The sequence below is a fragment of the Podarcis pityusensis genome (genome assembly GCF_964106645.2).
Source record: "Podarcis pityusensis genome assembly, chromosome: 4".
In the NCBI taxonomy this organism is placed as follows: Eukaryota; Metazoa; Chordata; class Lepidosauria; order Squamata; family Lacertidae; genus Podarcis; species Podarcis pityusensis.
This window is the reverse complement of record NC_138027.1, coordinates 102,118,188-102,190,276: the sequence shown is the minus strand read 5'-3', so window position 1 is coordinate 102,190,276 and position 72,089 is coordinate 102,118,188. Positions and strand designations below refer to the sequence as shown.

At 42.4% G+C, this 72,089-nt stretch overlaps 1 long non-coding RNA gene across 2 annotated transcripts; it reads left to right on the top strand.

Annotated features, from left to right (window-relative positions):
• Positions 1–37,652: 37,652 nt before the first annotated feature.
• LOC308475948 lies at positions 37,653–71,855 on the top strand. Of its 2 annotated transcripts, none has more exons than XR_013985571.1 (4): positions 37,653–37,758; positions 53,719–53,845; positions 67,364–67,500; positions 70,833–71,855. It is a non-coding gene; the product is annotated as an uncharacterized lncRNA (long non-coding RNA). The 2 variants fall into 2 exon arrangements; XR_013985572.1 differs by lacking the exon at positions 37,653–37,758 and adding an exon at positions 50,422–50,613.
• The last annotated feature ends 234 nt before the right edge of the window (positions 71,856–72,089 follow it).

The window sequence follows — 72,089 nt, the reverse complement described above, 5'->3', positions numbered from 1 at the left end:
CTATCTATCCAAACCCTTGTCTTCTCTGCTCCCATTTCTATTTATTTCCTCTTTAGGTCATTCATCTTGCTATGGTGTCTTCCCATTCTATGTAGCTATTAGTTATTTCTTCCAGCTTTACCCCTCATTAATTACTTGGGCATCTTAGATGTTCCTAAGATGCCTGTCAGCAAAGCATCCATCATCTTGTTCATTCATCTATCTTTTGCAAAGAGCTCACCCACATTCAATTTCTCTTGTTTTCCAGCTTTTCTTTCTAAGATTTATATTTACTTCCCTTCAAGCCTAATCATCCAGTTAGTAGTAAGCATTAGAAGAAGAGATAGATACCTCAATATTTCTACCTAAGCACTCACTAAAACATGGACAGTGTATATCTTGCAGCCTACTAAGTACAGGTTCCACTTCATGTGCCTTATTCAGGCATTCAGAAGACTTCATGAAAGCACAAATGGGGGGTGGTGCGGGGTGCCTCATGCTAGCCCGACTCCTAACATATGTGCATCAGCTCTGCCCTCCACTCCTGATTTTTCTGCACTGGGTGTGAAGATCAAATGGCTGAGTGTTCAGTTTGTTCCTATGCTCCAGAATGCTGCACAACCAGAGTTCCTGATTATAGGAATGAATCTAGGTGTGCTCAGCAGAACATGTTTAGATTCTCCCTTTCAGGTCTTCCTGCTCATTGCGGGAATGTTGTGGGTAGTGTAAGCATCAGCACAGCACATGGGATGCTGTGGACAGGGCCAGTAGAGTGCCTCCACACCCCCAGCACATTATTATTATTATTATTATTATTATTATTATTATTAACCTGCCCTTTACCCTAATGTCCCAGGGTGGGTTACAGCATTAAAATACAATATTAAAAAGTCACAAAAGTAAAGTGAGCCCTTAAAATTTAACAACAACAACAACAACAACAACAACAACAACAATTTATTATTTCTACTCCACCCATCTGGCTGGGTTTCACCAGCCACTCTGGGCAGCTTCCAACAAAAGATTAAAAATAGACACCTCAAGTGTTGAAAGCTAGGGTAAAGTGTAGGGATATCCTCATATGCTCTCTGAGTGCCTGAATGGAGTTATACAGTAAGTTCTATTGAAACTAAAAGAAACAAAAATTATGGGAGACAGGTTTGGATATATGTTTCACAGTTAGAAAGTTTGAATAGGTTTTCAGAGGATAAAGGGAATGTGAGTTGTGTAGAAGTCATCAAGCTTTCTGCTAAAGTTTCCAGTGAAAAATCCTAATTAACAAGATAAGGGTTTTATGTTGGTAATACCTACTTGGAAACATTAATGAGAATGCATGTTCACAGTTCTGATGAAATGTTCCTGCTGGTTTATCCCTCTTCTTTAAATATGAGTCACACAGATTGTCATCTTAACTGTTGGTTTAGATCACTCAGCAGGTGTGAAATAACACCTACATGGTTCATTCTGCAACTTTTGAAGATGGTGATGATAATAACAATGTTGTAGCAACCTGGTTGTGGAACTCCTCCAGATGTTGTTCGATTACAACTCTTGTCAGCCTTTCCAGGGTGGCCAAAGATGAGATGATGGCAGCTGCAGGCCAATAATATCTGGAGGGCCACAGCATTTCTACCCCTGACTTATACTTTAGAGCTATACAAGTTGAGTGGTGTGTGAGAAGAGTAGGGAAGGGGAGGGAGAATGCAAAGAGCCAACTACATAAAATAAGCCCTGGTCTTTAGCAGCAGTTTGCACACATCAACACCTCCACTACCAGGATCAGCTCCATGGTTAAGCACTGTGACATGCCCACTTCAAGCGGTACATTATGGGATATCATCAAAAGACAGCAAAAATAGTCAATTATCTAGTTGATTTTATTACTACACCCCTAACCTTCCCCCAAAAAAACATTTCCCAAGGTGGTTAACACAGCAATTCTAAACAATACACATGTGAATATATATGAAAAACCAAGCACATTCAGCAAACAGCCTATGTGTAAAATCAAATAAAATCAATTTTAAATTAACTTAAACCTGACCTAAAACTTACCGGCAGTTGAGAGTATCCTAAAAGCAATTATCCCCCTTTGCCTTCAAAAATATAACCAAATAAAATTGTGTTTACCTGTTGTTGTGGGTTGCCATTTAGATTTTCTGCCTCAGGCACCAAAATGTCTTGGGCTGTCTCTAAGTAGTACTGTGTGTATGTGGGGGAAGTGAATGTCTGTTCATGACAGAATGTAATAATGCATCATTCATAAGAGAATCAATAGCATCAAATCAAGATACTTCAGAGCTAGTCCAGAAGGCAGCCAGGGACATTCAGACATTAAGCGCTTCCATTTGCTGGCATTAAAATCAAAGAGGAGCTACAGTTGTTAGAGATATGAATGAGAAATCCAAGTCTGGCAGCAGGAGAAAGAGAAACAGGGAAAAGGAAATCATAGAATTCTATCCTATCAAAGCAGTCTGTTTTGACATTTTCTTTTAACATCTTTATTACTGTGTGTTGGTAAGGGGTCTCCCAAAGCTCTTATTTCCCATCCTGCCCATAGAAGCCGTGACTCTTCTCCACCTCTTTCTGCATCAATTAACATTTCAGTCAACAAAAGTAGACAACGTGATATTTGAAGAGCCAATATTTTGAGATGAAAGGGAAGTCAAAAGTGAAAATCAAGCCACAAAACGTTTATTTTGTATTGAAAGATGGGTAGATGTTAGAGGGAGGAGCAGAGAGCCATCCCAGTGTCTAGATATGATGTGCTTATTAAACAAAGGAATGGGTTGTTCCAGTTTTATAGGTGACAATTTTGAGCTTCAAAGACCTAAGACTTAATTTTGATCCATATCATACAAACATATGACGATCTCTTATACTGCTTTAGACCACTGGTTCACCAGACTGTTTTCCCACTCTGGCTGGTGATAACTTTCTGGCGTCTGACGTCTCTTTCCTGGCCCTGCTGCCAGTGATTCTGTTTGGATAAAGATACTGCTCAGTATGTAGAATCAGAAATATTGTTCTTCTTGAGAAATTAATTATATGTCTTCTGAAATATGGTATGTGGCAATTGTTCTGCCTGCTTTCTTTCTAATAAGGCATCTCATAGCAGGAAGTGGGGGGGGGGGATTTCTTCCACCTAACAATAAGTGGTAGCTTTTGTTAATTCAAGTATGAATTATTGTCCTTCTGTAACTCAAAAAATCACCTACCTTGAGGTTTTGGTAACACACCAATTTATTTAAGTTTATCACTTAATAAACTGATAACTTAAAATGCAGATGATTAATCACCTAGCAATTCTTTAATTGGGTGAGAGTTCTACCACATGCTGACAGGGTCCTACAATGCCAGAAGCATTTTGCATAATCCTTATGCAGTCCTAGACCTGCCAAAAGACCTCCTTTAAAGTAAATTGGACGTTGGTCAACTTCCTACTTGAAATGAAGGAGTAGACCTCAATGGTTTGGAACAAGTTATCTGAGTTTGTTGGCAAATGAAAGACACATATGAGTAACATTCTTGCAGCAGTGTGTGAGCTTCATTCCCAGAGTCACTGCTTTTCTCTAGGAACCATAACTCCATAACTCCATTTGGAAATTGGGAGCCCATTTGTTTGTAATGTGAACAAATGTGAATTGTAATGTGAACAAGCATGTGAACATTCAAGTATCATAGAACAAACACACGTTTCGGTGACAATTCTGTTTTTCAGATTTAAATGCCATTTCAATCACTACACCCATTTTCAAAAAGGGCAGGAAGAAAGGCTTATTTGATTGTTATTTTTAAGAGTTTTCTTTTACCTTTTGTACATCACATTGAAGTGGAACAGACTCCCTCAGAAGGTGGTGGACTCTCCTTCCTTGGAGGTTGTTAAGCAGAGGTTGGATAGCCATCTGTCTTGTATTATCTAGTCATGGACTTTGAAGATGCTCGAACTCAGGAAGAAAGGGAGAAATGTGCTAAGAGGAAGGCACATTTGGCAAACCCTCACTGTGATCAACTCCCACCTGGAAACCTATGTCCCCAATGTGGAAGGACGTGTGGATCCAGAATTGGCCTCCACAGTCACGGACTCACTTGTTAAGACCGTGTTCATGGAAGACAATCTTACTTGGTTATGAGTGATAGTCAAAAAAGAAGAATATCTTATCAGGTCTCTGAAGTCTAATTCTATACAATATATGTCACATTCTAATTCTATATAAAACATGTCTTAAAATTGGTTATATGGCAATCTACATGAATCAATTTATTTTCCCCTAGTTCTCTCTGTACCTTAGGGAAGAAATGTTTGAGGAGTTAATGTAGATCATTTGGGGTTTATCTGAGAAACAGGTACTTCCAAGGACTTCTAAGGAGCTGTTATTTTCCCCAAAGTCCTAATAAAGCAGTAGTAATTTTCAACAGAGCTTGATGTTTATTCTCTGTCCCAGCTTCTTACCAAAAACAAGCAAACATTAAAACTGGAGGAATATACTACATTGATTGTTTTTATGGATGTTGTAAGCAAACTTGTCTAAAAATTATAACTCCTAGTTTGACCACAGATTACTTTTTGTGCCATATGTTGAGCCTAAAATCACTACCTTTACAAATGAGCAAAATTATTCTGTTATTCCTGTTTAAGTTCAAAATACTTTACTGCCCTTTTAAGGACATTGTATTCAATGCAAAATATTATTCATTATCCCTACAAAACATCAACAGTATAAATGTTGGTATCTTTAGTTATGTGTGTGCTGAATGACTAAAAAGGAATCAAGATTTCTGTCAAGATAGAGCAGGCTTTGAACTGAATGTCACCACTGAATGTCTGTGAATGACAGAAGCACATATTTTTCAATGCAAGTAATTGATGCTTATTAACATTAAATCAGAAAGCTTTACTGTGCATCATTGCAGACTCATAGAATAGTGAGAGTGAAGGTATTGTGGCTTGATAATACAGGCAACTATAAAAAAGATTAGACACTCAAATTGAAATAGTTTCTCAGTGATCTGGATTCTTTTTATTCATAAAAAAACTTTTCATGACAAAGAACAAAGCCCAAATGGATTCCAATTGTGAACAAGCTTTGAAACTCTTTTACAGTGGTACCTCAGGTTAAGAACTTAATTCGTTCTGGAGGTCCGTTCTTAACCTGAAACTGTTCTTAACCTGAGGTACCACTTTAGCTAATGGGGTCTCCCGCTGCCACGGCGCCACGGCCGCACAATTTCTGTTCTCATCCTGAAGCAAAGTTCTTAACCCAAGGTACTATTTCTGGGTTAGCGGAGTCTGTAACCTGAAACGTCTGTAACCTAAAGTGTCTGTAACTCGAGGTACTACTGCACAATGTAATTACTTTACATGTGTCAAAATTACCTGTAAAGAAACCTGTATTGTGTTGTGTTAATGGAACCTGAACTCCAGCCCCAGTCATGATGATTTTAGAACTGGGGAGGCCAATAGCTCAGTTGTAGTGCTCATAGCCAGTTCCCCATATTTTGGGGCATGGTGAATCAGAGCTGCCTATGAGAACTCAGCAAGGACCTGTTATCCTAGCAAAGGCCAAGAGAAACTGGGAAGTTTATATTCTCTCCGTCAGCTCCTCTCCCTTCCTTGCCATCAGGGTTACAATGCACACTGGGCACTCTTCCTGACTAAGCCCCTAATAATGAAGCCTTCTGGCTGCCACTTGAGAACTCCTCTGTTGGCTTTGGGCTTCTTGCCCAGTGCCTGGAAGAATAAAGATGAAGTATGACAGTCTGTGATCAGGGTTGGGGATTGGGGAAGGTATCCTTGGGGCTGGGTTACCTACCTGTACAACAAGTGACAACAAGTTCTTCAGAGTCCTCAGTTGTCCTAGATGCCATATGGGAGCAAACTCCTATTTTGTGTGATTGAGTTCACATCAGGGTGGACTCATACTAGGCTGGACTCTAACATGGAGAGTGCAATTTCTTTCATGCAGAAGGTTTCAGGTACATATATTGCTGTCCCCAATTAAAAAAATACTGGGTGGCAGAATTGCACACTATTGTCTCCATGAAGCCCTTCTGCTACCAGAACAGTAGAACACTGGGCTAGACAGAACAGTGGTCTGAATTAAGATAAGTCAACTTTCTAGGTTCATATACAGAATAAAAGTGTGCTAACACATGGTGTTTTGAGATGAGGCAGTGAGAGGAAGAGTACATCCTCTCTTCTCCCATGGCTCAGCCAGATCCCTCTCTAAGCCACCTGTGCTTGCATTGCTAGCCCAGTTGGGCTGGATGGGTGAGCAATGGTGGGGTTGGAAACTTGCTTGGTTTAAGAGAGACTGGGCAGTCTGCAAATAAGTCCATTTCCCACAACCCAAGAACATCTTTGGTTTATGCATGGGTTGGGAGGGTCAGATGGCGGCTCATCTCTTCTGATGTTGCAATGCCAGCATTCAATGAACAAATTCTGTGGAATCCCTGACACTGGGGGCTGACACTGTGTCAGAACTAGATTGAAAAGGTAAAGGTAAAGGACCCCGACAGTTAAGTCACGAACGACTCTGGGGTTGCGGCGCTCATCTCACTTTACTGGATGAGGGAGCCAGCGTTTGTCCGCAGACAGTTTTTCTGGTCATGTGGCCAGCATGACTAAGCCGCTTCTGGCGAACCCAGAGCAGCGCACGGAAACGCCGTTTACCTTCCTGACAAAGCGGTACCTATTTATCTCCTTGCACTTTGACATGCTTTCGAACTGCCAGGTTGGCAGGAGCAGGGACCAAGCAACAGGAGCTCACCCCGTCACGGGGATCCGAACCGCTGACCTTCTGATCGGCAAGCCCTAGGCTCTGTGGTTTAGATCACAGCTCCACCCGCATCCCCAGAACTAGATTATAGGTTCACAAAAGAGACCTGATGGATTAAAACAAAGGCCCATCTTGTCCAGCATCCTGTTCTCACAATGGCTAACCATTGTGTAGTCTAGGCTGGGCTAGATGGACACATAGTCCAAGCTGGCATAAATCAGCCTCTGGTGTCCTTATGTGCAGCCTATAACACTTTGACCCATTGTCTTCAGTGGAATCCACAAACAGCTAAGCCAGTTTCTATTGACATAGTCCTACTTCCTCAGCTGAATACTTCCACCCTGCAAGCAGTTTCTTTGGTGCGAAGCATCCTTTGTTGGTGGCACTTCTACAGATAGATTTGTGTAGCTGCTGCTTTGAATGTCAACCTAACAGGCTAAATGGAGTGTTCCACATCCAAATCTGTCTCATTAAAGCACGTGCAACTCTTGCTAACCCCTGTAGATCAACCAGTTACTGAGTGTGCTATCCTGCTAGAAGTCCGAGAGCAGAAGAGGCAACCTGTCAGGCCCTGGTCCAAGGTGCCAGAGCACCCATGTTGCTTGTTACCTTCAAATGTTGTTTGAATATCTCCAAAGGGTTGAGGTTGATAGTCAGGTCAATCTAAAATTATTTTAATGGAAGACGCAAGCAGCCCTCAGAAACATTAGTTTGTTCTGTTTGCTGTAGTAAAAAGAGAAAGAGTCATTTCCTTGAATTCTGATGGCACAGTCCAAAAAACACACCAACCAACACAATTTAAGCTTTGATTTAATAATATAGAATTGCTCCCTTTTTCAGTGAAATGGCTTGGAGATATGAAGTATTACTTAGTCAATATTACTGTCTCATTTATAAATGAGTAAGTGGAGTTATGCTTAAAGGCATTTTTATGTGTTTCTAAAAACAAATACATGCAACATTGTGAAATGAAGACTGCAATCTTTTCACATGCTTACTTGGGATTAAGTCCTGTTGGACTCAGTAGAATTGGTTTCTAGATAGCATAGGCTTTAGTCTCTTTGAGGAGCATTGCTGACTTCGGAAAAATGGTTGAGAATTGGAAAAATTGCAACTATTGCCACTGGATACCAGTCCTAATTCAATCTTTGTAATAAAATAAAAAAATAAAAACATATGTGTTTAAGATTATGAATGATGTGGAGAAAGTGAGTAGAGAGGGTTGTTGTTATTTGTTTACTTCTCTCATAATTCTAAAACTTGATGTCCAATGAAGTGCGCGCTCGCTCTCTCTCTCTCTCTCTGATAAATTTCAAACTGATCCATTTTTATGTTTGCAGCTGATTGTTCCTTAATTATGACAATAGTCAGAAACAGAGTTGTTTTTATTGACTGAATAGGTCACCTGTAACCTTTAAAAGAGTTTAATTTGGTGTCCTGTCTGTGCGCATGACCTGGCCATGCTATGTGAATCGACATGATGTTTTTAAGGATAGGTAGCTAAAAGTTCAAATACTGAAGAGATACAAACAAGTTGCAACTCATTTTGTATCATGGTAGAAATAGGTTATTAAAAATATATACCTGCAAATTATTATATTTGACTGATTGGCTGCTGACAAAGGATCTTCTGGGTTCAAGGGTGGTCGAGAAATATAACAGTAAAAATAACAACCCAACAGTAATAATAATGCTCATTAGAACAGGAAAACTTAGATGACCTCAGCTTTATGTCGCCAAGTACACGCTTTAATTTTACCTGTTACTTAACCTCAGTCACACAGGAGCCTGGGCAGTATATGGATGGATGCTGGGAGCTTCCCCCAGGAATATGTGGTTAAATTCCTCTTCATTTATTTCATGACAGTTTAAAAGGACTCCCCAAAGTGCCTGGATTAACTGGATATCACAAGAGTGTTGGGCTGTTTCCCCCCCATATATTAAGTGCTCCATGGCAGTGAAGATTCCATTGATGATTTAACGACTACTTGTGGATCAGGGGCACAATGGCCTTGGCGCCTGGAAGCGATAGTGCCAGCAGCAGCCCTGCTGAGTGCCAGGGTGGTGGCAACTATCTGAGGATGATGAATGGTGATGCTAGGCCTGGTAGCCACCTAAATTTACCCCCTCAGTTGAATGTGTGAGTTGGTCTAATGCTTCAGAAGGCAAGGAACAACCTTTTCCTCCCCTTCAAGAAAGTAATGCAGCACTTCTTACTTCAATTCAAAAGACTCCTCTCATGGGGAAGCTAAACTGCTCATAACCACCTTTGGAAACAAATGCTTTCTGTGAGGGTAGAAAATAAAGTGTGAATTTTCAAATGAGCTTTGCCATTTATGTCATGCTTCACACACATTCTGCACAGAACCTTGATACAACATGATGTTTATGTCTCCTGAAAGTAAGTATACTTGCACTTAGGAGGTTTGTGGATCATTGGCATTTAGCGCTTAATGTCAGCTCTTGCTTGTAGAGTTAATAAATACAAACACATTCTCAACCGACATGAATATTCAAGCATTAAGTAGGTGAACTTTATCTGTTTCTGCCATTAGTGTATGTCTCTTGATAAATTAGGCAAAAGATATCATACTATTGGAGGGTAGAGGATATTTTTAACGGAGAGCAGCAGTGCAGACGTAATTTTCCTGAGGGCATATTTTCTGAGCCATCAAATTCAAAGCCAGAATTTGATGGCTCAGAAAAGAAATACAGACGTATACAGCTACAGAGAACATGTAAATATACATAGGTTAAAATTAAACTGTATAAGTTAGAGTATGGTAAATAATTCAGATATAAAACAATTAAAATATGTAGGTTAAGACCTTAACCGCTAATTTAAAATATGTATGTTAAGACATTGGGCATTAGATTCATTCAGAGCTTGTCTCCTTAGTTTTATAGCAACAGCATGGAACTTGGCCACTTTTAAGGTAATCTCTGGTTCCCTCTCCTCTATTAGATATTTTAAGTAGTGGTCATCAGATCTGCTTGGGGTTCGTTGCATGATTGGAGTGATAAATAACGAATGTACAGTATGTTCCTATAGTAATGAGAATATAATAGGACATGAGGAACAGTTTAAACTTCCTTCAAACTGCATGGGCGTATTCGCTCTGAATATACCGTATTTTTCGCTCTATAAGACGCACCAGACCACAAGACGCACCTAGTTTTTGGAGGAGGAAAACAAGAAAAAAAATATTCTGAATCTCAGAAGCCAGAACAGCAAGAGGGATCGCTGCGCAGTGAAAGCAGCAATCCCTCTTGCTGTTCTGGCTTCTGGGATAGCTGCGCAGCCTGCATTCGCTCCATAAGACACACATACACTTCCCCTTACTTTTTAGGAGGGAAAAAGTGAGTCTTATAGAGCAAAAAATACGGTAGTTTACCTTCAAATCTGCCCTGCAGTAATGCAGATGGTAGGACACTGAATCTGGCAAGGGTAAAAGATCTTCTAAATTTACCTTTACCTACCTTGGATAAATACCCACTGAAGTAAAGCCCCACCCATTCTCTTTGATTTCTGGGTACCTGGTCATTTCACACACATGGCATTGCAATTCAACACCCCAAATATGTTGCTTAATTGTGGATTTGACTTTCTCATATTCACAGGTTATCACAGCCTAAGGTGGGAACCCTTGGCTTCTCAGTTTCTCTTGCAGTGAGGACTTCTACTTTGTTTGATGTGTATCCATTAGAGTTAAGGGTGCCAGACCTACTGAGAAGAAAATCAATTTTAGTCAATTGTGGATCTTCAGAATCTGTATACGAGACATAACTGGGATTTGTCCAGCTTCCAGGTGAACTGCTACATTGGGCACACAGGATGGAATCCCCAGCAAAAAGCAATAAAATTTAATTTGTAAAATTTCAAAAGGAGCGGTGTTTTTATAATTGCATACCTGGGAGCCATATGTGAGTTGTGAAAAAACTTTTGCTACAAATACCTGGGCGGCTGCAGGATTTTTGAGCCATCATACTTGTGTTCATTGGAATGTGATTTTCACTTAATTCTGTCTCTCTCTCTCTCTATATATATATATGGGACGCGGGTGGTGCTGTGGGTTAAACCACAGAGCCTAGGACTTGCCGATCAGAAGGTCAGCGGTTCGAATCCCTGCGACGGGGTGAGCTTCCGTTGCTCGGTCCCTGCTCCTGCCAACCTAGCAGTTCAAAAGCACGTCAAAGTGCAAGTAGATAAATAGGTACTGCTCCGTCAGGAAGGTAAACGGCGTTTTCGTGCGCTGCTCTGGTTCGCCAGAAGCGGCTTAGTCCTGCTGGCCACATGACCCAGAAGCTGTACGCCGGCTCCCTCGGCCAATAAAGCGAGATGAGCGCCGCAACCCCAGAGTCGTCCGTGACTGGACCTAATGGTCAGGGGTCCCTTTACACACACACACACACACACACACACACACACACACACACATTTAAACCAGCAAAAATATTTGAGCCAGCAATGGTTTAAAGACAGAGTGGGGAGAGGCTCACTATTTGCAAACCAGCAAATAGTGAGCCTCTCCCAACTCTGTCTTTAAACCATTGAAAGATGTTTAACAAACAGTAGATTAAATGAATAAACCTGACCGGGGGGGGGGGGTTCAGAAAGGCTGTAGGGACAACAGAGTGCTGGCTGCATGAGGCTTTGGCTTATTTCTCTGTTTGGTGTTGTTGCTGCTCCCTCAAGGGTAGACCCCACACTATTCTCTGCAGTGTAGAAAGCAGATGGGAGGTATCTTTGTCACATGCTAGTGTCTGAAACCAGATTGGAAGGAGAGAGACGAGTGTGGCTCATCCTCCAAGAACGTCAGAAATCCTTTCGTGCGGATAAAACAGAAACATTCCAAAAAGCATGCCGTAAGGATAGATGGAGTTATAGACTGGCCTGAGATCACCCCATAGGCTTCGTGGCTGACTAATGATTTGGTTCTGTGGGCAACGTCCAATATTATGTCCACTAGTATTCTAGTGGTTCTTTCTAAGACACCCAGACTTGTTCAGAGTCAGCTCCTTGCTTTGCTTGCATTGCTTTCAGCGGGATGGCATGTTGTGGGGAACTCTGTTTGAATGACTCTTTAACTGCAAACCACACCATGAGTGTTTGTCTCTTGCAGCAGAACCCCTTTCCTGCTACAGTACTTTGAAAAACTGCATTCATGGTATTATATGGTGTAGGTGCAGAGTAAGTCTCAAGAAGAGATAATACTGGGCTAAATTGGATCAGTAATCTAACTCAGTATACGGAACTCCTTATGTAAGAGAAAGCAACAGTTTTAAAATGTAGTCTTGCTGTTCATAGAGCTAATAATCTGAGCTAGTAGGAAAAGAGAGAAGGTGAACTCAGGCCCTACGCCACCCTGACCCCCACATGCAACTCCTAGCAGCCTTGTTCCTATGCTGTGGAGACCAGGTTAAGACAGTCCATTAAGGCAGGCTTCCTCAACCTTGGGCCTCCAGATGTTTTTGGCCTACAACTCCCATGATCCCTAGCTAGCAGGACCAGTGGTCAGGGATGATGGGAATTGTAGTCTCAAAACATCTGGAGGCCCAAGGTTGAGGAAGCCTGCGTTGAGGCATCTCTTTATCTAAACCCTCCATTTCTCACCGAGTCTAGTTCTTCCATTAAATTGGCCTTATGACCCACTATTACAAACTGAAACTTGGGCAGAACATCTTAGATAATCACATGGAAGGGTGATGGTGCTTTGTTCACGGGGCTATTTGTATGACCTTTGTTTTCCCCTCACAGAAATGGCTTTTTTCAAATGACTGGTTACGGACAGCTTGCCTAAAATCCTAGCAAGCTTCCATTCCTAAACTAGATTTTTTTTAAAAAAAGAAACCCCAAATGTGAATTGCCTACTGCCATTTCAGCAACACAGAAGACATCATTTCTATTATAGTAAGTGGCTATTTATAGATTGTGTGTGAGGGAGAATAAATTTAATTAAGCATTTCTACTACTGAGGAAAACTGAAAGAACTAGGAGGGGAAAATCAGAGCAGTTCTTCAGCATTATCTTATATCATTTGAGTCTGTGGTATAATATAAATCAGTAGTATCAGAAATTTAAGTGGATGTGACTTAATTACTAGATATAGTTGGGTTTGAAAGGACAGGACCCTTTATGCCTGCACAGGCATAAAGGGATGTTTTCCTTTAACCTACCAAAGACACATTTTCTGAACCATTTCATTAGTGCCTGATTTCTTCAGACTTGGATAGGTAGTTTATATAAAAGTCAAAAATCCTAAAAAGAGTGAAAAACTGTGGGTTGCCAGTTAGTCCTCTTTCCTTAGAATCCCACTCCTATATTTAACTGAGAGTAGTAAGTTATTTTTGTCCCACACTAACCCATGTCAGACTCAAAAGAATTATTTTTTACATGCTTACCTTCTGCAGATATACTTTTAACTTGGTTTTATTATGTTTTGTCTCTAAAAGTCCTAGGTGGGTGAACAACTTTGCATGATTTTCACTGAATTTGTCATCTGAAAATGTTGAACTAGGTTTACATATTTCCAAAGGCCACTCAAGTGAAAAACAACATCTTAGAGAGTTCTGAATGGTTGCTTTACAAAGGTAGCATAACTTTATCACTCATGTCACACAAACTAAGCTACTCTAAGTTTTGAAGAGCTCATTCACAACTTAGAAATGGGTGAGATATTCTTTGTTGGCATTCTTCTTTTTTCAGATCAGGTCCTACCTCAGATCCAAGGGCCAAGACCCTTGCCAGCCAGAAGCTTGCAAGGTTGCACAGTGGTGCAGAGCCAGTGGATGTTTGATGGTCCCACAAAATGATTTAGCAATAGCTATTTTGTTCTGAATTTTTTAATTTTATGGTACTTTGTTTTTGTGTAGTGTCTTGTTGTGCATGAAAAGTTGTATATAAATATTTTAATAAATAGATAAACAACATAAAAGCAAAATTCTTAATCTACTCTTCTCCTGTCTCTCTCCCAGCACTTGAGAGGCCCGCATGTAAAATAGATTAAAGATTGCAAAATTGAATGAGCAGTGTGCTCTTCTGGGCTAAGAACAGATTCCTGCCTAAAGTGAGAGTATGATCAGTCACTTCCCTGAGGGCTCTTAAAAACGGGCCTCTCATACTGAATAGGAGAGATTGCCAGAGGATGAAGCAGTGCAGCCTTTCCCAACTTGGCGTGCTCCAGATGTTGTTGGACTACTATTCCCATCAGCCCCAGACAGCATAGCTAATGGTCAGGGATGATGACAGCTGTAGTCTAACAACATCTAAAGAGCAGCAAGCTGGGAAAGGCTAAAGCTGTGCATCTCTGAGTGAGCAAGCCACAAGAAGCTAGTGTAAACCAAGCGGATGTAAACTAAGCTGGTGAGACACTGCGCCAGATCCAAGCTGCATTTAGCAGTGGGCCCAAGCCTGGCAGAGGGAAAATAAATATTTAAAATAGTGTTCTACATCAGGTTGCCAGGTCACCTGACTGAGCTGAATGGGCTTAGGATCCAGCCTAAATAGATCCTCTCTGGTCCCAACCCCACCATGCCCCTGAGCCATGGCTGCATTTGGGTGAGCAAGCTATGGTGGTGTATTTTTGGATAAGCTGGGGTCAGAGACTTAACACCGGCTGAGCCATGGATCAGCCAGCTAAGACAGAGATTTACTGCATCCTAAGCTGCTCATCCAGATGGGTCTTGCCACACTTGAATGAAGGCGTAGGCACCAGCTCTATGGGCTCCATATTTGTTAGCAGTGGGCCAAGTCACCCCCCACTGGCGTCCTACTGATGATGTGTGTGTGTGTCTCATCCTGCTGCAGCAGCTGCAGACTGTGTCGTGTGCACAACAGGAGGAGGCCAAGCGTGGAGCCCAGCATTGCACATTTGTGACATCACACATGCACATTACACTGGGGCCCCTCAATCTGTGGTGCATATCATATCAAGTTGAGGAAATCTGGGCTAAAGAGGACATAGCTGTCTATCTATCATCTATCTACCTATCTATCATCTATCTATCTATCATCTATCTATATCTATCTATATCTATCATCTATCTATCATCTATCTAATCTATCTATCTATCTATCTAATCTATCTATCATCTATCTTTCTATCTAATCTCTTTATTTAACAAAATGTATATACCACTTACTCAAACAAAACCCCTGTAAATGTTTTACAAAAGTATATTTAAAATATAATTAAAAGCAAATATTTAAAACAAGTTCCATTAAAAAATTAAAAATATAGAATAAAATCAGTAATTTCAAAACAATTATCTGTACTGAAATCACATGCTAAAGCTGCATGCTAAAACTGCATGCCTGGCTAGGACTGCTGGGATTTATTTATTTTTAGCAGGCGCCAAAAACAATGCAGCAAAGGCGTCTTGAGGGGCCTGTACATCTTTACCTGCTTGTTTGTTTGTTGAATTTATATACCACCCTATACCCAGAGGTCTCAGGATGGTTCACAGAAAAGGATCACAGTATGTAAAATAAAAATAAAAGCAATAACCCAATAATTCCCCACCCCAAAAGAGCCACATTTTAAAAGGGTATGCCAAGCACAGGCCTGGTTAAAAAGGAACGTTTTTGCCTGGCCCCTAAAGGTGTATAATGAAGGCACCAGGTGAACTTCCTTGGGGAGAGCATTTCACAGATGGGGAGCCACTGCAGAGATGTTGCCATCCTCTGGACCTCTCAAGGAGGAGGCACATGAAGAAGGGCTTCAGAAGATGATCTCAGGGTCCAGGTAGATTCATATGGAAAGAGATGGTCCTTGAGGTATTGAGGTATTGAGGTCCTGAGCCATTGTTACTACACATGTGCTCTTGCTGCTTTACTGTCGAACTTTCTAAACTTGGTGTTTGAATGGAGGGAAAAGGGTAGTAACTTGGTTGCGACTCTAATTGTTCTGCTGTTTTTTAAATGTGAAATTACTCTTCCCAGTAAATTTCATGTCACTCAATTGTCACATATGAATGAGTAATATAATGAATAGTTTACAGCACAGAATTGGCAGAAAGCAAGTCACAGGTATTAATCACACCTCATAATGTTTGCCAGTGCAGGCTGACCTGCAGGCTGCTTGTGAGAGTTATCCTGTTACTCAAAAAAGAAACGCATGTATTTTGGCAGGGTTTGCCATGCAAGAGACGAACCAGAAGCTCCATGTGAGGAAGCTGGTTTTATGATCCCCTTTATGACGCAGGTGGCGCTGTGGTCTAAACCATTGAGCCTTGGGCTTGCTGATCAAAAGAGCGGCAGTTCGAATCCCCGCAATGGGGTGAACTCCTGTTGCTCTGTCCCAGCTCCTGCCAACCTAGCAGTTCGAAAGCATGCCAAAAAGTGCAAGTAGATAAATAGGTACTGCTCTGGCAGGAAGGCATTCCTGTGTGCTGCTCTGGTGATGGTGTTCCATTGTGCTTAGTCATGCTGGCCACATGACCCACAAAAACTGTCTGCGGACAAACGCTGGCTCCCTCGGCCTGTAAAGTGAGATGAGCGCCGCAACCCCAGAGTCATTCGTGACTGGACTTAACTGTCATGGGTCCCTTTACCTTTTTACCTCCATTCGCCAAGGAGAGACCCTCTCTTGCATATTTGGGTTAACTGCAGCTGTTGCTTTATGAAGGAAAATGCCATTTCCAGCGAAGGGAGTCAACAGACTGGCCACGAGTAAATGACCATTTACAAACTGATGTAGGTTTGAGCCATGTGCAGTACCTAAAATGGGTAATAAATGTGGTGTCCTCCAGATTTTGGGGGCTACAATTAGTTGACTATAATCAAAAACATATTGAAGAAGTTAAGAAATCAGGAGCTTTTGAAGTTGAACAATTGTAACTTTGGGATGTGATAACATTTGCTAATCTTTTTGATACACTTTTACTTCTATGAAATATGCAATGACTTTTCACTTTAGGTAAAGCTTTGTAGCAACATATGGATCCTTTGCTTCTTCCAAGAAGCTTATTTTTTGTCAGTGCTCTGTTGATAGCTTCAAAATTTCCTCTTCTTCCCCCTGCTCCCAAGCAGGAACTGATAACTTTATTGGCAACTCTACTGGAGGGATCATAGAGCAAAACAGACTAACTGGCACTACAATATAAAGTATCACCACATTATTGCATGGGACTTGTAGCTAGGAATAGTGCTCATAAGAGTTTCTTCAGAAAGAGATGTGTGATCTCACTGCAATGGGAATTATACAAGGGCCTTATACACAAAGCTCTTTCTGTCATGTTTCACCAGGAAGCTTTCAAAGGAAAATATGCTCTAAACAATGTGCCAAGCTGTTCAACACATTGCCAAACACATTGCACTCAGGATACTGTCTCTGTTCGTCCAGTCTGAACCAAAATTCAAGGTAATTCTTGGTTCTTGATATCTTAGTAACAATTGAACTGGAAACTTCGCAATTCATCCCAAAGGTCATGACCGCCCCCAGCTGTAGATGTGTTAATGGAGATTCCTCAAAATAGCATCACCATTTGTGCACTATGATCTCAGTGCCTTCCTGAGTCTTCATGCCAGTACTTTAATGGCAGTTTCTTTGGAGTGCCTTCACAACCACTGTGAAGGATTCTGTAGGATATCTGAGGATATTCATGAATATGAACAGCTTTTCATGGATGAAAATAACTTGATGTGAATCCAGCCAGAATCAACACATCTGCTACAAACACTATAAACTGAAGCTAAGCACTGTGAATGTGTTTTAGAGAAGACAACTGACTCAAAAGAAGATTCATGGCTATATTTTGTTGTTGCTAAATTTGCAATTAGCATATGTTTTTCTTACCTCTCAATGCTTGCCTGGTTGGGAAATTATCCAATTCCACTTTTGAACTCATTAATGCCTCTCAGTTCAACTGTGCTATTTTTTACCCTCATCCAGTTTTCCATTCTCTTGTCTGTTTTATTTCTAATTTTTTGATCTTGTCTGTTGAATATTTTTGCATGCTTAGGTGTGAATCAGCTTTATTCCCCCCCCCCCCCATGGCATTAAATGGTTCCAGTAAGGTCATCAGTCATGAAAGACAACTTTAGTTACTTATGTTTCCATTGGTGTCTGCCTCGAAACATATATATCACAAAATGTAACCCCTCAACAATTTCCTTTTAAATGCAGCCTCTATTTCAGGACTCCTCTTTGCCCCACCTAAAAGAGAGCTATTATTAAACCATTGCAAAGATGTGATACTACTTAAGATCCACAGAATAGGTTGGAGAATATCTTCTAGCCTGCTAATGTAATGCCTCTTCATAGCCAATTCCTCAAAAGAGGTTGAAAGGTAACTAATCTTTGACAACTTTTATCTAACTCCTTTGCTTGAACTGTCAAGCAAAGGTTCAGCCATTGTACCAACACCCAGCACTGACCAAAAGGAGAAATTTCTGGGGAACCCCAGAGAAATCTGCCTTATACTAGTATTGTTTATTCTTTTTAAATTTATGATTTCTTCCTCACCTTTCTATACTGAAGTGTATTCTTCTTTCATCTTATCTCTCCCAAATGCTTCTAGGCTCCACCTTCAATGTGCTGGTGGTGTGTCAAGAGCTGGAGGAGGAAGAGACATTTGTGGGAAAGAATCTGGCAATTGTCTGCCACTTATCCTTTCAGTCTTTGAAAGGGGAAAAGTTGGAAATTTTGGAACAAGATGGAGATAGACTGAAATTGCAGTTTCGAAAAACTAAAAAACAAAGTGCGAGACTGGCTTCATTATTTTCAGATAATGGAGGCATTTAAATTGGACAAGAAAATTGGCTTCCAGGTGGAAAAATCAAAATTAGAAACTGAACTGTTAGAACCCAAAACTAAGAATTTGTCAAGAATGTATAACTTGCTGCTGAAATGGAACACTCAGGATGAAACGGTAAAATCGGCTATGATTAAATGGGCACAGGACGTTGGTCATAACATTATGTTTGCTGACTGGGAACAGTTGTGGACCACAGGTATGAAATTTACGGCATGTAATGCCTTAAGAGAGAATATTATGAAAATGATATACAGGTGGTACATAACCCCAGTCAAGCTTGCAAAAATCTATCATTTGCCCGATAATAAATGTTGGAAATGTAAAGAAACTGAAGGTACATTTTTTCACCTTTGGTGGACGTGCCCAAAGATTAAGGCTTTCTGGGAAATGATATATAATGAATTAAAAAAGGTATTCAAATATACCTTCCCCAAGAAACCAGAGGCCTTTCTCCTGGGCATAGTCGGCCAAATGGTGTTAAAAAAGGATAGAACTTTATTTATGTATGCAACAACAGCAGCAAGAATACTCATCGCAAAGTATTGGAAGACACAAGAACTTCCCACGCTGGAGGAATGGCAGATGAAACTGATGGACTATATGGAACTGGCAGAAATGACTGGCAGAATCCGTGACCAGGGAGAAGAGTCGGTGGAGGAAGATTGGAAGAAATTCAAAGATTATCTACAGAAACACTGCAAAATTAAAGAATGTTAGAGTGATGATGGATTGAAAATAAGTGGTTTCCAGCTGTACAGGATTTAAAGTTATAGATAGACTAAGATTAAATATTAGGATTAAAGAAGTTTAAGGAAATGGAAATTTGTTACTTAAGAGGTAAAATTTTAATGCTATATTATATTAAGATTAAAGATTGGGATTAAAAAAGTGGAAAAGAAATTGCTGGACAAACAATTTGGACTGGGATACAAAAGAGGGAGGTATGAGGAGGTCCAGAAAATAAGTAAATTTAAAAATGGAAATGAAAAGGTGATATTGTTTTTAATTGTTCTGTTTCTTTTTTGTTTTGTTTTCTGCTCTCTGTGTTTTTTTTTCTTTTTTGGATTATGTTCTGTGTATTTGTGTATTTCTTTTTTATGTTTTTCTGTTTAACTTTTTACTGAAACCTTAATAAAAATCTTTTTTTAAAAAAAATGAAAGGGGAAAAGTTGTGCTTGCCTAGGGGGGATGTGCACAACTGTTGGTTGGTTTTTATTTTGGGGACCCAGCACTGAAAGGAGAAAGGTAGTGAGCTACCCCTGACAGCTGCTCCTATTGCTCTCTTCCCCACCACCTGGGAAGTCCAAGACTGGACTTCATTGAAGGTGCCCAAGGGACGGCCAGAGCCACCATTGGCTCCCCATGGAGGTGCTGTTTGGGGGAGTCCGGAGAGAACATTGTCCAGGGCTCCCTTGAATCTGACACCTGGCCTGGAATAATCTATAATTTAAAATTCAGTTTAAATATGTTTTAAATAAATGTTTCCAGAAACTGAGTTACCAGATACTGGATTTCAGATAAGGGATTATCTTCTCATTTGATTATTTACTCTTATATGGTTGGTAAGAAATAAAAACTTCAGTTTGTATATTTATAGCTCTTCTAATACATTTTGGCAGGCTTTTTTTCCTTTAAAAAATGTTTAGGGGTACTCTCATTTTGACTCAAGAAAATCACAATTTTATAGTTCAAACTGGGAAAAATTAATACAGTAAATAGACAAAAGTATAAAGATTCACAAAATGTTTAGGGGTATGTGTCCCCCTGCTTCCCCTAAAGATTTTGTGAATCTTTATACTTTTGTCCATTTACTGTATTTAAAGCACTGCATTTTGGTAACAAGCCAGTTTTCATACCAAAACATCCAGTTCCATAGCTGCACCTGCACAAAGAACAGCTTAGACTAACATTGTTACAAATCCATATCACCACAAATATCCCGTTTACTTTGTCATCTTCTGGTTCATTTTAATGGTACGTCCCAAAAGTTGGCATTTTGGATACAGGAAGTTTGTGTGCCTGTTTTTGTTAAATTATAAACTGTTTGTATTCCCCCCAATGTTATTTATTGATTTAATATTCTGTAAGAATTGAACTACTGGTATTATAGAATATTTGTCAGATAACTTTTCTGCTGTTTGCCTTTTATCTTATTTATCAGTTTTTAAATGTTTGCTGTATTGCACTTCCTTTGAATAGTCAGTGAGGCACAAATGACACTGAAATTTAAAGGCATGATCCAGTGCATGAAATATGAAAAACACAACTTACCTTGTACAATGAAGGAAACAGGAAAAAAGGTCTTGCATGTTTATAGACACTACCAAATAAAATAATATTTTAAATGGATTTGCTACACATATTACTGTGATTTAATATATTTAATAAATTACTCCCAAACAGTGGAGAAATCTGAACAATGAGCATCACTTCTAGCCACTCAAATATTACCTGTTGATTACTCTGATAGCAATGAACAGAACTCTTTTGAGCCAGTTATCTAGAGTACAGCATGAAGAGTTTGTCCAGCGTTGAGCAATTACTAATTTACTAACCTAAATATGTATAATTATCTGTTTAAAGATAAAATCCATGTTACCTTTATAAAAAATAGACAAAATACACTGTTTAGAGTACAGAATAGCATTTTTACCTGTAAGTGTACTGCAGCCCTGCCAGAGGTGGATTTCGGAGAGTGCGACTGGTTTGGTTGCACTAGGTGCAGAGTCTTGGGAGCACTGCAGCAGATGCCACAACTTAGAATGGAGCATGAGAGGCAGAGAGGTGCCAAATTTTGCCATCGCACAAGGCGCCCCAAGGTCTGCCACTTTTAGGACTGGGCAGAGGAGGAATGGTGGAGACTGCCTCCCCATCCAGACCCCTCCAGGGAGGAGGAAAAGGAAGATAGTACAGTGGTACCTCAGGTTAAGTACTTAATTCGCTCCGGAGGTCCGTTCTTAACCTGAAACTGTTCTTAACCTGAAGCACCACTTTAGCTAATGGGGCCTGCTGCTGCCGCCGCACCGCCAGAGCCCGATTTCTGTTCTTATCCTGAAGCAAAGTTCTTAACCTGAAGCACTATTTCTGGGTTAGTGGGGTCTGTAACCTGAAGCGTATGTAACCTGAAGCGTATGTAACCCGAGATACCACTGTATAGATTTACAACAGGGGTTTGAGTGAGGTCACAGCTCAGAGGCAGATGAGGGGGAAAGTTGGGAAATCATGGGAGAGCCAGGACAACACCCAGCTGACATATTCTCATTAGAAAGCATTCCACACCCTCCATCTCCCAGAACCTGGCGGGCCTTAACAGTAGGAGAGCCTGGAGCTCGAAGACAGAGGGCACCTAGCAGCACCTGTAGAGGAGATGATGACAATGACAAATGAGGAAGTGGAAGAGAAGGGGGGGGGTGGAGATTCAATTGAGGCAATGCCATTATCCAAGAGGCTCTCTTTGTAAAGTTTGAAAAACAAAAGGACTGTAATAAACTTTCCCTTGCCTTTATACTTTCCTGGGCAACCAGCCAGGAGCCGCTGACAACCACTGGCCCCACCAGTGCAAGGGAGATCTTGTTCTTGCAATGTGAGCCAAAGCACTGATGGAGGTTGATCTTTTAAGTCACTCATTTGACATACTGGGAGTGTTTTAGTTGGGAGGAGAGCAGAGCTCCAGAGAAATGTTGCTTCCTTAGTAGAAGAGTGCATGCATCTACTTGGTTGAGAGTATTTGCTGCTGTAATTTCAGTTTGTGTGGAGTGATGGCAGGCCCAAGTATTTTGACTTTTTGTCTCGTGTGAATTGTGTGTGCCATAGCAGCATATGTTGCAAAAACCCTCTTGTCTGGAGGCAAGCTGAGCTGGAAATGGGTCACCAAGTAAGAAGTTTAAAAACAAGTGGACTAACTAAATGAATTTCACTCACTGACAGGTGCTAATTTTATTGCATTGTGGAATGCCCACTAAACTCATGACAAGTGTCTTTAGGTTTTTGCTGGTGCTACCCAGATTCCTAAATGGCATCCCCACAACTGGCTTTTCTTTTTTCTTAGACAGCTGTGTGTTTCTTTAGCCTTTGATGACCTAGAAGCATATGGTAGCTCTGTATTTCTACCAAGTACCAGCAATCCTGAAGCAACTCAGTGAGCCATTCTTACTAAGTAAATTACAGTATTCCTAAAGCTGATTTAAGCTGCATTAGGAGGCAAACCGATTTCCCTGCTAGCTTCTGTGAAACTAGCACTCCAGATATGGATGTAAGCCAACAGCTTCAACATTTTGAGGGAGGGGGAGCAGCAAATATATAAACCACCTGCTGAGTGATAATTATTATATTTTTCTGCTGGCACTGGCTAACTGTTGAGAAAAAGAGTAGTGGTGGGATTGTTTTTAAAGATCAGAATTGCACTGGCTTTGATTAGGCATGAAAAGCTTTCCTTATCCCTTGGCATTCATAAATCTCCAAGGTCTCTTTACCCCAAAAAAGGACACAGTGTGCTGGTTTTTTTAGGAAGGCTTTCTTTTCTTCATGCTTCGTGATTAATTCTCCTCTCCTCTAGCTTGTCTTGTGCTTGTAGCAAAGTTTGCTATCCACTGCTGTGATAAGGAAGTGAGGATGGGAACTAACTCGAGACATTTCTGCCACACCCAAATGTATACAGCAAGTGTTGGTAGGAGGGCTGCCAGTTCTTATCCTAAAGATAGTTTCTCTAATGACTTTAAGGTAGTTCTTGCCATAGATTTGGAACTTTGTGCATACATGAAAATTGGCATCTTTTTAAATTACTCAGAAGTAACAATGGGTAAAGACTCAGGATTTTTTAAAAAAATTGGTAAGAGATATTTTCATGACAATATATTTGCAAACAAGCTACCAAGAGTAAGTGGGTAGTAGATTTGCAGATAACATTAAGCCACGGCTTATTTAACAAACCACATGGGTTGTCCCACAGACTTTCAAACCACGTCCCCCCCCCCCAAGTTTTCAGCTGCTCTTGCCTGTGTAGTTTTGTGAGTGTCTGATGTAGTGTGCCCCCAACCCAAACCAAACCAAAATAGAGGAAGGGGGCTTCATTCGCACATGATGCCAAGCCATAGTTAAAACTATGCAAGGTTCCTAAACCAACAAATACTTTTGTAGTCACCTTAATTGTTCTTTGAAAGTTTGGCTGAAGTGAGGACCTCAAAATACTCATTGAAGAGACAACTTTATATGAGAAACTTATGTATTCTGTGCTTGGGCCATCATAAACATGTTTATATGTGGGTTCATGTAACAAACATAGGGAGCAATTCTATATCAAGACCCACCAGGATGAGTGGGTTAGGATCCAGTGGATTTATGGCTGAACTCCCTTATCCTTGGCTGAGCCAGCGATACACTGGCATATCTCTGGAATATCCCCAGCTCAGCTGGGATCCAGCTGGCTGAGCCAAACCCTTTGGATGTTAAGCCCTGAAAAAGGGGTAGTGGCAGGAACAGGGCCAGAGAGGGAGAACTTAGGCTGGATCCTAAGCTCGTTCAGCTCAGTCATGTAACCCTGCAACCTGGCATAAATTAAGCCAGAAGAAATGGTTAGGAAGCCATCTTAAAAACAGAACCTGGTGTAAAGCAAGCTGGTGTAAATTAAGCCAGATCCAAACTTTGGGGCTACTACTGGATGAGCCAGCCTATAAGTCAGAGCTTTCCAAATTTTTCATGTTGGTGACACACTTTTTAGACATGTATCATTTTGCTACACAGTAACATTCATTTTTGGGAGCTTATGCTGGCTCACCAGACTCAAGTTCAGTCAGTTGGATCTTGGCCAATCCAAGGATGAGGGTGCTAAGCCAGAGTAGCCCAGCTGCACCAGGAACTTCCCAGCTCAGCCAGAGATCTGCTGGATCCTAATCCACTCATCTTGGTGGATATTCCTTTAGGATTGCTTCACTAAATTGAGGTCCAACCCAGACACTGAGGTCCAGCTCCGAGGGTCTTCTGGTGGTTCCCTGCCTGCAAGAAGTGAGGTTACAGGGAACCAGGCAGAGGGCCTTCTCGGTAGTGGTGCCCTCCCTGTGGAACACCCTTCCTTCAGATGTCAAGGAAAGAAACAGCTACCTGACTTTTAGAAGACATTTAAAGGCAGCCCTGTTTAGGGAAGTTTTTAATGTCTGATGTTTTATCATGTTTTTAATATTCTGTTGGGAGCTGCCTAGGGTGGCTTGCGAAATCCAGCCAGATGGACATAAGTTGTTGTTGTTGTTGTTGTTGTTGTTGTCTTCTTTTCCCTTTGCCAGCAGAGGGAGGCCTGCTGCTGAATGGAGTTTTGCTTAACTTACCCTGGCTTTTTTTATGCCAGCTTCTTGTGTATGGGATTGCTTCCATAATCATTGCCGTTTCCCCAAAAGTCTGTCTTTGGACTAAGGAATCAGACAGAACTTCAGACTTTATTCTTACTTCAACAGACTGTAGGACAGGAATCTAAACACACACACACACACACACACTTCTACCCAAATCAAAATGTTAAAAGAAAACCGGCCTGAAAATATTTTGCAAATATAGTACATACATGAAAGGAAGTCTTGCAAGGCAAAATCTGGAGGGGGGAAAATGACAAAAAAGGCTAAGGAGAGATTTTAGTGTGGACTGTATTATAAAATGTACCGTCTGTTACATGTGCTATTCCAGTACCAATATTTTCATTTCAAAAATAATGATGAACTGAATGCTGCCCCCAATATGGATGTATGGATTGTAATTTAAATATAAATGTAACAAATAATAAAGATAGTAGTAATAAATAAAAATATTTTGGGAGACAAAATGGTCCAGTACATCTGAATGTTATGGCTACAAAAAAAATAATGTTCCAAATGAATCCAACCTGCATCTCGTGTGGGCAGAATTTTTAATACTGATAGGAACCAGTCATTGTTTACTTGTGCCAAAGAGGAAACAAAGGCCTCTCCTGGCTTCCTCTACTTTGGATGGAGCCATGTGATTGCATTGTGTTTCTTTCTCCTTTTTGTGTGTGTGGCATGCTGCCTTTTCTGCTGAAGAGCCTGGCGTGCTGAAGTGCCAGAATGTATAATCCTTCAGACAGTGCTGTAATTTTGTTTCTGAATGAAACTGACAGACAATAGGTTCCCAGTGAGGGATATCCAGAGATTTCTAAGCTTTTAATGTACGTCTGTCCTTGGATGACACAGAAAGGGAAACTAGCTACAGCTAGAAAGAAAAGGAGTTTGTGCTTTCCCAATGTGTGAGTAGGATCCAATACTTTATATACATGTTACTATTAATTACATGGTTGCTTCCTCCTCTATGGTCACTGCCATATTCCTCTAGAGAATGAACTGAGACATGGTCTCCAGGTCAGTAGCAAATCAGGGCCTGAGAATCCAGCTCACTGCCAAATACCTGAAAAATGGTGGCAGGAGGGCATGATTTTGAAGAGAAGAGGTGTCAGACAAAGGAATACAGGGAGCAGACCATGGATTCATCTACCTCAACCTTGTCTACGCTGACTGGCATTGGGTCTGCAGGGTTTCAGATGGGACATGGCCATGCTCACCTGGAGATTCCAGGGACTGATGCTTAACCCTTCTCTGCCAGCTGCCTCCCCCCATTGGATTCACATGCTTGCTCCAGCTAGGAGAAAGTGGCCAGAGAACCTTCTTGAAGAAACCAGAGGCCTTTCTCCTGGGCATAGTCGGCCAATCGGTGTTAAAAAAGGATAGAACTTTCTTTATGTACGCAACAACAGCAGCAAGAATACTCATCACAAAGTATTGGAAGACACAAGAGCTACCCACACTGGAGGAATGGCAGATGAAACTGATGGACTATATGGAACTGGCGGAAATGACTGGTAGAATCCGTGACCAGGGAGAAGAGTCGGTGGAAGAAGATTGGAAGAAATTTAAAGATTACCTACAGAAACATTGCAAAATTAAAGAATGTTAGAGTGATGATGAATTGAAATTATGTGGTTTCTAGCTGCACAGACTTTAAAGTTATAGACAGATTAAGATTAGGGATTAGGAATAAAAAGGTTAAAAGAATGGAAAATTGGCTATTAATAGATAAAAATTTAATGTTATATTATATTATATTAAGATTAAGGATTGGGATTAAAAAAGAGGGAAAGGAATTGCTGGACAAACAAACTGAATTGGAATACAAAAGAGGGAGGTATGAGGAGGTCCAGAAAATAAGTTAATTCAAAAGCAGTGATGAAAAGATGGAATTGTTTTTAACTGTTTTTTCTTTTTTTTTCCTTTTTGTATTTTATATTGTGTATTTTTCTTTTTACTTTTAAATTCTTTTTTATTGATGTGTCTCTTTCTATCTGAAACTTTAATAAATATCATTTAAAAAAAAAAAAAAGAAAGTGGCCAGAGAAGATGGGACAAGGGACAGGCGTAAGTGTGGGAATTTCTAAACACTTGCTATCATCACTATCTTATCTCTCACTTCTTTGCTCCTCTTGCTGAATGGTGCTTGGAGATGCTGATGAGCTGGGATTTGCATTTTGCGGTGTGCACTGGAGCTGTTTGTGGTTTGTGAACCTATCCAGTGAGCAGAGCCTAGATGGAATCAGCAAACCTTCTTCCAGGCTCACAGGTCAAAGGGTGTGTGACTATTTGTTCTTTTTTCAAAAAGGAACACTTGTTGTGGGCGGGGGTGGGGGTGGTCACAAAAACTTTCAGTATCACAGTGGGGCAGCCAGTAATATATACCTATATAAATATCTATATATTTATGTATATATCTATGTACCTAGATAAACTGGAGTGGGGAGACGAATTGGCGCCCTGGAAGAAGAATCTTGTGGGCCATGAGTTAGCCACCTGTGTTCTAAGGCAGTCTCTCCCCCTGCCTACCAGCAGTGGGGAAACAAGTCCACATTTCTGTCTATAAAATAAGTGGTTTTGGAACATGCCCATGTCCAAATGAATAATAATTGCATCACAAAAAGCTTAATAGATAAAGTACCTTTTCAGTGGCTGAAAAAAAGTAAACTTCTGATGGTTAAATTCTCAGATGTTTACCAACTGAATGTATGGAATAGACAAAATCTGACAAAGGAACTGGATTAAAGTAAAATTGACCAGCAATCATGTCTTGGTGAGAGACAAGTGGTTCCTTTTTGGATCCAGGTAGTCAATAAATGAAACACCAGCCTGATCTTAAACGGGGCTTATGTGCTAAGCAAGAACACAAAGCAAAGCACAAAACGCAGAGATCTTGGGGCCCTTGAGAGTTGCTGGGAAGGTCCCTCCAGAACAGCAGCACATCTTCCGACTCCTGCTGTCAAATTTGGTGTTGGAATCTCCATCTTAGGAAAGCCACTACACTACAGAGCTTTATACTATTGCGAGTGTAGTATATTTAAATATTGAAAGTAAACACACACACACACACACTCAGAGGCAGATGGAGAGCATTGCTTATATTCTAACCTAGCAACTCATTTGCCACCTGTAGCCAATGAGACCTCCAACATAGAATTGTGTTGGGACTCTCTTGGAAAGAGTCATTTCTGTGACTGATGGGCACAGTCATTGTCAGCAGGAGAATCCTTTGTTTTATGGTTCCTCACATTAAATCAGACACTGGTAGATGCATTTTATATATTCAACACTGCTGTGTTGTTGTGGGAGATAGAGTTCATAGTACTGACCTCACAGCATGTTTTCTTATCAGTACAGACTACAGATAATGATTCTCAAGCACATAACCCTCCATCAAAGTCTGTGCCTGCAATAAATTTGCAGTAATTGAAATCATGCAGTTCTTAAGCTTGGCCTGTAGAGTGCCTTTGTATCCATCCATAGGTGGGTTGACCTTTGAGATTTCAGCTTACAACAGAACATCATCTCAGATATTTAGGAAACTTGGATACAAACTATATGCCTCCAAAGGTGGCAAGCCCCAATAAACATGCTCTTGTTGCCAAGGATTTAACATTTTTCTGAAATGCTATATCACAGCTAGATCTGAGGTACTGAAGTTGGAAGCCATCCAGGTGAGCGATATTGCCCCAGTAAGCATTACAATGAGCAGTGGATCTTTGTTGAGCAGAGTGTGTTGCACTGCACTTCTACAAAGAAGAGAGTTGATTTGTTTCCCCGTCTCGAAGTCTTATGCAAGTACAGTATAGGACTACAAATATGAGCTATCTGCTTCACTTGTTGATGCTCCTATGTGAAATAGTCAGAGCATCTGATATCACCATAGGATGCTGCCCAATTAATATTCCCCACGCTTAAACAATAACTATACATTCCATTCTGCTTTTGCTTCCTCCCTCCCCCCTTGTCTTTTTGTCTGTTATATATTGAATTTTTGTTTTGTTTTGTAAGTTTGTGTTTCTGGTTGAATCACATGTTATAATTGCTGGCTGCTGATAAACAGGTAAAATTATTGCTGAGGGTAGGGGTACTTTAAGGGAGGAGTGGGTTGGGGATATTGACTGGTGTCAATAATAATGAATAATGACTCATTACTCTGTATTAAAAAAAGAATAAAACTTTAAATAAACCATTGATTAGCCTGCCCATTAGTCTCTCCACACACACACCCAGCATGGGCTCTGGTTTTGGTGACAATTCTTTGCTTGAGGTTTTAAGCAGTCTAACTGTACGCAGGTTTGATTACAATACTTCCTGCAGAATTTTATATTCTATCCTCTACATTCTCTTCATGCATTTATTACAGCTAAAAATGCACACAGTGGGAAGAAGTGAGCATGTGCAATGAGCAAACCTTGGCAGGTTTCCTGGCTTCTGTCCAGTCCCAAAGGGGACATTTATAGCTTTTTTAAATCTACACACATCACTGATAAAAGTCCATTTTAAGAACAGGGTGGGGGTGGGGAATTTACCATTGTTCTGTTGCTGGTTTTGTTATGTCCAGTTAAAATATCAGTCTTGAGTTCTGTTCTGTTCTGTTCTTTACTTAAAAAAACCCCATTGGAAACCTTATTCAAAAAACAAATACTGACATTTGTTAACCTGCCTGGCTATTCCACAGTTCCTCACACTTCTTTAGAATGATTTGAAAGGCAGAATAGCTCTCCAATTGCAATTAAAATCTCAGATGAAAACTCCTGGGGTCAACTAAACAGCAAATCATAATCACAATCACAGTTCTGAAGCCAATTCTGGTAGAGTCCCAGGACTCAGCTAGACTGGTAAAGAAAAAGCTATTTATATGTGTCAGCATCGCCCTTGAGCCAGTGCCACCAACTGGACTCATCCACTCAGCCCCGACTGGGCTAGGCGAGCTGGGTAGCACTTCCGGAGACCACCTTCTGCACAGGAACAGGTCAAAGTGCTGTGGACTCACAGCTTAGAGTTGTGAGCACCGGATTCACTCCAACAAGAACAGTCGTTGCACAGCAGAGTACAGCAGAGTATAGCAGAGCATAAACGACTCAGAGAGCAGCTCTGTAGAATATCTTCTTTATTCTATCTACAACTATTATACACGACTATATACAGAGCTAAATGAGGTCTAAGCATAAATGAATGAACTGCACTGAGTGTCTGCAGCTGCTCTTAGCAGCAACCTTATCTCTACACACGATCTCTCTCTAACACTCAGTCTGTCTCTCTCCGACACACTGACTGACTGACTCTTTGATGTGGTGCTGGAGCAGAATAAGTAGAGAGCAGAACACCACCCCTCCTCTCTGGAAAATCACCAGACTCATCAGGAGATTCTTGGATATGGGAGGGGTGAAATCTCCTCAATATGCACTGTCCAGATCCAGCCCTGGACACATCAAAGAAGCATTTCAGTTTAAAGTGTTGTAAATTAAAACAGGGAAAGCAGGTAGACAAAAAACGGGACTCCACATCACCATCTGGTAGCACAATGTTATATCACATATACAACGCATACATATCACTTTTTCATTACCAGTCTAGCTGAGTCCTAGATCCAGACCCAAAATAAGTTTGTAGAAAACAATTGTTCAGTTCATTACTGTGAATATTCAAAGGAGGTTTGTGTGGGCTACAGAGGGGGAATGTTTCATGAAAAGTGTGGGCAGAGGCTTTTTTTTTTTAGGGCTACCAATGGATTATTCATTTTTATTAACTAATCATCTTTCTTTTAAGTGGTAATTTATTTATAGATTGAGCTTAAAAGAATGTGCAAAAAGGTGGTTTTTTATTTAATGAACAACCACTACCAAACTTTGTTATAAAAAGGGGACATGTGTCCTAATGGCTGAACTGTATTTTAAAAACACCCTGATTGATCTCATATGTGAAATTCAAGAAGACCACATACACTTTAGACACTTCCCCATATGAGCCCTTAATCTTGTTACAATACTTGATATACCACAATATATTTTTCCTAGGATTTTGCAATATGTGGTAAGGCTTCTCAGGCATTTTGTACCACTGTCACAACTGTTGTCCTTCATTATGTAAATTGAGATGAGGGCATTATTTTTGTGTATGAATCATCCCCTTTGCAGGAAAAACCTTCACATTACCTGACTGTATTTGCATATTGTTTTGTTAAAGAAAAAGTGAGGAGGCTGGGGATGTTTTGGTATTACTGAGTTTAAAGAAGAAGTAAAGGTAGTCAGTTATTACAGGTGTGGCATTGCACATACCTAATTACTGCATTGTAAAAGAAAGTGATTGTGAGTCATTTGCTCAGATGTTCCTGCCAAACTGACAGATTTGCCTTTAGATTGTTTTTTTAAGGTTCCCTCAGTTTGAAGACAGTAAGAAAAAACCAGACTGTGGGCCGGTAAAATACTGAACAATATAGATGTTAAAGTGGGCAAATGATTTTACATCTCCCTTGGCCTGAAAGCAGAGTTACCACACCCCATAATCGAATTTGACTGGACTTTACTGCCCTTACAATTCTACTAGCGCAAGAGTCCTAATACAACACTGATCCTTCCCTTGCCACAGTGGTAATGGCAAAAGTCTGCATCATTATGGAATGATGGAGGCCATTGCAGTTCCTTTCCATCCAATGGCAATGTCACCACCACTTCTAGAAACAAAGAGCACTGGAGAATTTTTGGATAGTGTCAGGTTTGGAAGTGGTTGCTCGTGAGTAACCAGGCAGGACTCTGACCTGTCTTTTACAGGTTTTATAGGTGCAAACTATTTACAGTGCAGAACCCCAAAGTTCATGTCCATCTTAGTCACTTGCAGATTCTGGGAGTGGCCCCTTCCGGTTTCTTCCCCAACATAAGAACTTAGACACCCCAAATCTCCGCCTCCCCTCCTTACGTTTCACCCCCCTGCGCAAGCTGGGCTACGGAAACGGCATGTCTGTTTCCTGGCCAGCTGGGCTAGGTGAGGCGCTTGGGCTTTCAGTCGCATCTTCAAGCCCTCCCCTCGCCTGGCTACCCCCTTCCCCCTCTGCTCCACTGGAGGTGTGGCTTCCCTCACCGCTGGACGAGGAGCTGCTCCTCAGCAGCCTCGGAGGCTCTCCGTATTCGCCTGCGCCCCTCCCCTGCTCCGATGGCAGTCCCCTGACAGATAGCTAATCATTGAGTAATAGGAATCTCATGAATCGGTAACTGGTTGAGAAACAGGAAGCAGAGAATAGGATTAAATGGAACGTTCTCCCAATGTAGAGCCTGTAGTTCTCCAGGAATCAGTATTTGGACCTGTGCTTTAAAACTTGTTCATTAAGAACCCAGTGTTAGAGGTGAGCAGTGAGGTAGGAAATATTTGCTGACAATACCACAATGTTCAAGATGGTTAGAACAAAAAGGGATTGTGATGGGTTCCAAAAGGATCTTTCTAAACTGCATGTATGGAAATACAATAACAAATGCAATTTGCAATTCACTTTTAGCAAGTTAAGTGATATTTATTGGGACAAAAGTCCTTAATTTCACATATATGCTCATGGTGTCTAGCAGAGATGTTGACTGACTGGGAACAATACTGCATAAATTGGCAGTAAAATGGCAAATGCCATTCAGTGTAAACATACTGTATGTAAAGGGATGCACACTGAGCAGAAAAATCTTAAATTCACATGTATACTAATTAGGTCAGTAATTGACCAAGAATGAAATATTGGGGTCATAGTTCATAGCTTGCTTAAGATGTTGACCCAGTCGCAGCTGCAGTTGTGAAAAAGGAAAATTTCATGAGAAGGATAGTTGAAAATAAAATGGTCTAAATCATAATTTTGTTATACAAATCTGTGGTGAGACTACACATGGAATACGTTGTACATTTCTGAACACCTAATCTCAGAAAGGATATTGCAGAGATGGAACAGGTTAAGAAAAGGGCAACTGAAATGATAAAGGGGCTTCTTAGTTTAGAGAAAAGGCAAGTGAAGGGGCCAGGGTAATGAGAAATATAAGAAAGTGCTGAGAAAGTAGAAACATTTTTCTTGTAATTCTAGAACCTGGACCCATCCAATGAAGCTGAACCCTGGAAGGTTCAGGACAGACAAATGAAAGTACTTCTTCTCACAGTGTGTTGTTAAACTATGGAATTTGCTACCACATGATTTCACCAACTTGGCTTTAAAAGATGGTTAGAAAAATTCCAGGAAGACAAGGTTTCAATAGCTACTACTAATTATGACTATGTTCTACCTTGGCTGCTGGAAGCCGTATGCATCTGGATACCAGTGGCAGGGAGTCACAATTAGAGGCTTTCAGGCTTCATCTGAGTATCTGAAAGAATGCCTCCTCTCCAACACATCCTCTCAGGTGTGAAGATCAGCAAAAGGGGCCCTTTTGGAAGGTCCACTGATCTAACAGGGCTCTTCTGATATTCTTATCTTCTGGCATTTCCCTTGCAACAGAAGAAGGAGCCACCGTTGAGCACAGAGGGCCTTTAGTCAGAGGTCAGTGTTAGAGCAGGTGCTTTTCATCCCAGGTCTGGATCTTTGGTAGTGGAGCTGGAAAAGGACTTTATCTGAGACCAACCATGGAGATCAGTTGCCAACAGGAGTAGATATACTGGGAAAGATGAACCAATAAAGTAGGGTGCATGGGTTTTTTTTTGCTGATTAAATAAGAGGCTCTTAAAGGTAAAGGTAAAGGTACCCCTGCCCGTACGGGCCAGTCTTGACAGACTCTAGGGTTGTGCGCTCATCTCACTCTAGAGGCTGGGAGCCAGCGCTGTCTGCAGACACTTCCGGGTCACGTGGCCAGCGTGACGAAGCTACTCTGGCGAGCCAGAGCTGCACACGGAAACGCCGTTTACCTTCCCGCTAGTAAGCGGTCCCTATTTATCTACTTGCACCTGGGGGTGCTTTTGAACTGCTAGGTTGGCAGGCGCTGGTCCCGAGCAACGGGAGCGCACCCCGCCGTGGGGATTCGAACCGCTGACCATGCGATCGGCAAGTCCTAGGCGCTGAGGTTTTACCCACAGCGCCACCCGCGTCCCTAAGAGGCTCTTAGCTAATGTGAAAGGGACCTTCAGTTGATGGCCTCATTCTGTGCTATAGGTACAACCATTCTCAAGTGTGTCCAATACACACATGAAGCAAGGGAAATTTCCATAATCTCTTTCAACAAAGAATAATTCTTTAGCTTTCTAGAAATGTCTCTCCTTCCCTATTTAACCTTTAAAAAGTCCTATGACAGTAAGCATATTCTACTAACTGAAATGGCTTTATCTTCATGGTTAGTCATTTCCCCCCCTCCTGTTGTGTTCCTTCAATCTTTGATCATGGAAGTTGCTTGATAACATTCTGTATTTGTTGCTTATCTTATAATTCTGTTATGCTCCAATGATAATGAGAAAGCAATTAGTCTTGATGACAGAGATCTTGAAAAAGCAGTGAAGCCTTCTCTAATAACTTCTTGTTGAGAAAGTATAAAAAATCAATTTTGATCCTTGAAATGGGTTCTTATATTCTGTTTGCACTTTCTCATTTCCCTCCTTAACTCTCTCTAGTGTCATGGCAATGCCAATTTTATTTGACTTGCTTGCTTGATGCAGAATCATTAGTAGTCCAGCCAAATTTTGGAAATGGGAGGGAGAAAGGCTATATAAAACTTAGGAGTGTGCATCAGATTTGGAGGAATCCTGTATCCACAGTGGGTTCTATACAGACAACTCCATTCTTGAGACAGTGGTAATTCCAGACAGTTCTGGATAAAAACTTTCCCTTTGATTTCAGTGTTTTAGACTGCACTATAAAATGATCAATAGCTGACTTCATACTTATCTTACAAATGACAAAGAAATTGTACTTAAGACTGTTTGATGGAGCCTTCCAGCAAATGGATGCTGCTAAGCACACAACAAGAGGGCATTTTGATGGAGTTCTAAGGAATCCAAGAAAATTTAGAGCAATCGCAGGATAAAAAGCTTGTGGTTTATTTGGAGCTGGTTTCTCTAATCTTCAAGAGTTCTATTTATAAGGGATTGTCTTTTGGGTACAGTTTATAAATAGATAACATATTTCAGTAACCAAGAAGTTGAAGACATCATCAAAGAGTCTGAAGTGAAATATTGTTTTCAATGAATATTTCTATTGAGACTGAAGAGACTTCAGCTGGTGGGATTGAAAACAGTGGTGACGAACACTAGTGCAGTCGGCAACCTACACACAATTGCCTCTTGGAAAAATATGTAAAACAATGATGCAAAAGCCAATTAAAAACAACACCAAAAATAGTTAGGGGTAGGGGAACAGAAACATCTTCAGTACTTTCTTATCAAACATCATTACAATATTAGTTGTATTTTCCACAATCTAGTTCTTTTGCATAAATAGTTGCTCAAGAAGGTAGATGTAGTCCAAAATTCTTCATCTTATTGAAAGAAACTCTTAGTGTATGTACAGTGGTACCTCAGGTTAAGTACTTAATTTTTTCCGGAGGTCCGTACTTAACCTGAAACTGTTCTTAACCTGAAACACCACTTTAGCTAATGGGGCCTCCCGCCGCTGCTGCGCTGCCAGAGCACGATTTCTGTTCTCATCCTGAAGCAAAGTTCTTAACCTGAAGCACCATTTCTGGCTTAGCAGAGTCTGTAACCTGAAGCGTATGTAACCTGAGGTACCACTGTACATGGAAAATTCAACTTGTGATACATGTGTAGAAGCCTCCTTATAAGCATGGACCTCCTCTGTTGCTCAGACCCCATTTTGGTGCTTCAAAAAACAAATGGCTTGGACTCATTTGGGGGCTGCCCAATTAACCTTGGATAGAAATCTAAACTGGGAAAACCAAAGCTTTGTGCCTTCTCAATGAATATGTGGGGAAGTCAACAAATGTCTAAAACCTTTCCCCCTCCTATCAGAACTGATCAACATTTTCAGAAATAACAGTTGCTGCTACAGTATGTGGATAAATCCTGCCAACTTCCAAGCAAATAGGCATAGGGGCTTTCATGTTTGAAACCACTAAATTTTGATTATTTTTTAATGGAACATTTTAAAACTTTTAAAATATGTACGCAGAATTGGACAAAAGTTGCAGATGTTGGGAAATTATGGCAAAAGTACAGTCATTACTGGTGTGGGGAAAATAGAATTATTCAGTTACACTCCCCTTTTGTTTTGTGATCAATTTGTATGAAATTAGCAAGTTTTGTATAGAATTATCTTCAAAAATTAGGAGACATAATGCACGAACTAAACAACATAGCAATGTAAAACAAACACAATTTGAATGTGAAGACAACCAGGAACCTTAAAGTACCTGGAATACTATATGAAAACAATAGTCAACCCAGCACAATCATAAAGCACAATACGAGCAGAAAAAGACCCCACCATTTCAGCAGCCCAGTTAAAATCATTCCATCAGCACGGTACTGAGTCCCAGTAGTACTTTCAGATGCAGGAGCAATGCTATCAAGTTGGGCTTTGAATCTTGGACTGAAGAGATTTCCAGGAGTTGGAACTGGCTGCATGATTTCTGTTTTGAAACACTACTTTAAAACAGTATTTCATTCCTCCTTAAAGGCATTAAGATCAGCAAATGAAATCCAGTTAGTTTTACCGCAGTCTGGTGATTATTAGCTTATGGTATCATAAGATTCCCCCGTCAGTACTGACATTTCATGGGCTCTTGAAGACACACCTGCTTAGACAAACATTTCCCTGCACTTGAACTTGTGATTTATTTTAATTTTTTAACTGTTTTAATTAATATGTTTTAATTAGTATGCTTTTTAACTGGCTTGGTTTACTGCATTTTAGAATTAGGAATGTTTTAAAATGCCCTGTCAGAATTGTTTTATTCTGATTCTAATTATGTATGGATTTTATAATTGATTTTTTTATTTGTAAACTACTTAGAAGCCATTGTGCATGTAAGTGGCATAAAAAATTCTGTACAGCATCTTGAAAATGTTATGCTCTGTGGATTAATCTAAAGTATCCAATTGAGCTCCATGCACCCCCCTTTGTACATATTATTTTGTTCTGTTCAGCCCCTGCTCCCAACCCTAGTGGGAAAATAGGTTATGCACATTTTTTCCCAGCCAGCAGAGAGGCCTGTGTCTGCTGGAGCTCTTTCCCAGGGATGAGGCATACTGTATATATGGATGGGGAGGAAGAGGATTTAGCAGGACATGTGCTTCACTAGTGTTGCTGGAAGACACCTGCCACACATTTAAAGATTTGCAAGCATTTGGTATTAACTGTTGCTGGATGCTATTGGCTTTCATGCTGTGCAATGTTGTGCTCTTTCATGTCTGTTCAAACGTCTTGCTAAATCTTGTCCGGAAGCCACATTCAACACCTGGAAAAGTTAATTCTCTACGAATTTGAATCTCTCCCCCCCTTTTGTGTTAACATTAGCAAGGTGTCTAAACTGACCCACCATATTGTGTGTTAAGTTGTGGGTGAACATATCAGACGACACAGCGATTCTTCAAACAGCTCTTGTTTATTCACAGGCAAGAACAGAACTGAACTGAAGGGTTCAGCCAGCCTGCTTATATAGAGCTCCACTAGAACGCAACAGTAACCATTTTCTGTAACTAGCCAATCACTGAGCGTCACTTTCAATCCCTTAGTTGCATATGTGGACCTGAACTATCTACAGTATACCCCTGCTGGCCCAGGGTGAGAACTTCAGTACATAACATTGTGACTGTTACATTGCTCACATGTGGGGTCAGGATGAAGTCAGAAATGTTATCGTTTATTTTGTTTACACTTCCAGATTATATCTAAGAGCAGCCTGCATATGTCTGGACTACCGTTCTGATTCCATATCTACAAGCAAGTTTTAGCAATTTTTCATACAGGTAAGCCCTAAGGCAAACCAAAGAACACAGTAAGACAAAGCTTATTTCATTCTGAAAATTACTTGTATGATCTTTCGCTTTTCAACCTGCCTGCAATTTACAAAGGTTAAGGTGGCTAAATAGTAACTGTGATGCCTCTTCCTTTCCTTTCCTTTCCTTTCCTTTCCTTTCCTTTCCTTTCCTTTCCTTTCCTTTCCTTTCCTTTCCTTTCCTTTCCTTTCCTTTGTGAATGTTTTATTTAAAATTAAAACTCCTTACCTAGCTTTGTGTTAAGTTTTGAATTCATTTAATTTTACTTTTCTTCTTTCATTTGTTCATGTTGTTTTTAGTGTGACACACTTTCCATCTTGGGGCTGCAGGTATTTCTCAGTCCTGTTTTTATTCTTATTTACTTTCATTCCTATTTAGCCTCCTTGCTACTAGTGACAATGTGGGGTGGGGTTTGGGTTTTTTTGCCAATTACATCAAAATGCTACATCTGAAACAGTGCCATAGACATCCATATACAAATTGTGCGATGCCACAGCCAATAAGATCAAATGATAGTGAAAGCTGATGAAGAAAGTATGGTTGAAGAAGAAGAATGAAGTGCATTGTATGAAACAGCAGCAGCAGCAGTAGGGAAACAAAAGGGCACTCAAGAGCAGGGGGAAAACATAATCAAGGTGGGGGGGTTCTTTGTGTGTGTGGGGGGGGGGGGAATAATTGCCTTAACTTCAGATATGCTCATTTTCAAGCAAATATAGAAATCAGTGAGCATTTGGTGCAGCATACATTCTTACAATAGAGGCATTTTAGTTTTATATGATCATTTACAATGATAGTCTACAGTGAGGTTTACCATGGTGTTCATTATGTCTGATCATACTTGAGAATAATACACCATGAAAGGCAGGTAGCCTCCTGCCCTTCAGAAGCAAATTGGCTGTGCTTCTTCAGAATGTGCTTACCTGTCTGTTGACATCTTGACATTATAGCTATACAAATAGACTTGCTATCACCGGGTGTTCATCTTTAAGAACCTTTAGTATAAAACTTGGTTTGTGAGTAAATGAATGAATGAATGAATTTTTATTCACTTTAGATTTCTGGTGTGTGCTGCTCTGCAATTATAACGTTGTAAGTGCGTTATAAAAATGTGACACCAGATGGTGATGTAGAGCTCAATGGCAAATTACATGTGTAAGAAAAACATCTGCTCTATACAATGAAGTCTGCAGTGCTTTTTTCTGGGGGGACGCAGGGGTATGCACACCCCTAAATATTTTGTGAATCTACATTTGGCCTCATTGGATGGAGGGTACTGCTTTTGCAACCTCCATGCTCCCAAGTCAGTATGCATGGTATTGCACCCTGGATCAGAAAGGAATTACCTTTCCTTGCTCTCCCAAAGAGTTCTCGTGTTGCTCTGTTGTGCTAAAAAAATAAACACATAACCTGAATACTTATTTGTGAGTAATCCTATCAAACCCAGCAAGACTGCATGGGTTTGGGAATTCTAAGTTGTGGTAGCTATGCTGGAAATTGAAGCAGGTCAGTCTTTGTTCCAGATTAGTTAATCCAGAACATTTTACCCCTGCTTTCATCAACCATCTGCTTTGGTTAGATAGATAATTCCTGAGGTAGTATAGTGTTCAACAGCAAAAGGATTCCCCAACCCTGTTATAAACAGAAGATGGTGAGGACTGTTGGGATACTGCCAGGGAGACAAAGGCCATCATGCCCCATGCCGTCTCCGGACGATCCAGTGATCTCTCGTAGAAATGCAGTATCAGTTAATTAGCGACATGAGCCCCAGAAATAGCTTCCCACATTCCAGAGCTCTTGCACGCTCTATCAGCAGAGTTCGCACAGCGAAAGATGCACGCAGGAGAGCATTATTTACAATTTTATTCAGCGTTGGTCAGAACAAAGAAAACATGACTGCCTGCGTTGATGTCTCAGGCACAGAGAGAAACGAAAGCAATAACAAAAAGAGAAACTTCCTGGGAACAGGAAATACACAGACTCTGTGACTCACAAAGCCTGCTCCCTTTTAAGGTGGAACGGAAATATCCTAAAAAGGACAAGCAAAATACAAATGGCAGCAGGGACTTTGTGGCTTTTTATAAGGACTATAACTGTTGTGTGTGTGTGCGGGGGGTGTGATTAACAAAATCAATCCTCCTGCCAAACTGGGAATATCCCCTCACGGACACAGTTTAGGACATTCCACACCTTTCTTCAGCAGAGTTTATTTTTCTTTGAGACAAATAAATGGCTCACATAAATGTAAACCAAGCTTTAATAATAAAGACAACTGTAACAAAACAACATGATGAGAGAAACTAAATACAACATGAGGCAAGAAACAAGACGAGAAAGCTCAGACTCAGCTATACAGCAGCAAATAAAACACTTTAAATGTATTGTATAGTGCAATATACAAATGTGACAGTAGATGGTGATAGTGAGCTATGCCAAATTCAATGTATTTTTTTTTAAAAAAATTAAAAAACATTTTCATGGCATTTTGTGTGTGTGGATTCCACCTTGGTCCCTCTTAATGGAAACTTAAAGGAAAACCCTGAAGGGAGGGGCTGATTCCAGAGCAGAACACACAAGCCCCGCCCACCAGGTACCAAGCATTCTACTGATCAAATTAGGCCCCAGTGTAGACCACCTGCTTTGCAGGTACGTGGTCCTGAGTGCAGCCCTGTCATCTACAATTACATTATATCTAATATCTGGGCTTCAAGAGCCACTTCTGGGCTTGAAGGACTAATGCACTTAGTAAATGGCAGCGACGTATCTTCATCACATCACAGTTTCTGGGTGCCAGACCTCTAAATTCCTGGATCCAGCAAGTGTTAGAATTTAATAAAGGCTTGGGGTTCTAAACTGTGTGCCAGACACTTCTAACCCCAACACCCAACGTGCGTGTTGCAAGCTAATCAAGCCTGCCTGGCCTCCTGAGTGATGTACGTAAGGTACTTAAGTGTGCAAAGGGTCAAAGGGCTCCTGCTAGATGGCAAATGGATGGAGCCGCCCTCTCTCAACAGATAAAGCCACAGTATTAGGACACAGTTTGCTGTAGTGTGACCTAGAGAAAAAAGCTAGAGGCTGGAAAAGCCGAGGGAGAGAGGGCCATGGCTGGTTTCTGCTTGAAGCCTAGGCTGTGGCTATAGCAGAAAGAAGACACCTTTGAGGTGTTGATGCTGTGAACTCCTCCATTGCAGGCTCAGTTGCATATATGTGTAAATAAACCATATATCTTAAAGACACCACAGACTGTGCTGTGCTTCAATTCCCAAAGGAAACACGAACCCTGGGTAAGTGCCCAGAACCCCTGGAATCTCAGAGATGGGGGTGTCATGAAACAATATGGTGATACAGAAACAGCATCAGCTGCTCCCAGTTCTAAGAAAAGGGATGTAATTTTGAATACCTGTCACTAGCAACAAGCAGCTTCTTCCGATTATACAAAACAAAATCTTCCTTCTCACGGGATCACAAATAATCAGGACTCATTTTTACCGTTGGCCTCAATTTTATTTTGCAATTTCATTTCTAGGCCCTTTTAGATATGAGAAATGTAAAACAGCTTTTGCAAAAGCACCTTGCACGAACTTCTAAGTATCCCTAGGTAGTTTGTCCTCCTCCGCACTCCTTATCTCTACCAGTGGCAGCTAGGCCAGATCCCAGCTGTGGAGCTCTTGGCTGTAGGCCAAAGCTCTTTCAATCAGCACTAGCCTATCTGATGTTTTTGCATGTACTTTACCAAGTTTGTGCATGAAATACTAATGATAGGTGTCAGCTACTCTCATGGTTCCTTTTACCTGTGTTCAGACTTGCATATATATTGGCCCAATACATTGGTTCTTTGTTTTTTATTAAAAGTGAGAGAGAGCAGGAGGGAGACAATATATATATTAGGGTAAAAAAAAAAGTAGAAACATTTTTCTTTCCCCTTTTACCTGTATTTGTGATTGTTTTCCTAATAGCCGACAGGAAAAAATTGTGATTCGGAAATGAAGAATAGATGGTTCATATAGTAAGGTTGCCAGATTTTTTTCAATGAATCCAGGGACACTTTAAATACATACATACATACATGCACACACGTTCGGACGTTGATGCTGCAGCGATGGGGGTGGCAGAGGGGCGGCTGCCGCCTTGACCTCAACCGCCACATTTCCCCTTCCTCCAGGGGTTTCTATCTTCTTTCTCCATGAGTCTGGGCAGCCCCTGAGTTGTTGGTTCTTCGGTGCTGGTGGTGGGGAAGCGGTGCGTGGCGGATCAGGCATGGAAGGCGGAGAAGGAGGGCCCAGAGCGGTGGCGGTGGCGAGGCTCGGGTAGCGTGATGCCTCCCTTCCCATTGGAGCAGCCCCAATCACACTCCTACTTGCATGCAAGCAGGAGGGGGCAGGGACCCTCAGCTGGGAAGGGAGGCTTCACGCTGCCTTTTGGAGCAGCCCCATCCCAACTCCTACTTGCATGCGAGCAGGAGGGGGTAGGGATCTCTCAGGCAGCGCGATGCCTCCCTTCCCATTGGAGCAGCCCCAATCCCATTCCTACTTGCATGCAAGCAGGAGGGGGTGGGGATCCCTCAGCTGGGAAGGGAGGCTTCCCATTGCCTAACTGAGAGATCCCTGCCCCCTCCTGCTTGCACGCAAGTAGGAGTTGGGAGGCTGCTCCGATAGGCAGCATGAAGCCTGCCTTCACAGGAAGGTGGAGGCAGCCCAGAAGCTGCATCTTAGAGCCTCTGTACCACCATCATATGGGGACTTCTGAGCAGCTCCTGAAGCCAGCCAGAGTCAACTGCTCCGGGCTGCTGAGACTGCCGCTGCTGCGTTTCCCGGGGACATTAGATGAAATCTGGGGACATTTGGTGGATGGAATTTGTCTGGGGACTTATTTGCAAATCCAGGGATTGTCCCCGGGAAACGGGGATGTCTGGTAACGCTAAGTTAGATTGCAATATAAAAAATGAAACTTGCACGTAGAAGAATTTGTAGGTGGCATGCCTGCCACAACAGGTGCCTCTTTCACCTGATATTCTGGACATAACCTCAGTACATGTACCTTCCTTGTGATGTTAGAAAAGCTATGCATAGATTTTACAGTTAGCAGCACATGATGATTAACAAGTAGAAATAGTATTAAGCATTTTGTAAACAAAAACTGAAAATACATTTTCTCTGCTTTTGCTTACTGAATTTCTAAAATGTTTTTTGGTAGATCACGTATATTTGCTGCTTCCCAGAACAAAATCCAACAAGGGTATATATTTTATTTGCTGGCTAAAAATTATACCTCATAGAAGTATTCTCCCTCCCCACTCCAAAGTCTTTTATTTCAGTACCTTTAAATAACATTTTATTGTCCTGGTTTCATTCAGCCTCTGTAAGAATGGCTAACCAAAATGGCATTTTAAATCACTGAGAAACGTTGAAGATATGATATGCAAGGTCACAGCCAGCTTCTTTTTCTCTAAGTTATCTTCTCATCCTGTCTCTAATTCTTTGCTGATGTGTGAACTTGGATTGGGATGCACCTTAAACCCTCCGTGGGGAAAAAGCTTAATATGGAATTGATTCAAAAAAGCTTGTTTGGGCAGAAGACCTAAATTGGGTTTCTAATAAAGCAGGAAGGCTTGGCAGTGTAGCAGCAAGATAAAATGATAGCTGAATGATAGAATGAGTCTAGGAAGACATTGGCAAAAATGGCAACAAGAACTTTAATAATAACAATTCCTTATGGCATACCTTAGTAGGTTAAGTGCCCAGCAAGTAAGTCAAGTGCTGAGCAAAGTTGAATTTATCTGCTTTTTTGATATCTACTAAGGCATGGCAATGCCCAAAACTTTAATTGTCACTTAGCTACAAGTTACATGATCACAGACCAAAACAAAAACAAAAACGTACAAACTGTGTTATTTTAAATATAGCTGCTGCATTCCGCCACTCTCAGTTTTATTCCTAACAGTCTTTGTGTTAAAAGCAAATTAGATGCTTTCACAATAATTAGCTCTCTGCTTCACCCAAGATCTCTCCTGGGAATGGCAATAAATGTTTGAAAGGGGGATGAAGAAGAAATCTGAGTTAGGGGAGTGCTTTTTTCAGCCTTATCAACTCATACTCACTTAATTATATTGTTTTATATGCTCTGCAGGAGAGGGCCTCTTGCCAAGACCGTCTTATCAGGAGGTCTGTTCTGCACAGTGAAGGAGTAGGGTCTTTAGTGTTGTGGCACCTTCCCTTGGAATGCCCTTCAGACATTGTCTCTGTTGTCTTGTTGGCGCCTGCTGAAGATCTTCCTCTGTCAACAAACCTTTTAAAACAGTGATCTTTCCTCGTCTGCATCTGTATTGTGATTGGTTTTAGATGTTTTGATTGTTTTTGCACTTGCGTGTTTGCTGCCTTGGGCTCTTTTGGGAGGCAGGGTAGGAAATAAATTGAATGAATGAATGAATGAATGAATGAACAAATGAATATTGATAAACATGAAGGTGGGTATTACTCATGGAAAGAAGGAAGGCACATCTGGAAAAAAGCTTGAATTGAGTTGACTTATTCCTTAAAAAAAAAGCAAGTATGTCACTTCCGGGGCTCCTGGGCCTGGCTTCACTCTCAAAAAAAGAGGTAGTAGTTGCTGGCAGGGTTGTCCTTTACATTCTTAGACTAGCAGGCCAATGGCAGCCTTTTCTAGAGAAAACTGATATTTACACAATTGCATGCCTGGGTTGCTTTGTGATTGGACTGCTGTCATGTGCTGTATGTAAGACTGACCTTTAAGAGTGTTCAGAAACTGCAATTACTGCAAAATATGGCAACAAAGAGAGAGCTTAGTCATATATTGGATCAGTTGTGCTGACTTCCAGTAAGTTTCTCAGCACAATTCAAAGTGCTCATTTTCACCTAAAATGCCTAAGACCAGACTGCCTCCAGCCATGTGAACCTGCTGAGATAATTGGAAGGCACTCCACTGTGGATCCCTTTACCTTGTGAAATGGGGTTGTACAGTTGGGCCTTTTCTCAGTGGCAGCCGTCAGATGGTGGAAGAGAGAGCTAGCCAGTAGTAAAGGCCAGGAGGTTCAACTTGCTCCATCACTTAGCACGTTCAGGTAGAAAATGAAAATTGGAAAATGTTTTGTTCGAGTGTTGTTGTTGTTTTTGCAGAATTCAATGCTGTTCAGGGTTGAGTTTAAATTATTATTGCTGTTTAACTTGTATGCTATATAGTGAATTAAGTTTTTATGATTGTGTGCAATTGTAAGCCACTCTGGGAATCCCTGGTATCAAAGATGTATATTGAGCTGCTTTTGTAATTTATTCACTGTGCTGGGAATTTTAACCTGACTTATTTTGGCTGCTAAAACAATTGAGGAAAGGACAGACCCCCCAAGTGCCCCTATTTTCCAGGAATGGAGTTATCTGACCCCCCAAGCCATCTGAAGGCAATCCTGTATAGGGAAGTTTTTTTAATGTTTAATGTTTTATTATGTTTTATATATGTTGGAAGCTGCCCCGAGTCGCTGGGGCAATGCAGTAAGATGTGTGGGGTATCGGATCCCAGAAGGCAGACCTATCTTAGAAAAGTAACATATACCTGGAAACTATCCCATAAAGAGACAGTCCCTTTGTCCTCCCTTGGCTGGAAGCCAAGAGAGCATCTTTGGCTAAGCAGATGTTGCTTCTTAGACGAAAATAGTCAGAGAGCGAGAGAGAGATGGCTGCCCTGCCCTGCTGAAATATACTCAGAGTCGCAAAGTGATTTCATGCTCTTTATTCAGCTCATAGTGGTGAGGAGGAATGAATAAATGTCCCCTCACAGTATCTGCTTTATATACATTATTTACACAATGGGCTGCACATGATTGGCTAATTCTGGAATTCTACTGTAAGCCAATCAGGTTGTGGATTCACTTCTATCTGGAGCAGGATTGGGTGGTTCCTGCCAACCAATCATACTGCTGCATTGTTCTAGGACCAATCAGACTGCTGCATTCTGAATCCTATTGTTCTAGGACCAATCAGACTGCTGCCTTTTGGATCCTATTGAACTCAGTACATAACACCCCTCCCCTCTAAGTTCCAGTCCTGCCCGGGAGGTCGCATTCATAGTCCTCAAGGTATGCCGGCGGCCTACGTGTGCGTTGTGGCCTGGGGTGTTCCCTGGTCCGGGCTCCGGGTTCTGGCTCGTGTTCCAAGGATGCTGGCTGTGATGCGGCTGTTTGGTCTGGTGCAACCGGCTCGCTCAGTCGTGGTTCTGGTTCCGGTGTCCTTTCGGCCTCACGGGTCCTCTCTGTATTTACTGATTCTGCCTCTCCTGCTGGCCCCTCCTGCTCTATGGGCCTCACTGCCCCGCTGTTCCCTTGGGACTCCTCTGACCTGTCCTCCTCCTGGTTTTCTCCCGGGAATCGTCGCCGTATCTGGTCGCAGTGGCGGCGCCAGCATTGCCCCCCATCCGTTAGCACCTCGTACGACACGGGGCCAGTGACCCTGGTGATTGTGGCGGGTACCCATGCTGGGCCTGCCCCAAAATTCTTTGCGTACACTGGGTCCTGGGCCTCGAAGGTCCGGGGGTTCCTGCCTTCCCCCACCACTACCTCATCCTGAGCTCTATCGGGGTGAAGGCGGTCCAATCTGATTGCAAGGCGCCGACCCATTAGTAGTTCAGCGGGGCTCCGGCCAGTCGTTGAGCTGGGGGTGCTGTGCTGTGCTAGAAGGAATGTGGCAAGGCGGTACTCCCAGTCCCCTTGCGTCATGCGGCGAAGGGTGTCCTTGGTGGTCCGCACCATGCGTTCTGCTTGGCCATTGGTGGCAGGGTGGAACGGCGCCGAACGGATGTGGCGGATGGCGTTCTGCGCTGTGAAGGTTTGGAATTCTCCTGACGTAAATGCAGTCCCGTTGTCTGAGACGAGAGTGTCAGGGAGCCCGTGGGTTGCAAACAGCCTGCGTAGTACCCGGATGGCTGCGGACGTGGAAGTGGACGGTACCAGTGCGACTTCCAACCATTTGGTGTAGGAGTCCACCACTATGAAGAATGTTTTCCCCTGAAAGGGGCCAGCGAAATCCACATGCAGGCGTGACCATGGTGCTCGGGCGGACTCCCAGGACTGGACTGGGGCCCTTGGGGGATCTGGGCGGGATTCTTGGCAGGCCTGGCAGTGTTTGACCCAGGCCTCTATCTCTCCATCGATCCCCGGCCACCACACATAACTCCTGGCAAGGGCCTTCATTCTTACTACCCCTGGATGTGTCTCGTGTAGGGCTGTGAGGACCCTTTTGCAGAGGGGCTGGGGAACAACGACTCTGCTTCCCCATAACAGGCACCCCTTGTGGGCCGACAGTTCATGTTTGCGGGTTGTGTAGCCGGCGAATTCTGGCCCGGGGCTGCTGCTGGGCCATCCCCTCCACACCCAGTCCAGGACCCGGGAGATGACCCTATCTTTCTTGGAATGGTGTGCAACTTCTTGTGCCTGAATGGGGCGGTCGGGAAGCAGCTCCAGGCTCATAACCTCTTGTGCAGGTGCTGGGTCAGGGCCTGTTTCCGGTAGTGGTAGCCTGCTGAGGGCGTCCGCATGGCCCATCGCCTTCCCAGGTCGGTGAATCAGTGCATACTGGTAGCTGGCAAGGAAAATTGACCACCTGAGGACGCGAGGAGACAGCACTTGGGGGGTCTGCTTTTCGGGGGCAAACAAGCCAAGCAACGGCTTGTGGTCAGTCACCACGGTGAAGGGCCGCCCGTACAAGAAATCATGGAATTTTTTTACTCCCTTTACGATTGCCAGACCCTCCTTGTCGATTTGCGAGTAGTTCCGCTCGGTTGTGTTGAGTGTCTGGGAAAAGTACGCCACCGGTACCTCTCTTCCATCCGGGAGTTGGTGCCCCAGGACAGCTCCAATGCCATAGGGTGAGGCGTCGCATGCTAGCACCACCGGCAGCCTCTCGTCGAAGTGTGCCAAGACCGAGTTTGAGACAAGCAAGTCCTTGACTGCCTGGAATGCGGCCTCCTGGCGCTGGCCCCACACCCAAGGGGCCCGCTTGTCCAGGAGTCTGTGTAGGGGCTCCGCTACCGCCGCCTTGTGGGGAAGGAAGGAATGGTAAAAGTTCAATAGTCCCAAGAAGGCCTGAAGTTCAGTCTTGCTCTTGGGCGCTGGGGCATCACAAATGGCCCGTACCTTGTCCCCAGTCGGGTGGACCCCTTCTGCGTCCACCATAAATCCCAGAAAGTCCACCTGAGGCACTCCTAGTAGACATTTTTCCCGCTTCACCTTGAGACCCGCCGTCTGGAAACGGTGCAGAACGGTGCGGAGGCGGTCCTCAAACTCCTCTGGTGTGGGGCCGGCAATCAACACATCATCGAAGAAGGGGGTGACGCCAGGAATCCCTTTAAGGAGAGAGTCCATTATATTCTGGAATATGCCTGGTGCCACGCTGACACCGAATTGCAGCCGCTTTACCCTGAACGCTCCTCTGTGCGTCACAATCGTCTGTGCCTCTGCTGTGGCCTCATCTACTGGCAGCTGTTGATATGCTTGGGCCAAGTCCAGCTTGCCAAAAATTTTCGACCCAGCCAGGGTGGCAAGGACATGGCTGACCACTGGCACTGGGTATGCGTGGGCCGTGAGGGCCTTGTTTATGGTACATTTGTAGTCTGCGCAGATGCGGACCGAACCATTAGGCTTGACGGGTGTGACGATTGGGGTTTCCCAGGGAGCATTAGGCACCGGCTCCAGCACTCCTTGCTCTACGAGTCGGTCCAATTCCTCGTCTATACGGGGTTTCAAGGCGAACGGGACCCGGCGGGCCTTGAGCCTGACCGGTCGTACTGCGGGGTCAAGCTGTAGCGCAATGGGGGGGCCCGTATACTGTCCCAATTTCCCATCGAAAACCCCTGGAAATTCCTTGCATATGGCGTCCACGTCCACTTGTAAGCTAGTGTGGTTCACCCCGGTGACAGCTAGCCCCAGTGGTCCAAACCATGCCAATCCCAGTAAGCTAATGTAGGGGCCCTTGACCACAAGCAAGTCCAGTTGCCGCGTCCGCCCTCGGTATTGCACCCTGAAGGTCCCCACCCCCATTGTGGGGACCTTACGTTTCTGGAAGTCCCGGAGGGTGAATGGGGCCGGCCTGAGTTTGGGACCCCCAGTGGGACACAGTTTCCTTAAGGTCCTTGCCGAGATTATGGATAGAGTTGAACCTGTGTCAAGCTCCATGCGGCATGGGGCCCCCTCTATCTGTACCTCTACATAAATTTTCTCTACGTTGGGGTGGGGCAACTGGTATACCTGGAAGTCCGTGAGCTCCGTCGAGTTGCCTTGGTGCGTTGGGCCCCGGGACCTGGGGCTCTTGGATTGGTCATCTGATGCCTGGTGTCGGGTGGGCCGAGCCCGACACACCCGGGCGATGTGTCCCGATTTTCTGCACTGCCTGCACTCTGCGTTGCGGAAACGGCAGGTCCTCCTCTCGTGACTCTCCCCGCAGCTTGCGCAGTTCCCTCCTTCTCGTCGAGGCAGCTGTGGTCTGTGCGCTGCTTGAGTGCGCTGCTGTACTCGGTGCACCTCCTCCCTGTCGGATCCTGAGTCGTCGGTGAGGTCTTCATGGTGGACCCTCGGTTGGGATGGCAGGCTCGGCCGTGCCTCTTGGGTCGACCTCTCGGCAGCTTCTGTTGCCAGGGCCTCCTCCAGAGCGACCTGGAACGTTAGGTCCTTCTTAGCGTAGAGGCGCCGTTGCAGCTTCTCATCCTTCAGGCCACCGACGAGGCGGTCACGAAGCATGTTCTCCAGCTCTGAGAAGTTGCAGAACCGGGCGGCTTGGCGGAGAGAGGTCACAAACCCAGTTATGGTTTCCCCAGGGGCTTGCCGCTTTGCGTAGAAGGCATTTCGACGAGCCACCACTGAGGGCTGCGGCGAAAAGTGCCCCTTCAGCTGTTCCATTATTGTTTTGTATGGAACAGTAGCGACGTCTTCAGGCGCAAGGAGAGCCCGGGCGATTTCAAACGTCTCCTCTCCGCAGACGCTGAAGAATATCGCCCTCTTCTTGGCGTCTTCTTCGTCGGTGACCCCTTTGGCTTCTAGGAGGAAGGTGAAACGGGAGGCGTACGCTTCCCAGTCTCCAGATGCTGGGTTGAATGGCGAGAAGCTGCTGTTGGCTGCCATTCTGAGTTCCTTGTGCCCCGGAGCTGAAGCCTGGATACACGGTGCGAGGCAGCGGTGCGGCAGTTGGCGGTGCTGCGGTGCTGTGTGTGGCAGTCAGCTCAGCGGGATCCCACCTTCGTCGCCAGTGAAATATACTCAGAGTCGCAAAGTGATTTCATGCTCTTTATTCAGCTCATAGTGGTGAGGAGGAATGAATAAATGTCCCCTCACAGTATCTGCTTTATATACATTATTTACACAATGGGCTGCACATGATTGGCTAATTCTGGAATTCTACTGTAAGCCAATCAGGTTGTGGATTCACTTCTATCTGGAGCAGGATTGGGTGGTTCCTGCCAACCAATCATACTGCTGCATTGTTCTAGGACCAATCAGACTGCTGCATTCTGAATCCTATTGTTCTAGGACCAATCAGACTGCTGCCTTTTGGATCCTATTGAACTCAGTACATAACACCTGCCCTGTGCTTTTGTCGTTACCTGCACAGGTGAGGCCATGCCCACTCTAGTCACATACAGAGGAAGTCTGTCCCAGCCCAGAAGGAAACAGGAAGTTTACTTGCTGGCTGGACAAACATTCCTCCCCATGTGTAAACATATTCACTCTAGGAATGTTGTACTTGACTGCTCTTGTGTTTCACATCCCACAGGCAGCAGTGGCTGACCAGAGGACTCCCAAGGAGAAGGGAAGGGGGAGAGGAGGCTGAAGGAACACTCCACAGGGAGGGTGTTCGAAAAAGGTGAGGGGCTGCCAGCTCTGCAGGCAAGGGGTGACCTAACTGGGCTCGTGAGTCCCACAGGGGTGCCACAGAAAGGATGTAGTTGGTCAAGGGAGCTGTGGACTCAAAAAGGTTGAAAACCTCTGGTACGCTTTGCAAGCTCAGTAATGCTGACTTGGAAAGAATTGAAACTATGAACATGTGATCCTTGCACCTCTTTGGGTGCATAAATATGGAAGGAATCCTGCATAAATTCATATCTTCCAGCTCGTATATGATGCCACATTCATATATTCATGAAATCTGGTCCCACTCCTCACTCCCAAATCACCTTTGAAACATGTTATTATATAGTAAAATAGCTGAATTAAGTTCTCGCACCCTAAGTAATTATGCCTACGCTTGCCTTTTTAGGGAGCAATCCTATGCACAAGAAGCTGGCATAAAGCAAAGTGGCATAAATTAAGGCTGCATAAGGTTACATCAGATCTAAACCCTGTTCAGCTGTGACAACTCTGCATAGGAAAATGAAGCTTTAAAATGAAGCTTTAAAATAGTGTTCAATGGCAGATTGCCAGGTCATGTGACAAAGCTGAATTGGCTTAGGATCCAGCCTAAGTGCCTCCATTCTGGTCCCGCCCCCACTATGGCTCCTGGAGCATCCCTTTCTGGGGACTTGCGCTGGCCTTGGCTCAGACAGCTTCACCTCAGCAGCTGAGTCCCAGCAGAGCCAGGATGAGCAAGTTATACTGGCATATTGTCGGCAGAGCCAGGGTTAGGGAGTTAATGGTGGCTAAGCTGGGTATCAGACAGCTGAGCTGGAGATCTGCTGCATCCTAAGCTACTCATCCTGGTAGATCTTGCCACAGGATTCCCCCTTTAGTATGTTAACCCAAACAGCCAACATGGCTCTTCTGCAAACACGCAAGCAAAACCACACACCCCCTGCTTGAGAACAGACAGAATGGACAAACCTCACACTCACTTGGTCTTCTGGCAGCAAATGTTCCCTCTATCACAGGGTACCAGCCCCCCCCCCCAAATATGGAGGCAGTGCTGTCCATTTCCTGCATTTTATTTATGCATTTCTTTAATGTAGCTATGCTCCACCCTTTAGCCAAAGAGTCTCTCAGTGTGGCTTACAAAAATCAGCATTAAGTTGTTTATTGTGAAGCCCTCCTCTAAGTTGTGCCTGGCAGCCTGAGTGGCATAAGCAGCTGCATGTTTTGTAAGTGCTGATGAAATGAAGGACAACTTTAAACATGAAGATAAACCCAAGAGGGAGCTGAATGCAATACTAAGGCTACATTTTCCTGCTTTTAGTGCTAAAAGATTTGCTACAACGGCTTCCAGCTGATATTTGTTTATCCCTAAAGGCAGAAGCATCTAACCTGGGCATCTTCATGGATTTCATATTATATTTTGAAATGTGAATGTGATGTCTAAAAAACCTGCCTGGATGGCTTAGAAATTGGTAGCAAATGCCATCCTTGCTTACTTGAGGGCAAATCGGCATTAATCTGTGAATTTGTCCACACGAATTGTGTTCACTGCAATCATCATGATGATCTTGAGCACTGTTCTTTACTACAGTATGAACTGGAGATGGATTGAATTACATTTTAAAGAATGTTGAACTACTGTAGGTTATGCATGTAAGCAGTGAAGTCCATCGTTCAAACACTACTAACAGGGGGGAAGTTCTAAACTCACTCAAAGTTGACAACTCCCACTGAAGACAGAGGGACTTAATTCTGAAAAATGAACTCCCAGTGACTTTTCATACAGTCTTAGGCAAGCCAGTATTCTGTTTTACATCCTCACCCACCAGCACTCACAACATAAAAATGATTACTAGGCTGTCATAAACATTACTGAGACATGCACAAAACATTTGAAATAACTTTATAAAATTGCTAAGCATTCTTCTTATTCCCCAAATTCTTAAGTTCAAGAGTATTTTGTTGCTATACTTGCCAGAAATCACAGTAAGAGCAAAAATAAAAAAGCAATTCTAACAGGGAAAGAGAAGTTGATTAAGATTCAGGCTGGATCTAGGACTCAGCTAGACTGGTAAAGAAAAAGCATTTTATATGTGTTGTACGTAGACACATCAAAGAAGCATTTCAGTTTAAAGCATTGTAAAATTTAAACAGGGAAAGCAGGTAGAGAAAAACAGGAGTCCACATCGCCATCTGGTGGCACAATGTTATATCACACATATAACACATATAAATTGCTTTTTCTTTACCACTCTAGCTGAGTTCTCAGTGGAGAAGCAAACTATTACCACTCAACTGCAAACTCAATTGGAAAAGTAAGCTATATATTGTAACACAAATTAATGAGTCACACGGGTTCAGTAATTTGTGCTGGATAATTTTAGAGGTTTTTGTGGCTGCAAGAAGGAACTGTATTTATACAGTGGTACCTCGGTTTTTGAACGTAATCCGTTCCGGAAGACCATTCTAGTTCTGAAACATTTGAAAACCGAAAACTCAATAACCGACAGCTGCGCCTCAGGATCTTGCACTCAGCAGAAGCCACTTTTCCTGTTTGACTTCTGAGGCGTGTTCGAAAACCGAAGCGTTCACTTCCAGGTTTAAAGGTAAAGGTAGAGGGACCCCTGACCATTAGGTCCAGTCATGGCCGACTCTGGGGTTGCGGTGCTCATCTCACTCTAGAGGCCTAGGGATCCGACGTACAGCTTCCGGGTCATGTGGCCGGCATGACTAAGCCGCTTTTGGCGAACCAGAGTAACGCACGGAAATGCCGTTTACCTTCCCGCCATAGCGGTGCCTATTTATCTACTTGCACTTTGACATGTTTTCGAACTGCTAGGTTGGCAGGAGCAGGGACCGAGCAACGGGAGCTCACCCCGGTTGTGGGGATTCGAACCGCCGACCTTCTGATCGGCAAGTCCTAGGCTCTGTGGATTAACCCACAGCACCACCCGTGTTCGAAAACCGATGTGTTCACTTCCAGGTTTACGGCGTTCAAAAACCGAAATATTCATCAACAGAGATGTTCTAAAACCGAGGTACCACTGTACACTCATATATAACTTTTAAAAGATAAATATTTATTTGCCAAAACCACTCTTTCTAACTGCTTTGCTTTCTACAGGAAGAAGCCATTCTCCCGGCAATTCAACATGAGGACCTAATGCCTGGTACTGCTATTATTAATGCCCACGGACTGAATCCTCAGCTATGCCCCCAAAACAACCCAGTGGACAACCCAATGCATCAAGGTAGTAAAGAGTGGATTTGGACCTCTTACCAGCTGCGGCTGAGGGGGGGGGGGAGCCGGCCAGGGGGTCCCTGGCAGTGTGGATTCCTCAACAGCCTTCCCAAACTTGCTGACTATTTATGTGCCCCCCCACCATGTGTTTGTGGGAGGGAGGGGGCATTATTGGTTTGGTTTGTTCTTGTTCTTACTTGTATTATGTATGTTGTGTTTTTATCTTGTAATTTCATGCTGTGAACCACCCTGAGATCTATGGGTGAGGGGTGGCATACAAATGTAGGAAATAATCAGAATAGGTGATGATGCCAGGGCTTTTTTTTTTTTTTTTTTTTTTTTTGCAAACCAGTAATGTGTGTGTGTAATGTAAAATAAAGGGTCGTGTGTTATATTGATTGAAGGCTTTGATTTAGGGTTCAGTCACCCTGGGAGGCAGGAGGAGACAACAGTTTCTCTCTCTCTCTCTCTTTGCAATGTAAGAAGCTTTATTAATAGTCTTACAATACATTATATATATATATAGTACATCTCGTAGAGTAAATTGAGATTTCAATCAAATGCACGCACACACACAAAAAAACATATACTTGTCTTTTCTTACATAGTTATAAACCTTAAGCTTCAGCTGTGTTTATGCTACTTTTTATGTGGTTATTAACAAAGATTATTAACAAAAGTTATTAACAAAAATATCATAAAAACTTTGGACTTCCTGTTAATTCCCATTGTATGCTTTTATTCTAATAGTGAATGCATCTACCATTATTAATCTATTCTTTATATATTCTCTAATACATTCTTACAACAATTTGTACCGTTAATCTTATTTCTCCTAGATTTCTTTATCCAAGGTCATTCAAATGCTGCCATAGATGAAAAACCATTGGTATATTTTTGTACATATCTCTTGTATTTATCCCATTTTTGTGCAAATTCTTGTCTTGAACTGCCCCTTGGCTGTTGGTCAATTGCGCCATTTTCACATATTCTTTTTTTTAAAAAAATATTTTATTAAGGATTTCCTTGTTTTACAGAAGTAAGTGTAATGCCTCGTGTGTGTTTTTCCCATGTAACATTTTTACAAATCCGTTTCATTTGTTCAGGCATTAGGGGGAGAAGAAAAAAAAAGAAAGAAAGGAAAAAGAAAGGGGGGTGGAGGGAGGGAAGATGGATGGGGGTGGGGTCGGGTGGCGATGTTTCTATTATGCTTAATGTATGTAGAGTAAAGGGACGGTATCCGCAATATACAAAATACTACTCCAAAATCCCACAAACCCCCTAGACGCAATCAAAAAACAATGGGAGAATGACATAGGCTATGAGATTAACCCCACTCAATGGACCAGAATATGGTCTAAACCCCCCTTTAAATCCATATCAACGAAAAGAAAAGAACTCACACTGAAACTCACCTACAGGTGGTACCTAACACCAAGGAAAGTAGCGCTAATACACCCCGGAACCTCACCAAAATGCTGGAGAGGGTGCACCTCCATAGGCACATACCTCCACATGTGGTGGGAGTGTCCCAAAATCCAACTATTCTGGACAACAGCCATACGAGAAATATGTAAAATAACTAAGCAAGTATTAGATATCACCCCAGAATTGGCCCTACTAAACATCTTCCAAGACAACAATGCCCATTTACACCACAAAGAACTCATAACCCACCTACTTTCAGCAGCCAGAAACACCATAACCAGACATTGGAGAGACCTGTCAGGAGTAAGCATGGACCAATGGTACCAAATAGTATGGGAAACAGCCCTGCTAGAAAAATTAACTAATAAACTGAAACTGACACGGGGACAAACAGAAGAAAACACCTTCACCCCGGTATGGCTCCCCTTTATCACATACACAGCCCAACAAGACAATGACAATAATCCACCAACAGCATACAAATCAATATGGCTAACCTGATCCAAAACACCCACCCACCTCACTCACACACGAAAACAAAGATCACCACAGCCAATCACAAACAAACAATCACACCCTAGGCCAACCCCAATCTCTCTCACCACCAAAGGAACACAAGTGAACAACACAAGCAACGCTGACACCAAACTCTACATACATTTCCACATATTCTTGTAACTTTTTCTGCCAATCCATTATAGTCAGAACATTTCCCCCTTTCCAGTTCTTTGCTACTAGTATTCGGGCCACCACCGTAGTGTATAGAAATATTTCTCTTAAGTTTTTCGGGATATCTTTACCAACAATGCTTAACAAAAATGTTTCTGGCTTTTTAAAAAATGTTGTTCCAAAGATTTTTTCAGCTCATCATAGACGAGGCCCCAGAATTCTCTTATTTTCCTACACGTCCACCACACGTGGTACATGAGGAGACAACAGTTTCTCTTGGTCTCTCCTAAGCATCAGCTAACCAGCACTGGGTTTGGGGAAGCTTGACAACAAATTAGGGGCATGAGTCACAAACCAGTTGTTAAATAAAACTAAAAGGCTTTAGTTCCTAGCACATTGGTATCTTGTATTTTTATTCTGCAGTATGGGGGAATGTATATACACGTCTCTCCCTACCCATTTCTCCAGGTTGTATGGGGAGGCAAGTCAAAGGGTTGCAGGCAAATCATAGAAGTCAGCAAGTGAATCAAAGCCGGGAAGCCTGGCATAGCATTCAAAGAATGTAACAAATTTACATACAACAAATCACTGGACAAATATCGCCTTGTGATCTTCATTACAAAGACTGCAGCAGACATGGTGTATGAGGAGGGAAATGAAATTATTTTGTAAATTGTGGTCTCATCTGATGTTGCTTTAGCTATATAGTTGACAGCCTCTTACTCTTTTATAAGGCAGGGTCGATCCGGCTTCCAATTAGCTTCTGGGAACAAAGTGCTGCTCTTACCTTTTACAGTCCTAAACAATTCCCCCATCACACTGACCTCAATAATATTTGTATTAATCACTGGCTTTCAGAATATCAGCAAAATGCCTATTATGAAAGGCTCTCTCTCTCTCTCTCTCTCTCCCCTCCCTCCCCTCCTCCCTCCCTCCCTCCTGTGTGCATAGGGCTGTATGTTACAATAATTCCTGGGAGGTGCAAAGTGTTTCTCCATGCATCCTCTGTGAATCCAAGATTACTGTTAGTGGCAGCTGGGGCTTCCATTGTCAGCATTGCAGGGCAGGTTTCGCCTCCACAGCAAAAGTGTTCAAGTGCAGCACTGCTTTTCTTCTCTATCTCTAGATAGAGGTGGCTGGAAAATAGTCACCTTAAGGACACAGGGTTGAAGTCTGACTCTGTTTCCCATTGCCCTGACGGTCCCAGAAACACCAGCCATTGGAACTTGAGCTGACTCCTATCTACGCAGCCCTTTCCTCATTTCTTCTTCTTGGTCACATTGGAATCACACTGACTTTTATATAGCCGTCTTCACATGTGAAGGTGCATCTCACAAAGAGAGGGCTCCTTGGTTCTGTCCCAGGGTCAAGTTTTCATTTTTTCCAGGACAAACATACATGGCTATTCTGTAGCCATCATGAATGAGGACAACACACATCTCTAGAGGTGGACCAGCAGCGCAGCCCCTTTTTACACACAGTGCTCCTTCATGTGATTCACAGGTGCAGGGGGCACTTGTGTATTTGTTTTAAAATCTGGGGGGGGGGGGGACTCCTTTTGGAATAAAACATTGTGCAGACCAATAAGCTTTGGTTCAAAACTTTGCTAACCAGATCTTCTTCAAATGGCTACAAAAACATCAGAGATACATTCAAATAATTTTAAACAATTATACTTAACATTTACACACTCCTTGGTTCAAAAGGTGAGACACAGGACGTGCCAATGGATATATAATCATAGAATCATAGAATCATAGAGCTGGAAGAGACCACAAGGGCATTGAGTCCAACCCCCTGCCAAGCAGGAAACACCATCAGAGCACTCCTGACATATGGTTGTCAAGCCTCTGCTTAAAGACCTCCAAAGAAGGAGACTCCACCACACTCCTTGGCAGCAAATTCCACTGTCGAACAGCTCTTACTGTCAGGAAGTTCTTCCTAATGTTTAGGTGGAATCTTCTTTCTTGTAGTTTGGATCCATTGCTCCGTGTCCGCTTCTCTGGAGCAGCAGAAAACAACCTTTCTCCCTCCTCTATGTGACATCCTTTTATATATTTGAACATGGCTAACATATCACCCCTTAACCTCCTCTTCTCCAGGCTAAACATGCCCAGCTCCCTTAGCCGTTCCTCATAAGGCATCGTTTCCAGGCCTTTGACCATTTTGGTTGCCCTCCTCTGGACACGTTCCAGTTTGTCAGTGTCCTTCTTGAGCTGTGGTGCCCAGAACTGGACACAGTACTCCAGGTGAGGTCTGACCAGAGCAGAATACAGTGGCACTATTACTTCCCTTGATCTAGATGCTATACTCCTATTGATGCAGCCCAGAATTGCATTGGCTTTTTTAGCTGCCGCGTCACACTGTTGGCTCATGTCAAGTTTGTGGTCAACCAAGACTCCTAGATCCTTTTCACATGTACTGCTCTCAAGCCAGGTGTCACCATCTTGTATTTGTGCCTCTCATTTTTTTTGCCCAAGTGCAATACTTTACATTTCTCCCTGTTAAAATTCATCTTGTTTGTTTTGGCCCAGTTCTCTAATCTGTCAAGGTCGTTTTGAAGTGTGATCCTGTCCTCCGGGGTGTTAGCCACCCCTCCCAGTTTGGTGTCATCTGCAAATTTGATCAGGATGCCCTTGAGTCCATCATCCAAGTCGTTGATAAAGATGTTGAATAAGACCGGGCCCAAGACAGAACCCTGTGGCACCCCACTAGTCACTCTTCTCCAGGATGAAGAGGAACCATTGATGAGCACCCTTTGGGTTCGGTCAGTCAGCCAGTTACAAATCCACTGAGTGGTAGCATAGTCAAGACCGCATTTTACCAGCTTCTTTACAAGAATATCATGGGGCACTTTGTCAAATGCCTTGCTGAAATCAAGGTAGGCTACATCCACTGCGTTCCCTTCATCTACCAGGCTTGTAATTCTGTCAAAAAACGAGATCAGGTTAGTCTGACATGACTTATTTTTCAGAAATCCATGCTGACTATTGGTGATCACAGCATTCCTTTCTAGGTGCTCACAGACTGTTTGCTTAATGATCTGCTCCAGAATCTTCCCTGGTATTGATGTCAGACTGACTGGGCGGTAATTATTTGGGTCCTCTCTTTCCCCCTTTTTGAAAATAGGGACAACATTTGCCCTCCTCCAGTCTGCTGGGACTTTGCCTGTTCTCCAGGAATTCTCAAAGATGACTGCCAGTGGTTCTGAGATCACATCTGCCAGTTCTTTTAATACTCTTGGATGCAGTTCATCTGGCCCTGGAGACTTGAATACATCTAAACTAGCCAAGTATTCTTGTACTATCTCCTTAGTTATTCTGGGCTGTGTTTCCTCTGCTGAATCATTTGCTCCAAATTCTTCAGGTCTGGCATTGTTTTCTTTATCGGAGAAGACTGAGGCAAAGAAGGCATTGAGGAGTTCAGCCCTTTCTGTGTCCCCTGTTTGCATTTCACCATCTTCTCCTCTGAGTGACCCCACTGTTTCTTTGTTCTTCCTTTTGCTACGAACATACCCATAAAAGCCTTTATACCTAGAGAGCCTCTATACCTAGAGAGCCAAGCTCACATATTGCAATAGAATTTACTTCCAAGGCAGTATGCATGGGACTGCAGTCTTACAGCCCAACACTGAGTGTTTTGCAAGTTTACTCAGAAGTAACTCTTATGATGTTCAATGGGACTTCCTCCAAGTTAAAACATACACAGGGTTGTATCCTTTCTCTTCCCACTCTTGATTTTACAGTTGTTCAGATTTGCTAATTGACCTCTGATAGTTTTCATAGTGTATCTTAATATCATAGAATCTTAGAATTGGAAGGGACCCCAAGGGTCCATCTAGTCCAACCCCCTGCAATGCAGGAATCTCAGCTAAAGCATCCGTGACAGATAGATGGCCACTCAACCTCTGCTTAAAATCCTCCAAGGAAGGAGACTCCACAACCTCCACTGCTGAACAGCTCTTACCGTCAGAAAGTTTTTAGTTTAGTCAGGATCTCCTTTCTTGCAACTTAGAAGAGACAATTGCTCCTGTGTGAATGGGAACCTGTGCACACTTTCTTGGGAGTCAGTTTCATTTAACTTAGAGAGATTCTGAGTAAACTTACATAGGACTGGATTGTAATGTGTATCATGTTGCCTTCCCTCAATATTTTTTGTACAGATTTATAAAGTTTTTTTAATATAAAAAATAGCCTACTGTTCCAATTCACTCGGTTGTTTTTAATTGATCAAATTGAAATCAATCAGCAATGCAGTCACATGCATTACTACTCAGAAGTAAGTCCTACTGAGTTCTATGGAACTTATTCTCTAAGTGTATAGGAATACATCCTACATAAACGTTTTAGCAATAATAATGAAAATAAATAGCTACAAGCTCATTTTCCCAAATCCTCTGTACTATTCTCTGCCTCCCACACATTACTGTACATATAAATATCTTAAAATAAAAAAAATCCTTCCAGTAGCACCTTTAAGACCAACTAAGTTAGTTCTTGGTATGAGCTTTCGTGTGCAAGCACACTTCTTCAGATACACTGAAACAGAAGTTGCCAGATCCTTCTATATAGTGAGAAGGTGGGGAGGGGTATTACTCAGAAGGGTGGTGGGAATGGGAGATAGGCAGATAGCTGGGATGAGCCTGCTGACAACAACTCCTAACCCACAATAATACTACAACCAGACTTAACACGGACACTGGCACCAGAGCCTGCAATAAACCCAGATGCCAACTTTGCTGCCACATACACCCGGACAACACCATTACTGGCCCCAACAACATCACACATACCATCTCGGGACTATTTAATTGCTCATCGTCTAACATTGTGTATGCCATCAAATGCCAACAGTGTCCTTCAGCTCTCTATATTGGACAAACAGGCCAAACCTTACGCCAAAGAATAAACGGACATAAATCTGACATCAAGAATCACAAAACAGAGAAACCAGTAGGAGAACACTTCAATCTCCCAGGACATTCTATACAAGATCTCAAAGTAGCTGTTCTACTACAAAGGAATTTCAGAAATAGACTGGAAAGAGAAGCTGCTGAATTACAACTCATTACCAAACTTAAAACAATGGAGAAACCTGGTCTGAACAGAGACATCGGATTCTTATCTCATTATACATGACTAAGCCATTTCTCACTTTCTCACCCCTTGCCTTTTCCTGTAAGACCCATTACAGTCGTTAAGAGTCGTCAGCAGGCTCATCCCAGCTATCTGCCTATCTCCCATTCCCACCACCCTTCTGAGTAATACCCCTCCCCACCTTCTCACTATATAGAAGGATCTGGCAACTTCTGTTTCAGTGTATCTGAAGAAGTGTGCTTGCACACGAAAGCTCATACCAAGAACTAACTTAGTTGGTCTTAAAGGTGCTACTGGAAGGATTTTTTTTATTTTGACTATGGCAGACCAACACGGCTACCTATCCGTAATATAAATATCTTATGATCCACATTCTTGGTGGACTCGCCACAGATTTTAGGGGTCAGCTGAGTTCTTTTTGTTTTGTTTTATGCTCCAGGACAGGTTAAAGGACACCTATAATAGCTGTATGATTATGACCCCCTACATGCCCTACATTTTGTGAGTTCTAAAGATGGCAATCAGCCCAGAAGAGATTTTAAGACCCACTATGACCCTCATCACAGACAGGAGGCAGGGAATGCAGGATCCAGTGGGAGGGAGCAAGGCATATTTTGAAGCTCTCTGGACTTTCAAAAAGACATTGGCCTTGTATGAAGCGGCATGAATCCTCTTTCTTTCCTTTTTTGGAGGGCTTATCCGTGCCCTCACAATGAAGTAGAAAACTATTACACCAAGAAATAACCAATTCATTTCAATCAACATAGTATTTTGAAGAATGAGTGACTCATTTTCTTCTCTGTCAGGAATATTTCACTGGTAGCATTCTGAAAATCACATTTGTGCAAAGTTTCATATTTTGAAACAAAATATGTTCAGGGCAGGTAAGTGAAGTCCTGCACGAGAAAATACCAAATTGTGATAGTTTACTTTGGAGTCCTAAAAGGGAAATAAGAATAAGGACAGAGAAAGCAGGAATTCTTCCAAAGAAGGCAATTTAGAATTTCATGCCTAAGCATTTTACAAGCAGAACACATACAGGTGCAAGGTAATTGAGCATCAGGAAACCTGTATCTGTTATCTATCCCCATAAAGTATATTTTAAAACAACCTGTCATCACTGTAAGTTATCAGCAAGGCAGAGAGCTTAACGTAATTGAAAACAGATTATAGACATTTCTATGGATACTGATGCATGTATATAAACCTTTATATACTCCTGTATGTATATGTATGTATAAGCTGTCTGTGGACAAACTTTGGCTCCCTTGGCCTGAAGCGAGATGAGCACCACTCCCCATAGTTGCCTTTGACTGGACTTAACCATCCAAGGGTCCTTTACCTTTACCTTTTTTACGTAAACATTTAACATGCAAAATGGCATATATGAGCTTCACTTTTCTTTTCTTTTCTTGTACTTGGAACTGTACTTGGAACTTGTAGAAGCAGTTAACCATATGTGCTGTACACTCATGATATGTGGGTCAGGACATCGCCAGCACTCCATGTAGCATGGGTGACCATGTGCTTGAGGTGGTAGATGATGTTGTCTACGTGGGTTCCACCATAACCAGCAACCTCTCCATCAACACTGAGCTGGACAAGCATATTCACAAGGCAGCTGTGGCAATGACTCGCCCCTCCAAAAGGGGATGGGAGAATGTGATGCTAATGACCAATACCAAGATGAAGATCTACCAGGCTTGCATGTTGAGCATGCTGCTTTATGGAAATGAGTTGTGGGTAACTTACAGTTACCAAGATTGAGGCCTCAACATATTGCACATGTGCTGTGTCAGGAAGATTTTGGGCATCACGTGGAAGGACAGTCTCAAACAAGGATGTGCTCTCCCAAGACTATGTTTCCAGCTACACTGATTTAATCATGTCCACAGAATAAAAGATGGCAGGATCCCAAAGAAGTGCTTTATGGGGAGCTGGCTTCACATACCAGGCCCATTGGCAGACCTATTCTGTGTTACAAAGGTGTCTGCAAACATGGCATGAAGACTGGCAATATCAACTTTGCTGTGTGGAAAACCCATGCAAACAGAGGCACTGAGTTGGGCCCCAGATTTTTTGGGAGCGGGACAGTGCTATGTGCATGTGATGCCATGTATGTGCCACGTGTGTGATGTCACACGCGCAATGCTGGGCTCATGCTCGTCCCAACAATGTGCATGTGATGTGGCATGTTGATGTCAGTAAAGTCATCATTATGAATGGGCTTCTCCAAAGTGCTACTTCTGCAACATGAAGTCCTAACATTCCAGTGTACTCCCTAGGCAAGAAAAACATGTTGGTGCTGATTTTTAAAGGCCTAAATGGCTTTGGCCCAGTATACTTGAAGGAGCGTCTCTTCCCCACTCATTCAGCCCAGACACAGAGATCCAGCACTGAGGGCCTTTTGGTGGTTCCCACACTGCAAGAAGTTAAGCTACAGGGAACCAGGCAGAGGGCCTTCTCAGTAGTGGCACCCATCCTGTGGAATGCCCTCCCATCAGATGTTAAGGAGAGGAGTATTTATATAACATTTAGAAAACATATGAAGGCAGGACTGTATATAGAAGCTTTTTAAGGTTTAATGTTTTGTTATGTTTTTATATATGCTGGAAGCCCCCCTGAGTGACTGGGGCAACCCTGTGAGATGGGTGGGGTACAAATAAATTACTATTATTATTATTATTATTATTATTATTATTATTATTATTATTAAAATTTGACCCTGTCACCTGAGGAAAGAAGAAAGCATATGAGGAGATATATCTTCAAATAACTCAAGGACTGTCACTTGGAAGACGGAGCAAGCTTATTTTCCCCTGCTTTGAAGGGTGGGACCTGAACCAATGGCTTCAAATTCCAAGAAGGGAGATGCTGAATAAACATCAGGAAGAACTTTCTGACAGTAAGAGCTATTCAACAGTGGAACGGACTCCTTGGAAGGTGGTGGACTCTGCTTCCTTGGAGGTTTTTAAGCAGAGGTTGGATGGCCTTCTGTCATGGATGCTTTAGTTGAGATACCTACAAGTGCAGGTGGTTGGACTAGAGGACCCTTGGAGTCACTTCTGACACTACAATTTTGTGATTCCATGATATGCCATCTCCTCTTACACCTCCAGTCCCAGCTTCTACCTTAATCTGAGGCAGATCCTCTGAAGGCAAAGCTACAGAACCTGTTTCAAAACAAGGGATCAGTTCTGGAATATGTGAAATAGTGGCAGTAACAGATGTAGTTGTGAGCATATGAAGAGAAAGTATCTGAGTGTACCATGCAGACAGGATTTTGGAAAACAGGGTTTCCATCTCTCCCTCCAAGCTGATTCTTAATATTTACTTAGAATTTTGCAGCCCTGAATAGGTACTTTGATTGTACAGCTCCATTATCTGTTTTGTGCTCTCTCTTAGTCATAGACAAGGAAGGAAAGAGGGGAGCTTTGGAGGTTTATAGTTTTGGTTTGCTGTGTGAAATGCCATTATGAAGCTTCACCAAATGGGAAATGTCTGCTATTCTCCCTAGAAATGATTAATTGTTCTTTTCCTTAAGATCAAATATGTTTTGGTGACAGTCGGGAAATTAATTATACCTCATTTAATTGAGGGAAATGGAAATTATCCCAATTATGCCAAAGCTTTCAATGAAACAACGATGTAAAGTATTGTGCATACATCATTCCACAAGCGGGGTAGGACACAGGAGAGCCTAATTGAAAAATTACAGAACATCAGTTGACACAGATCATTGTCAATTTACAAGGCTGAACCCAGCCCCACCCCCCACAAAAACCGGTAGCATTATTTTTCATTTCTGCAGTAACAATGCCATTACACAGCACATGACTATCAAATAACGTAAGAAGCTCAATAGGAAAGAACCAACTTGTAAACAACTTGCTCTTAAGGTTCTCTTTGTTTTTAATTAAATCATTGCATCTGTAATTAGAATTGAGGCATGCATTGCTACATTCAATGCTAAACTGATGGAATCTGAACTACTAATGCTCTGATTTTGACAGGGTACTGGGAAATTCACAAATTTTACCATAATTCCTAGGATGAAAGACTTTCACCCTCTTCATATTTCGCCTACCTCCATTGCCACTTACACCTAGGAGGCCAAAGTTCACACTGCAGTTCAATCATGATGCTCGTGGTTGACTTGGGGCTCTTTTCCCCATTATGTTTCAGTGTAACCTACCTGTCAGGGTCGTTATGAAGATATGGGCCACCCACCCATGAAGCAAGGGTGGCAAACTGTTCTGGCCGGCCCTGGAGAAGATGGTGTCATCATCCCATATACAGTGGTACCTCTAGTTACGAACTTAATTCGTTCCAGAGGTCTGTTCTTAACCTGAAACTGTTCTTAACTAGAGGCGTACTTTCGCTAATGGGACCTCTTGCTGCTGCTGCGCCACCGGCACACGATTTCCATTCTCATCCCAGGGCAAAGTTCTCAACTCGAGGTAACTCTTCCAGATTAGCAGAATTTGTAACCTGAAGCATTTGTAACCTGAGGCATTTGTAACTCAAGGTACCACTGTACATTATCCTGAGTGCCTTGGAGAAAGGACTGCATATACAAATATGACAGGTAGAATTAAATGGCAATAAATAAATAAAAACTTCACTTCACTGAAGAAGAAACATTTTCAGATTTTGCAGTGTTGGAAGATCACATATAGCTGATATACCAGCAAGGACACTTTAACATGTACTGTGAATTACCTGTGTTAAATGGGGATTTTGCTGCCTCCATGCCCCTATTTCATTCTGGCTAGGAACTCACAGAATTGGAAACAGAATGCTGAACCAGACGGGTGTTGGGTCTGATCAAATCAAGTGCTTATGTTCTGACATGGATCTGGCCTGGAGTGAATGCAAATGTCCTCTACCACACAAAACAAAGCTTCATGTGCATCATCTCTACTACAACGCTCACTCCCTTAGAGCCTCTGTGTTTTCGAGGGCTGAACCATTCAGCCAAAGTGGTTGTTGTTGTTGTTTAGTCGTTTAGTCGTGTCCGACTCTTCATGACCCCATGGACCAGAGCACGCCAGGCCAAAGTGGTAGGTTGGGCATATAGGCTGAATGCAGGCACACATGAATTCAATTTTGTGATCACACAAAGCAGTTGCGTGCAGCTTTTTCTGCGCAGCCCAGCATGCAGTTTCCAATGAGAAACTGACTCCATGGGCAAACAAGTTAATCATTTCCCCCAAGTTTCTTTCCCACTACCCAACTCTGCACAGCAACTTCTGCATAAATATTTCCACAAATACCATCCTGTATTCCTCTTAATATACAATAACTATTTGAACATTGTTTGGGGAATTATCCTGGTGTGATACTGTGGCCTCCTTTTGAACTGGTTCAGTCTGGTGAAGCATTAGGTGGAACAGAGGGAAATGCCATAAGCAGCACTAAAGAGGTCATACAAATTTGTATGAAAGGAACAACTCAGATGACCACAAAATCCACTGAGAAGCAACCCTGCAATGGCCTCATTAAAATGAATGTGATGTATGCATCCTGCTGGATAAAGCAAAGATCACCACCACCACAATGCAAGTCAGTGAAGGAACATGAAGGAAGGCTGAAAAGCTCTGCATTTTATAGGCCATATGCCTACTGTTTGTGACTGAATAGCTACCTCTGTTCCAGGCAGAATTTCTACGATCTCTGCTGCAGGTACCCAACTGTGTCCCCTTCTAACATCTGTTAGAAGCTGGTGAATGCCCAATTTCAACTAAAGCATGGTGGGCTGCCCTAAAACATTGGCTCAGGATTTCAGTGTTTAATCTAGGGAAGGGTTTGTATAAACACCTGACCATTGAGGAGTTTGTCAGCAAATGGCAGAAAACCATGGCTAGAAAAGCCACCTCTATTGTTCCATCACCCCCCCCCCCCAACTTTATTACTTGGGTTATGAAGGTGGAGAGGAGTTCCCTACCAGGACAGACTTTGCTCGTGTGCTCAAGACATCGATTCTATAAAACATATTTGCTGCACTGTGCGAAATATGAGCAAGCCAGGGCTGAACTGATATTACCCTTGCTGGTACCTTTCCTGGGAAAATCAGAGGCTCACTATATCAGGTTCCTATTGGAAGACCGGACAAATGCTAGAACATTAGCAGTGGCCAAGTTTTTATCGGTGGTTGCAAGAACCAATGATCCCTATCTTTAAGTCTGAACAAAATGCTTGTTTAACCTGGAGGTAGGCTGTCTGAATTGTGCATTGCTTTGTAACGATTTGTTGGGTCTCTGGACCGTAATAAAGATTGATTGATTGATTGATTGATTGATTGATTGATTTTTTTTAATTATTATTTTTTACAGCAAACAGCTGAAACCTAGGTGGTCTACTTCAGAGAGAAGGACATATGGCTTCTGAGAATTCTGTTGCTCCTTGACACAGTTAAAGTAGCCCTGATGGGCTCTTGAGTGTAGGCCGGACCTGTATTCATGCATGCCAGGTGCAAATTACATTTACCAGTATTATCAAAAATTAAAAGCCCATGAAATTTGGGAGAGATGTGTTGTTGGTGCACCTGTGAGAAGCCTCAAATGCAATGTTCTTTTGTCACAGAAGAGGGGAGGGACTTTGTAACAATGATGGCTTACATGTACTGACAAAAGCCATTTCATCAGCAGCATCAACTCTGCTTCTCAGCAGCTAGACAAAAAATGCTTAGAATAAGATAAAATAAAACTGGACAAAAATGCCCAGTAACACTAATTATTAGGCAGTCATGAAAATGGTTGAAAAATTAAATAACATCAGGGAAATGGAGATAAGTGAACATAATTGTCTCTGACTCAAGCACTGAGGCAATTATGGAGGAGCGTTATTATTACAATAACTGCTTCTGGACATGAACAACATGTTATCCTTCTGTTAAATAATTTGGGTGATTATGTATCTCCTCCCTTGTTACCTCCTTACAAGCTGGGAAGTGACTTTGAATGCAAATGCCCTCATGTATAGACAGGAGATGTGCCCCTTGCAAGAAAGTGTCGGCAGATGTATTATATTTGTGCCATTTCTGATCCTTCTCTTTTGGAGCCATTCTTTTTAGATGGTGGTTTTTCAACATAGATGGCTAGAAGATGACAAGCAGTAATAATAAAAAAAAAAATGCACACTAACTCTGGACCCACATTTGCTGAGAGGTGATCTAACAGTAATTTGCTCACACTGCTTTTGGGTGTTCTGAAAGCCTAAGCAACAGAAAAAAACCAAAAAGCAGAGGTAGCTTTTCCAGCTCCACAGTCCACACCAGGGCACTGCCTTTATCAGTCCAAGGGAAATGTTATACTGTCCAAGCTTTGTGGGGTGGGGAGGGGGAAATTGGCTGGTTCTGGAAGCATGGGTGACACTATATTTCATCACTGCCTTGAGAGGAAATGTGGAAGGAAGTGTGCACTTTGCAATTCTAAGGTTGCAGATAGGGATGGATTCGAGGAAGTTGAAACATACAATGGCCGACCATCAACTTATCTTTTTTTAAAAAAGAAAACGTAAAAGGCAGGATTCAACTTATATATTTATTTATTGCATTTATAGCCCACTTTTCCTTCAATGATCTCAAGATGGAATGTTTGGTTTTCCCTGTCCCCATTTTAACCTCACAACAAGCATACAAGGTAGGTTAGAATGAGAGATAGTGACTGGCGCACGGTCATCCAGTGAGCTTCATTACTGAGTGGGATTTGAATCCTGGTCTCTCAGATCTCAGTCCAACACTCTAACCAATCCACCACGCTGGCTCTATGTGTCCTATCAGTGGAAGCCTGCAAAAGTCATTCTGCTTGCACAATGGGGTTTTCCCTGCTGTCCTCACCCTCAGCACACCCACATGCCCCCTGAAATTGGCTCGGGGGGTTATGTCTGGAGGAAAGACCAGCAGACTTGTTCTGTGTGGTCCAGAGGTTGGTTAATCCTGACCAGGAAGGCACATCTCTGGAGCACACATTGACTAACTGTAAATGAATAACTAAACACTTTGAGGATAAAGTTGCTCAGCTCTACAGTGATTTAGACACTGCCATTATGTCAGTGCTTAAAATTCTACAAGGCAGGCTTAAGCAATATGTGGACCAAGAACTCCCACAAGTGCAAGCTGGATTTTGAAGGGGCAGAGGAACCAGAGACCAAATTGCAAACATGCGCTGGATTGTGGAGAAAGCTAGAGAGTTCCAGAAAGACATCTACTTCTGCTTCATTGACTATGCAAAAGCATTTGACTGTGCTGACCACAGCAAACTATGGTAAGTTCTTAAAGAAATGGGAGTGCCTGATCACCTCATCTGTCTCCTGAGAAATCTCTATGTGGGACAAGAAGCTACAGTTAGAACTGGATATGCAACAACTGATTGGTTCAAAATTGGGAAAGGAGTACGACAAGTCTGTATATTGTCTCCCTGTTTCTTTAACTTATATGCAGAATTCATCATGCGAAAGGCTGGATTGTATGAATCCCAAACCGGAATTAATATCAACTACCTCAGATATGCAGATGACACAACCTTGATGGCAGAAAGTGAGAAGGAATTAAAGAACCTTTTAATGAGGGTGAAAGAGGAGCGCGCAAAATATGGTCTGAAGCTCAACATCAAAAAAACAAAGATCATGGCCACTGGGCCCATCACCTCCTGGCAAATAGAAGGGGGAGAAATGGAGGCAGTGAGAGATTTTACTTTCCTGGGCTCCATGATCACTGTAGATGGTGACAGCAGTCACAAAATTAAAAGACGCCTGATTCTTGGGAGAAAAGCAATGACAAACCTAGACAGCATCTTAAAAAGCAGAGATATCACCTTGCCGACAAAGGTCCGTATCGTTAAAGCTATGGTTTTCCCAGTAGTGATGTATGGAAGTGAGAGCTGGACCACAAAGAAGGCTGATTGTCGAAGAATTGATGCTTTTGAATTATGGTGGTGGAGGAGACTCTTGAGAGTCCCATGGACTGCAAGAAGAACAAACCTATCCATTCTTAAGGAAATCAGCCCTGAGTGCTCACTGGAAGGACAGATCCTGAAGCTGAGGCTCTAATACTTTGGCCACCTCATGATAAGAGAAGACTCCCTGGAAAAGACCCTGATGTTGGGAAATATGGAGGGCACAAGGAGAAGGGAATGAAGGAGGACAAGATGACCAAGCTGCGGGAGGCCGTGGAAGACAGGAGTGCCTGGCGTGCTCTGGTCCATGGGGTCATGAAGAGTCAAACATGACTAAACGACTAAACAACAACAAATTGTGCCAGGGCCAACTGAAGTGTCCACCGCAGTGCCAAGCCCAGTGTTGTGTGATAATGCAGCCTAATGCTGTCGGCAGGATACTTGCAGTGATGCACCCAACCACCTGCTCATCAGATCCTTGCCCATCCTGACTTTAAGAGATCTGAGTCCTCATCAGGGGATGAGTTTTTTGCGGGGTCAGGTCAGTGCTTGTATCACACCACCATTCTAGTCATCCTTCAGGAGTTAAAGGGCAAATCTATGAAGTGGACAGCCTCTTCTGCTTGTGGGAACTCCCTGTGCTTCTGAGCTCCATGCAATCAGGATACTAGAACCTTCTGTATGAATCCTAAAATGAGCTCCCAGCACAGGCCCATCCCAAAATCCAATATATTGAGATCTCCCAGCACTGGAGACAGTCATATGATTCCGTTAAAAAAATATATCCAAACACATCCCCAACCTCTCCTGTAAATTCATTGTTTTTCCCTACTGGCCACTGATGTCAAATGTAAACAGTTTGAAAAACATATGTGACATTAATCAAATTTTACTTCTCATTTTCCAGGCTTCTAAACAGAACATATTGCATCAACTCTTCCTCTGAGTCCCATGGAACTTGCCTATGAACCACAGGACTAACAAAGTTGGACATCTGCCTGATCTGTAATGTCTCTGGCTTGATCTTGTTGGCTTAGCTAATTAAAAAAATATGCCTATTAGTATTTTATACTTGAGCAATGTAATTAGGATCTACTAGTAACTGTTTTTATTCCATTTTCCACCTCCATAGCACTTATACCACTTTGTATCTTCACTTTATAGTTGATTTTGTTTGGGGGAAGAAAATTTCAGAATAGGTGACTGCATGGGAAATTAGGTAAAGCGTTAATAATAATATAACTGCATTTAGAAGGCAGTAATAACCTCAAACTTTCAACTCTATACAGTTTTTTTTTTAGCCTGAAGGCAAACATTAAAAGCATATTATTCTTTCAAGTGTCTACTTGATCATATCTTCTGTTTGGTAGAAATACAACAATTAAAACAATAGCTTTTGTGCATGGGTACACTAGAAAACTAGTTAATTTACTTTTTCTGTACAGGGATTTTCTTTTAAAGAACGTTTAATTATAATAATTTCAGTAATAATGAGAGAAGGAACTGAAGACAGTATATGGCACTGCTGATCACATAGCTATCGTCAAGTTTTGCTCATCTTTCTCACTCCATATTGTACATTTGGAATTAAATATTCAAGGCAAGCTTCACTTTATCTAATGGATGTAGAGTTTTTAATAATATAAATATGAAAATTATTTGCTAGCATATTCATGCAACAGATACTTTGTGGACAGCATTTTATGGAGAAAATGTTTAAACAGGAGAAAAATTAGTATCTGTGAGGACCCAGGCAATTTACTAATTTGAAAAGGCTTCAGAAGAGTGATAAGGCAGCTTGTTATACTGTATATTAGATCCACCATGAAGGTTGCTCAACGTCTGCTGATAATGGATGCAAATGAAACCTACTGAAAAGCAAATTTGCCATGTGCCTGTAACTATCTCCATTGCTTCTGTGGATTTGTGTCTTAATTTGAATATAGCTTTACTTACTAGACATTTTTTTAAAAACCAAATAAATGTACATTAGTTGATCTAGGCTAGGTCTATCCCCCCCCCCCCCAAGTGATTTTGCTCTGTTTTCCAGTTTGGCTCAGAGAATGTCAAAAGTTCATTTCAGAAATGCTCCCTGAACATGAATTTCTTAAATTCCCCTAACAGGCAAGAGGATGTGAGCTGGACAGGGCTTGAAAGGCTAAAA